Genomic DNA, 72,089 nt, shown 5'->3' with positions numbered 1-72,089 from the left:
TAGGAATGTGTTGTTTAATTTCCATATGTATGGGTATTTTCCTCTTTCTTTTCTGTTATTGATTTTTAGTTTGATTCCATTAAGGTCAGAGAGTAGCCTTCTGTACGATTTCAATTATTTTAAATTTAAACTTGTTTGTGTATTATTTAGAATATTTTCTCTCCAGGTCAATGTTCCATAAGCATTTGAAAAAAATGTATATTCTGCTATTGTTGGATGGAGTTTTGTATACATGTCAATGTAAGCCTATTGGTTCATTTTGTTGTTTATATCTTCTGCATGCTTTCTGATCAATTACTGAGAGTGGTGTGTTATAGTCCCTAATCATATTTGTGAATTGGACTGTCCTTTTAGCTCAATAATTTTTTGTATCATGTATTCTAAGGCTCCATTATTTGGTGCATACATGCTTAAGATTGGTACATCTTGGTGGATTGACTCTTTTACCATAATTTTGTGTATCTTTTTGACTCTAGTATTTTTTTTTTGGCTAAACAGTCACCATTATGTACATTAATATAGCCACTTCTGCTTATTTTGATTAATTTTTTCCATGCTATATACTTTTTAAATAATTTTACTTTCAACTTTTTGACAATGTCTTTCTATTTGAAGTGAGTGTCTCATAGACAACATATAGTTGGGCCATGTTGTTTTCATCCATTCTGCCAATTTTTGTCTGTTATTTGGTGTAGACTACTTACAATTTGAGTAATTATGAATATACTAGGGCTTAAGTACACCATTTTACTACTTCTCTTCCATTTGTTTCCTATTCTTGTCTTTCTCTTTTCTTGCTTTCCTGTAGGTTGCATGAATATTTTTAAATTTCATTTTTAACTACTTATAGCATGTTTGAATATATCCCTTTGTCTAGTTTTCTTAGCGGTTGCTCTGTGTATTAGAAAATACATAAGTAACTTACTGTAGTCTACTGGTATCAATATTTGGTTACTTAATGTGAAATGAATCACTTAGGTCCTATTGACCTACTCATTTAAAACATATAATTGCCTTAAATATTTCTTCTATATACCATGAGCAGCACATCCGATGGTGTTATGATTTTTGCTTCAAAAATTGAAATATGATTTAAGAGGCTCAAGAAAAGAAGGATAATCTATTTATATTAACCCTTACTTTTACTAATTCTAATGGTCTTCATTCTTGAGTGGTTTCAAACCTTCTTCTGTTATTTCTTTTCTGTTTAGAGACTATCTTCAGCTATTCTGTAAAGATGGGTTTACTAGCAGCACAGTTTTTTAGCTTTCCTTCATGTGAGAAAGTCTTCATTTCTCCTTTATTCCTTAAATGTGTTTTCACTGGGTATAGAATTCTGAGTTAACATTTCTTGGTTTCAATAAATAACAAAAATCATGTGCTACTTAATTATGAACTTCCTGGTATCAGATAAGAAATCCACTGTCATTCAAACTGTTATTCTTCCAAATTTAATGTCATTTCTCTCTGAATGTGTTCAATATTTTTCCTTTTATATTTAAATTTCAGAGTTTACTTGTGCTATATCTTGGTGTTAATTTACTTAGGTCTATCCAGTTTGGGATTCATCAACATCTTGAATTTGTGGGTTCGTGTCTTTGCCAAGTTTGAGAAATTTAAAAGCATTATTCTTTAAATACTTTTCTCAGTCCAACTCACTCTTTGCCCTCTCCTTCTGGGACCCCAATGATGTGAATATTAGCATTGTGGTTATTTTCCTACAGGCTGCTGAGACTTGGTTTACTATTTTTATTTACTTTGTTTCTGTTGGTAAGATTAAGTAAATTCTACTGATATTTACTCAAATACACTGAGACTATCCTTTACCATTTCCACTCCACTATTGAGCCCCTTCATTGAGATTTATTTCAGTCTCTGCATTTTTCAATTCTATGAGTTTAATTGTTTTATTAATTTCAGGCTTCTCACTAATCTTTATTGTTTTCCAAATTAAATTATCTGATTTGCCTTTTACAGAACAGAGAGACCAGAATTTGAGGGAATACATTGCTGAAGTCCTTACACTGTTAGGAAGATGTAATTGCTAACACAGATCTTTTTAAAATAACATCCTTATGAAGATAAAATTTACATATCATAAAATTCAGCCTTTTAAAGTGTACGACTCACTGGTTTTTAATATACTGAAAGAGTTGTCCAATCATCACAAGTATCTAACTTAGAAAATTTTCATTATTCCTTAAAGAAGACCTTTACTTAGTAGCAGTCATTCCCCACTCATTTAACCCCCTAACCCTGTACAACTACTAATTTACTTTCTATCTCAATAGATTTGCTTTTCTGGACATTTCATATCAACAGACTCATACAATATATGGTCTTTTTTAACTGGCATAGTTAATTTAGCATAGAGTATTCAAGGTTCATACATTTTGTAACATGTATCAGTGCTTCATTTCTCTGTATTGCTGAATAATATCCCATTGTATGGATAAACTACATTTTGTTCATACATTCTTCAGTTGATGGATATTTAGGTTTTTCTTGAACACTTTGTGCCTACCATGAATTGTGCTGCTATGAACATTTTTGCACACAATTTTGTATGAATATATATTTTTTATGTCTCTTGGATAAATACACTGGAGTGAAATTGCTCAGTTAGATCATTAATCTATTTTACCATTTAAGGACCAGCCAAACTGTTTTCTAAAGATTCTCTACCACTTTACATTTCTATCTGTAAAGTACGAGGGTTCACATTTCTTAACCTCCTCACCAGCCTTTATTACTGTCCTTTTTAATTTATCCATCCTAGTATTTGTAGTTGTATCTCATTTTGGTTTTGTTTGCATTTTCCTAATGAGAAAAAATGTTGAACATATTTTCATATACTTATTGGCCATTTATATAACTTCTTTGGAGAAATGGCTATTCAGACCCTTTACCCATTTGGTAATAGGGATATTTTTCTATTTATAATTGAATCGTGAGTGGTATCTACATATTCTGGATGCACATCCTACTATGGTTTGAATGTCTGTGCCCCCCCCCAAAATTCATATGTTGAAACTTTTACTTTCTAGGACGTGTCTTGGTAAACATATGGATTTATGTTAGGTATATTACTAGGAGTGAAATTGCTGGGTCATAGTGTATTCATGTTTCAATTTAGTAGATACTGACAAACATCTCCATTAGCAGTGTATGAAGAAAACTATTGTCTACATGTCATTATCTATCTATCTATATATCTATATATATCTATATATATATTAAGTTTGGATATTCTGGTGTCTTTTCCTTGCATCTAATTGTTATTCCCTTAGTTCAATATGTCTAAAATATTTCAATTCACATACACTTCTAAAAGCAAAGGATTGTTAAAACATACCAAAACACGTGGGAGGGTTGTATCAGGTCATAATTTGAAAGAGTCAACTACAAATACACAATTTACTTGAAGTTCTGTGGTTTAGCATAAAAGTTAGTATAAATATTGTATTTTATCTCCTCAAATTAATATTCCAAAATATTTGATACCTTAAGAGTGTGCAGAGTATTTATCCTGTGATATTGTTTATGCCTTAAGAAATAAATTTCTGGATCTATGTATATTCCACTCTAAATATCATCACAATTGGTCACCCAATAAGCTTGTGCTTGGATAGGAAGTTTTATTTTAATTTCCATTAAAATCAATGCCTTTCTCAATAGTTCAAAGCATTTGATTAATTTGTCCCATTTTAAGATGGTTGCTAAATATTTTAAGGACTCATTAACAATGACACATATAGCCATACTTTTTTCCATTGAAACTTGTTTTTTTACTTCTCTTTTTTTTTAAATTTATTTTCCTTTTCTTTTGGAGCATAGTTGATTAACAATGCTGTGTTAGTTTCACTTGTATAGCAAAGTGATTCAGTTATACAAATACATGTATCTATCCAATATTATTTATCCTTCTACTGTTTTTGTAGTCTCTATTACTTTATTTTTAATTTTTATTGGAGTATAGTTGATGTATATAAAATAATAAAAATATTATTTTTAAAATTATTTTCCCATTTAGGTTATTACAGAATATGGAGCAGCAGTCTCTGTGTTATACAGTAGGTCTTTGTTGATTATCTATTTTAAATATAGCAGTGTGTACATGTCAATCCCAAACTCCCAATCCATCCCTCCCCCCTACTCTTCCCCTGATAACCATAAGTTTTCTCTCTAAGTCTGTGAGTCTGTTTCTGTTTTGTAAATAAGTTTATTTGTATCATTTTTTTTAGATTCTGCATATAGGCAATATCATACATTTGTCTTTTTCTGTCTGACTTACTTCACTTAGTATGATAATCTCAAGGTCCTTCCATGTTGTTGCAAATGACATTATTTCATTCTTTTTAATGACTGATTAATATTCCATTGTATATATGTACCATACCTTCTTTATCTATTCATCTGTCGATTTGGACATTTAGTTTTTTTCATGTCTAGGCTATTGTAAAGAGCACTGAAGTGAACAATGGGGTGCATGAATCCTTTTGAATCATGTTTTTCTCCAGATATATGCCCGGGAGTGGGATTGCTGGATCATATGGTAGCTCTATTTTTAGTTTCTTAAGGAAACTCCATACTGTTCTCCATAGCAGCTGTACCAATTTACATTCCCACCAACAGTGTAGGAGGGTTCCTTTTTCTCCACACTCTCTCCAGCATTTATTGTTTGTAGATTTTTTGATGAAGGGCATTCTGACTGATGTGAGGTGATATCTTATAGTAGTGAATTGCATTTCTCTGTTCTTACTGCCACTTTGTTAAATGTTTAAGATTTGTTTCTGTAGATCATTTTTCTTCCTTTCCTCTTTTGTTCTCTTACAATTTTATGACTAACTTCAGTGTTGTGTTTGGATTCCTTTTTCTTTTTTGCATGTGTATCTATTGCAGATTTTTGCTTTGTGGTTACCATGAGGTTTTGATATAGCAGTCTATATACATAAATCAGATTGTTTTAAGTTGCTGGTCTTTTAATTTCAAATGTACTTCCAATATTCTGCATTTGTGGTCTCCTCTTCTCACAATTGCTGGTTTTGTTATCATATTTGCATGCTCATGATTTTCTACCTTTACTTTATGTTTTCCTTTACCAGTGAGCTTTTCCATTCATAATTTTCTTGTTTCTAGTAGTGTTCTTTTCTTTTCCACTTAAAGAAGTTCCTTTAGCATTTGTTGCAAAGGTGGTCTGGTGGTGCTCAATTCTCTTAGCTTTTGCTTCTCTGTAAAGCTATTGATTTCTCTGTCAAATTTAAATGAAAATCTTGCTGTGTAGAGTATTCTTGGTTGTAAGTCCTGCCCTTTCATCACTTTAAATATATCGTGCCACTCCCTTCTGGACTGCAGAGTTTCTGCTGAGAAATCTGCTGATAAACTTATGGGAGTTCCCTTGTATGTTACTTATTGTTTTCCCCTTGTTGCTTTAAATATTTTTTCTTTGTTTATAATTTTTGTCAGTTGATTACTATGTTGTCTCAACATGTTTCTCCTTGGGTTTATCCTGTCTGGGACTCTGCTTTCTGGACTTGGGTGACTCTTTCTTTTACCATGTTAGGGAAGTTTTCAGCTATTATCTCTTCAGATATTTTCTCAGGTCCCTTTTCTTTCTCTTCTCTTTCTGGGACCCCTATAATGAGAATGTTGGTGCATTTAATGTTGTCCCAGAGGTCTCATAGACTGTCTTCATTTCATTCATTTTTCTTTATTCTTTTTTGTGGCAGTTATTTTCACCATTTTATCTTCCAGCTCACTTATCCGTTCTTCTGCCTCAGTTACTCTGCTATTGATTCATTCTAGTGTATTTTTTATTTCAGTTATTGTATTGTTCAACTCTGTTTGCTTGTTCTTTAGTTCTTCTAGGTCTTTGTTAAACATTTCTTGCACCTTCTCAACCTGTGCCTCCATTCTTTTTATAAGATCTTGGATCATCTTCATTATCATTACTCTGAACTCTTTTTCATGTATCTTGCCTATCTCCACTTCAATTAGGTGTTTTGGGGCTTTGCCTTGTTCCTTCAATTGGGACATATTCCTATGCTATCTCATTTTGTCTAACTTTCTGTGATTTCAGTTTCCCTTCCACAGGCTGCAGGATTGTAGTTCTTCTTGTTTCTGCTGTCTGCCCTGTGGCAGATGAGGCTGTCTAAGAGGATTGTTCAGGTATCCTTGTGGGAGGATCTTGTTCCTGCCCACTGGTGGCTGGAGCTGGGCCTTGTCCCTCCTGTGAGCAGGGCCATGCTCAGGAAGGTTTTAAGCAGCCTATCTGCTGATAGGTGGGGCTGTGTTCCTGCCCTGTTGGTTGTTTGGCCAAGCATTGGAGTCTACGGGGAGTTGGGAGGGCAAATTGTGGCTTCCAGGAAGGCTCGTGCCAATGAGGACTCACCAGAACTGCTGCTGCCAGTGTCTTTGTCCCCACATTGAGCCACAGCCACCCACTGCCTCTTCAGGAAACCCTCCAATACTAGCAGGTAGTCTGGATCAGTCTCTTAAAAGATCACTTATTTTTTCCTGGGTGCTGGTGTGCACAAGACCTTGGGTACACGTTGCAAGAGTGGAGTTTCTGTTTCCTCCAGTCCTGAGGAATTCCTGTAATTAAACCTCAGTGACCTTCAAAGCCAGGAACTCTGGGGCTCCTCCTCCCATTTCCAGACCCCCAGGCTGGGAACCCTGACGTGGACCTCAGGACGTTCACCATTGTCAGAGAACTTCTGTGGTATAATTATTTTCCTGTTAGTGGGTTGACCACCTGGTGGTATGGGATTTAACTTTATCATCATTGAATCCTTCCTACTGTCTTGTGGCCTCTTTTTTGTCTTTGGATGGAGGTTATCGTTTTTGGTAGGTTCCACCATTTTTTTGTCCATGGTTGTTCAGCAGTTAGTTGTGACTTTAGTGTTTTTGTAAGAAGGGGTGAACTCACATCCTTCTAATCCACCATCTTTCCAGCCCTTCAAAACGTGTTTTAACGTATGTGATTTGTTTTCAAAATTTGGGTGGTTATCCAATATAGCTGTTTAAAGACCAAAATATTGAACAGACCTTTTACCACTTAGAGATGTTCATCATGTAATATACCTCATTAGATATCAAAACTGAGGTTTAAGTAATGGAAAAGAGTGAATTGATAGTAAACATCACATAGTAAAACAGAAAAAAACAATCAAATAAAATAAACCAAAACAAAAGCAGGAAAACAAACCCAAACCCTGGTTGGATATATTCAGTCTTTTACTTTTAAACTAAATTCAGGTTAACCTACACTGGTGTGTGAATGGCACACAGGGTTTGATGGGGAAGAATTGTAGTTGCATTCAAATTAAACACAGAGATCAAGCAAGTATAGGATAAACTTCAAAATAAGTTGAATGATTATAAGCAAATATTTATAAAGCTCTAATGGTGTTATAGAACATATTAAAGAAACAGTTCTTGCCTAGGAATTTGTTGTGCAAATAATTCAAAGAAATTTAATGTCTGAGTAAAAAAATCTACTTGATAAATTTTTAGTCAAGCTGTTAGATCTGAAATTATTGCTGTAATATACGGGATTATTAATATGACTCTCCTTTACACAGTTGTTTCTAGGGATCACAGTATATAAAGGACAAAGAAATGTCATTTCTTCGGCTATTCAAATGCATGGGTAGGGCTGATTCATCTTTATATATCAATTTGTAGACCAGTGGGAAGTTCACGTATGGACCCATAACATACACAGTCTCTTCAAGGTAGCTAGAATATGATTGGATTAGAAAAGACATTTTCTTTTGATAAGGCTATGTCTATTGCCATCACATTCTTTCCCAGAAGCCTGACTTGAAATCCTATACTTTATTAATCATTGTTAGTTTACTCTTTATGCAAAAGGAGATTTCAATTAAAATTTGTTTATACTATTCTAAAAGAAATATTCAATATTTAAACCTACATATTTAAATTAGAATAGACAGATAGATATAAATAGATACAAACATAGAGGTATAAATTAAGAGAGAGGGGGAGTGAGAACAAGAGCAAGAGAGAATAAATTATTCAATTAAATTGGATATAGGAATTGGTGATTGATATTAAAAGTTTATTAAAATGTGAAAATGCACACACAGAAACAAATACATTTATAGCATACACATATTAATGTACATTCCTTGCCAATATTTTATTTAGGAACAAGACTGGAAGCCTTTTTTAAAAAAATGGAAAGAAAAATTAAATATGATTTTGAATCAATATGAGTGCAGAATATTTTTATTTGTGTTTTTTAAAGTTTTTTAAAGCATGTTTTGGGGATCCTCATCCCTATCTGATCTTTTTAAAATATGCAAATTATTTTCATAGTTATAACTCATACTTCATGCTCATATTTTATTAGTTTCCATAATATTAATTTAAAACAGGTAATTAGGAGACCTTCAAGATGGTGGAGGAGTAAGACATGGAAATCACCTTCCTCCCCACACATACATCAGAAATGCATCTACATGTGGAACAACACCTACAGAACACCTACTGAACACTGGCAGAAGACCTCAGAGATCCCAAAAGGCAAGAAACTCCCAATGTACCTGGGTAGGGCAAAAGAAAAAAGAAAAAACAGAGACAAAGGAATAGGGATGGAACCTTCACCTCTGGGAGGGAGCTGTGAAGGAGGAAAAGTTTCCACACATTAGGAAGCCCCTTCACTGGCAGAGACAGGTGGTGGCAGGGGGAAGATTAGGAGCCACGGAGGAGAGCACAGCAATAGCGGTGCAGAGGGCAAAGTGGAGAGATTCGCACACTGAGGATCAGTGCCGACAAGCACTCACAAGCCTGAGAGGATTGTCTGGTAACCCACTGGGGCGAGTAGAGTCTGTGAGCTGAGGCTTCAGCTTCAGAGTTCAGATCCCAGGGAGAGGACTGAGGTTGGCTGCTTGAACACAGCCTGAAGGGGGCTAGTGCACCACAGCTAGCCAGGAGAGAGTCCAGGAAAAAGTCTGGAATTGCCTAAGAGGCAAGACACGATTGTTTCAGGTTGCACGAGGCAAGGGGATTCAGAACACTGCCTAAACAAGCTCCAGGGACGGGCGCGAGCCGCTGCTATCAGCATGAACACCAGAGATGGGCATGATATGCTAAGGATGCTGTGACAGCCACCAAGAATCTTGTGTGCAAGCACATATCACTATCCACACCTCCCCTCCCAGGAGCCTGTGCAGCCGGCCACTGCCAGGGTCCAATGATCCAGGGACAAATTCTCCATGAGAACACACTGTGCATGTCAGGCTGTTGCAAAGTCACACCAGCTTCTGCCGCCGCAGGCTTGCCCTGCACTCTGTACCCCTACCTCTCCCTGGCCTGAGTGAGCCATAGCCCCCTAAACAGCTGCTCCTTTAACCCCGTCCTGTCTGAGCAAAGAACAGATACCCTCAGATGACCTACATGCAGAGACAGGGCCAAGTCCAAAACTGAAGCCCAGGAGCTGTGTGAACAAAGAAGGGAAAGGGAAATTTCTCCTAGCAGCCTCAGTAGCAGTAAATGAAATCTCCACAATCAAGTTGATGTACACTGCATCTCTGGAATACCTGAATAGACAATAAGTCATCCCAAAACTGAAGCAGTGAACTTTGGGAGCAACTGTAGGCTTGGGGTTTGCTTTCTGCACCTAATTTTTTTCTGGTTTTATGTTTATCTTAGTTTAGTATTTAGAATTTATTATCATTTGTAGATTTGTTTATTGATTTGGTTGCTCTCTTCCTTTTTTTAATATATATATATATATATTCTTTTCCTTTTTGTCTTTTTGTGACTTTGCATGTGCATGCTTCTTTGTGTGATTTTGTCTGTATAGCTTTGCATTTACTATTTGTCCCAGGGTTCCGTCTGTCCATTTTTTTTTTCTTTTAGTAATATACTTTTTAGCACTTGTTATCATTGGTGGATTTGTTTTTTGGTTTGTTTGCTCTCTTCTTTCATTCTTTTCTTTTTCTTATTTATTACTTTTTAATTTTTTATTTATTATATTTTTTATTTAAAATTTTAATAACTTTATTTTAATCTTTCTTTTTCCCTTCACTTCTGAACCATGTGGCTGATAGGTCTTAGTGCTCCAGCTGGGTGGCAGACCTGTGCCTCTGAAGTAGGAGAGCCGAGTTCAGGATATTGGTCCACTAGAGACCTCCCGGCTCCACATAATATCAAACAGCGAAAGCTCTCCAACCGATCTCCATCTCAATGCTAAGACCCAGTTCCACTCAACGACCAGCAAACTACAGTGTTGGACACCCTATGTCAAACAACTAGCAAGACAGGAACACAACCCCACCCATTAGCAGAGAGGCTGCCTAAAATCATAATAAGGTCACAGACACCACAAAACATACCACCAGACACAGTCCTGTACCAGAAAGACAGGCTCAAGACTCATCAACAAGAACACAGGCATCAGTCCACTCCACCAGGAAGCCTACACAACCCACTGAACCAACATTACCCACTAGAGGTAGAGACCAAAATCAAGAACTACGAACATGCAGCTTGCTAAAAGGAGACCCCAAACACAGTATAAGTTAAGCAAAATGAGAAGACAGAGAAATACGCAGTAGATGAAGGAGGAAGGTAAAAACCTACCAGACCAAACAAATGAAGAGGAAATAGGCCATCTACCTGAAAAAGAACTCAGAGTAATGACAGGAAAGATGATCCAAAATCTTGGAAATAGAATGGAGAAAATACAAGAAAAGTTTAACAAGGACATAGGAGAACTAAAGAGCAAACAAAAAATCATGAAAACACAATAAATGAAATTTAAAATTCTCTAGAAGGAATCAATAGCAGAATAACTGAGGCAGAAGAACGGATCAGTGACCTGGAAGATAAAATAGTGGAAATAACTACTGCATATCAGAATAAAGAAGAAAGAATTAAAAGAAATGAGGACAGTCTCAGAGACTTCTGGGATAATATTAAACACACCAATATTTGAATTATAGGGGTCCCAGAAGAAGAAGAGAAAAAGAAAGGGGCTGAGAAAATATTTGTAGAGATTATAGTTGAAAAACTTACCTAATATTGGACCGGAAATAGTCAATCAAGTCTAGGAAGCACAGATACTACCATACAGGATGAATCCAAGGAGGAACACGACAAGAAACATAAAAATCAAACTATCAAAAATTAAATACAAGGAAAAAATATTAAAAGCAGCAAGGGAAAAGCAACAAATAATATACAAGAAAATCCCTATAAGGTTAGCAGCTGACCTTTCAGCAGAAACTCTGCAAACCAGAAGGGAGTGGCAGGGCATATTTAAAACAATGAAAGGGAAAAACCTACAATCAAGATTACTCTACCTAGCAAGGATATCATTCAGATTCAATGGACATATTAAAACCTTTACAGACAAGCAAAAGCTAAGAGAATTCAGCACCACTAAACCAGCTTTAAAACAAAAGCTAAAGGAACTTGTCTAGTCAGGAAACACAAGAGAAGGAAAAGACCTACATTAACAAAGCCAAAATAATTAACAAATGGTAATAGGAACATACATATCAATAATTACCTTAAATGTAAATGGATTAAATGCTCCAACAAAAAGAGATAGACTGGCTAAATAGATACAAAAACAAGACCCATATATATGCAGTCTATAAGAGACCCACTTCAGAACTAGGCACACATACAGACTGAAAGTGAGGGGATGGAAAAGGATAGTCCTTGCAAATGGAAATCAAAAGAAAGCTGGAGTAGCAATTCTCATATCAGACAAAATATACTTTAAAATAAAGACTATGACAAGACAAAAAAGGACACTACATAATTATCAAGGGATCAATCCAAGAAGAAGATATAAAAACTGTAAATGTTTATGCACCCAACATAGGAGCACCTCAATACATAAGGCAAATGCTAACAGCCATAAAAAGGGAAATCTACAGTAACATAATCACAGTAGGGGACTTAAACACCCCACTTTTAAGAAAAGACAGGTCATCCAAAATGAAAATAAAAAAGAAAGCTCAAGCTTTCTATGATACATTAAACAAGATGGATGTAAATGATATTTATAGGACATTCCATCCAAAAACAACAGAATACACTTTTTTCTGAAGTGCTCATGGAACATTGTCCAGGATAGATCATATCTTTGGTCACAAATCAAGCCTTGGTAAAGTTAAGAAAATTGAAATCACATCACGTACCATTTCCACCTACAACGTTATGAGACTAGATATCAATTACAGGGGAAAAATCTGTAAAACTTACAAACAGAAGGAAGCTAAACAATACACTACTAAATAACCAAGAGATCACTTTGGAAATCAAAGAGGAAATCAAGAAATACCTACAAACAAATGACAATGAAAACACGATGACCCAAAACCTATGGGATGCAACAAAAGCAGTTCTAAGAGGGGAGTTTATTATAATACAATTTATTTATCATAATACATTTATCATAATACAATCCTACCTCAAGAAACAAGAAACATCTCAATAAAAAACCTATCCTTATACCTAAAGGAATTAGAGAAACAAAGAACCAAAAAATCTCCAAAGTTAGCAGAAGGAAAGAAATCATAAAGATCAGATCAGAAATAAATGACAAAGAAATGAAAGAAACAATATCAAAGAGCAACAAAACTAAAAGCTGGTTCTTTGAGAAGATAAACAAAATTGAAAAACCATTAGACAGACTCATCAAGAAAAAAAGGCAGAAGTCTCAAAGCAATAGAATTAGAAACAAAAAAGGAAAAGTAACAACTGGCACTGCAGAAATACAAAGGATCATGAGAGCTTACTGCAAGCAACTATATGCCAATAAAATGGACAACCTGGAAGAAAACTACAATAGTCCCCCACCCTTATCCAAGGGGGATATATTCCAAGACTCCTAGTGGATGCCTGAAACTGCAGATCATTCTGAACCCTATATATACTGTTTTTTTTCCTATACATACATACCTATGATATAGTTTAATTTATAAATTAGACACAGTAAGAGAATATTTGAATTACCAGCATCAGCACTCTTGTGCTTTGGGGTCATTATTAAGTAAAATAAGTGTTACTTGGACACAAGCAGTATTATACCACAACAGTCAATCTGATAGCATAGAGGGCTACTAAGTGAAGAAGGGGCAGTTAGCATATACAGTGTGGATACGCTGGACAAAGGGATGATTCATGTTTTGGATCGGTCAAAGTGTCACAGAGGGAGACTTCATCATGCTATGCAGAATGTCTATGCAATTTAAAATTTATGAATTGTTTATTTCTGGAATTCCCATTTAATATTTTTGATCATGGTTGACTGTGGGTAACTGAAATTTCAGACAGCAAAACCTCAGATAAGGGAGGACAATCATACTCTTTTTTCCGAAGTGAGATTTTAAATCATTTATGAAGAGCTTGCAATGGAGGTGTCTGAAACCCAATTGTGTTGCCCTTAGCCTTTCACTTAATTTTGTAAAGGGTTAAGTCAGTGAAGTTAGAGAAGTTGGTAATCAGAGGACTTCAGATTTTTGTCAATGTGCAAAAGGGTTGGTAAGAAGAATGGCTCTGTTGCAGAGTGTCCTACTGTATATGAATGGTGCATCCTGTAGTTTTTTTTAAGAGTTGTCCCAGGGTAGGGGATGATTTTTTTCTCACTTTAAGGTCAGTGAGACAGTCTTCAACTACATCATTCAGAATGCTTTATAAGCATCCTGTGTCACTTGGGGAAACACAGATTGATGCCTGATTCATACCTGAGAAATTTAAGAGTGAAAAGTTGGCTGAAGAGACTGTGGCAGAAAAATAGAGGTCTGTAAATTCAGAACTAATGATACTCTCACAAATAACAAATCAGAAGTCTATACATTAGTGGACAAGATATGAAACATGTATGAAAAGACCCCACAAACACAAGGTGCCTTGACGCCAATTCAACATAGCACCATTCATATGACATATCTTGCACCCTCATCTCTCTACTGCTTGAAAACTTGAACACTAGATATGTCAGAAACCACAGTTAGTAATCTGTGAGAGAAGCATTAGAAGCTCAAAATGTGGGAAAAGGAAAGAATCAATCATGTCTTCATTAGTCAGATTAAGCCAAATTTTATTAAACCATCCCCAAATCTCAGTGGATGAACACAATCAGTTTGTTTCCCACTCACACAGTCTGATGCGGATATTTTTGGTTTGGGTGTTCTGGTCAGCTCTCCTCCAGGCAAGGATTTTAGGCATCTGGGACTCTTATTTCTTGTCACTCTGCCATTGCAAAGTCTTTTGCTTTCAGACTTAGAAAACGGCATATATCACTTTTACCCACATTCCATTGGCTAGCACTCAGATAATTCCACCTAGATGAAGGGAGTGTGTGGTTGAGAAATGCATTTTACTGAGTGCAAAGGAGTAAATTGAAATATGTGAACATATGGCACCATTACTACAAGAACCCCTTTTCCTACTGCAGCTACTAGCTGTGAGACAGGAGAAGCTTTAGCTTCACATGAAGTTTGGAGTTTAGATAATTACACTGATTTGTACATATAAGTTAACTAGGGTGATCAGAGGACTTACCCTTGGAGAGTGATAGTGAAAAGTTTGGTCCAGTCTGAAATTTCAGGTAGAGGGCAGGAGAAGAATCAGCTCCATAAGAATGTATATAAAACAATAATGATCTTCTTATATTCTTTCAGGTGGGTTAAATTTTCATGAGGTAAATCTTTGATATTTGTCTCCATTCAATTTCATTAGAATATGAGTAGTAGAAATTCAATCCATATTCTTCCAATAGGCTATATATTTGAGTTACATGATATTGGTATGATGTTTTATTTATCTATATATTATTATTTATTTTATTGAAAATTTAAAGTGCATCTTTCAAGGACTACTATCCATTGTTATAAAAACACTTTTAGTCATTTGAAGCACAGTGGAAATAGAATTTAAGGTCATGAAGTGTTAAAAATTAGAAATCCTTGGGTAACTGTTTTAATGACTATATCATCAATAAGTTCATAAATTGTCAACTGTTTCTTCAAGGATGATTAAAATAAATAATATATACTAATAATATATATATGTAATAAATAATTTAAAAAGCTATAGTTCATTTTTAGTGGGTAAATATTATATCCATTTATACATGGTCTGAAAATGATTTTTACTATGAATTTGAAAACATTTATTTCTAGATATAAGAAAAGATTAATTTACAAAATAGTTCAGCCCAAGCTGTCACAATTAGAAGGATTTGATTAAATGTGTTTATTCTGAAATATCATTGAAGAAAACAAATTTAAAACATTTTCTTATAAATTACAGAGTTAATCTTGTATATGTGAGTTAAATAAATAAACCATATGAAATTGGTGATTTGACAACAATATTTCATCTTGTTGAACCCAAGCAAAATAAAATGTGAGCTATGTTAAAGAACTAGAAAGGCCAATATTCCTAACTTATTCAGAAATTAGGAATGGTAGAGAGGAAGTCTGCAGAATCACCATATTACACACAACATGTTATCAAATATACATTTTAAAACAAATTAACATTTTTAAAACTAATCAAAGAATCTTCTTGTGGGAATTAAGAGAATAGAGAGAACTACCTTCTTGAATTAATAACTGTGATAGAATTAGTTGTATGTGGGATTTTCATTTTGTGAAATCTATAGCTAAAATTAAAGGGGATATTGAGAGGTTAACTTGAATTCTAAAAAATGGTGTGTTAAACTACCTAAAAACTCAGAACAACAAATTTGACAAATCTCTAAAATTGGACACCCAGACAACTGGACATTAATGTTGTGGCATCCCACTTTTCTGGATAATTGTACATAGATATTAGGTGAAAACATTCATGCTCAATTCCAACCAAATGTTTCCATAAAACAAAATGTGTAATATATTTTAGTTTATCTAATTGTGAAATCATTTTCTTTTTAAGGGTACATTTTTATCTCCAAAAACTCTTTGTAGTCTCTCCAAAGAGAATTAACAACACGAACGCTGGGACTGTCATCATAAAATAAAATAAAGTCCACCATTTTTTTAAAACAGGGAAATCACTCCGAAGTCACACTGAGCTGCAGACTTAATGGTGGAAAACTGTTCCATCTCTTATTCTGTGCAAAGTTACCATGCAATTCTGTGCAATGTTACCATGAAATTTGAAAAGATTTTAATGTCTACAATTTGCTATTGCCCTTAATGATTCTTTTTAAATGTCTGGAAGATGAATTCAGAAGAGGAAAAAGTGCTCTCAAATTCTTAGGTCACTGAACTGATACACATATTCCCATGTATATCTTCCCAGCATTACTGAGCACTTGTCTTCGGTTCCCAAGAAAAAGCTAGGTGATTGGTAGGTGTAGTATGTAACTACCACTCCAGCTGCCTACAACTGGGCCATCTTAAAAGAAGAAAAAGAAACACTTATGTATAAATGTCAAATTGTTTTCCCTCCTATCTTATTAAAGAAAACCAGCCCAGACTCAGGCTAACAGCCCAACTTGGCCAAATCTAAAGATCAGGAAAGTCAGGTTTTTTTTTTAATTGAAAATCCCCAAAGACAGGGAAATTCTCAATGACAGTCAAGGATGATGAGGAAATTTTGTTTTTGTCACTCCCCGGAAGAAATGTAAAGTTCCAAAAAAGGAACTTTTCCTTTTCATGAGCATTTTCCTTGAAAGGTAAAAAACAAAAACAAAAACAAAAAAACAATGAATATAAGCAGAATGTTTTCACATGTAGCAATTTCACGTAAATTGAATTATATAATTCTTCATTTAAAACAGGTGAGAGGTAATTTAATAACTGAGTTATAATACAATTTTCATATCATAGCTATTTTTAATAATTTATGTCATAACTGTATCTATATCCATATATTATATAAATGGAATCCTGAACATTTTTAAGATCTAAATTTTGAGAATTGTACGGGGGTCTTTTGTGTTTCCATATAAATGGTAAATTTTTTTGTTGTAATTCTGTGAAGAATGCCACTGGTAGTTTGATAGGGATTGCATTGAATCTATAGATTGCTTTGGGTAGTAGAGTCATTTTCACAAGGTTGATTATTCCAATCCAACAACATGGTATATCTCTCCATCTGTTTGTATCATTTTTAATTTCTTTCATCAGTGTCTTATAGTTTTCTGCATACAGATCTTTTGTCTCTTTAGGTAGGTTTATTCCTAGCTATTTTATTATTTTGTTGTGATGGTAAATGGGATTGTTTCCTTAATTTCTCTTTTGAATTTTTCATTGTTAGTGTATAGGAATGCCAGAGATTTCTGTGCATTAATTTTGTATCCTGCAACCTTACCAAATTCATTGATTAATTCTAGTAGTTTTCTGGTAGCATCTTTAGGATTTTCTATGTATAGTATCATGTCATCTGCAAACAGTGACACTTTTACGTCTTCTTTTCCAATTTGTATTGTTTTTATTTCTTTTTCTTCTCTGATTGCCATGGTTTGGACTTCCAAAACTATGTTGAACAAGAATGGTGAGAGTGGACATCCTTGTCTGGTTCCTGACCTTAGTGGAAATGCTTTCAGTCTTTCACCATTGAGTATGATGTTTGCTGTTGGTTTGTCATATATGGACTTTATTATTTTGAGGTAGGTTCCCTCTATGCCCATTTTCTGGAGAGTTTTTTATCATAACTCAGTGTTGAATTTTGTCAAAAGCTTTTCCTATGTCTATTGAGATGATCATATGGTTTTTATTCCTTAATTTGTTAATATGGTGCATCACATTGATTGATTTGCATATATTGAAGAATCTTTGCATCCCTGAGGTAAATCCCACTTGATCATGTTGTATGATCCTTTTAATATGTTGTTGGATACGATTTGCTAGTATTTTGTTCAGGATTTTTGCATCTATGTTCATCAGTGATATTGATCTATAATCTTTGTGATATCTTTTTCTGGTTTTGGTATCAAGGTGATGCTGGCTTTGTAGAATGAATTTTGGAGTATTCCTCCCTCTGCAATTTTTTGGAAGAGTTGGAGATGGATCGGTGTTAGCTCTTCTCTAAATGTTTGGTACTCCAAAGGGATTAAAGACCTAATTGTAAGACCAGACACTATAAAACACTTAGAGGAAAACATAGTAAAAACACTCTTTGACATAAAAAGCAGCAAGATGGGTTTTTTTGACCCACCTCCTAGAGTAATGAAAATAAAAATAATCAAATGGTACCTAATTAAACTTAAAACCTTTTGCACAACAAAGGAAACCATAAGCAAGGTGGAAAGACAACCCGATGAATGGGAGAAAATATTTGTAAATGAAACAACAGACAAAAGATTAATCTCCAAAATATACAAACAGCTCATAGAGCTCAATATCAAAAAACAAACCATCCAATTAAAAAATGGGCACACACTTAAATAGACATTTCACAAAAGAAGACATACAGATGGCCCAGAGGCACATGAAAAGATGCTGAACAACACTAATTATTAGAGAAATGCAAATCAAAACTACAATGAGTTATCACCTCACACCAGTCAGAATGGCCATTATCAAAAAATCTAGAAACAATATATTCTGGAAAGGGTGTGGTGAAAAGGGAAGCCTATTGCACTGTTGGTGGGAATATAAATTGATACAGCCACTACGGAGAACAGTATGGAGGTTCCTTAAAAAATAAAAATAGGGCTTCCCTGGTGGTGCAGTGGTTGAGAGTCCGCCTACTGATGCAGGGGAAACGGGTTTGTGCCCTGGTCTGGGAAGATCCCACATGCCATAGAGCAGCTGGGTCCATGAGCCATGGTCACTGAGCCTGCGTGTCCGGAGCCTGTGCTCCGCAATGGGAGAGGCCACAACAGTGAGAGGCCCATAAACCCAAAAAAATAAATTAATTAAAAAAAAATAAAAAAATAAAAATAGAACCATCATATGACCCAGCAATCCCACTACTGAGCATATACCCTGAGAAAACAGTAATTCAAAAAGACACATGCAGGGCTTCCCTGGTGGTGCAGTGGTTGAGAGTCCGCCTGCCGATGCATGGGACACGGGTTCATGCCCCAGTCCAGGAAGATCCCACATGCCGCGGAGCGGCTGGACCCGTGAGCCATGGCCGCTGATCCTGCGCGTCCGGAGCCTGTGTTCTGCAATGGGAGAGGCCACAACAGTGAGGGGCCCGAGTACTGCAAAAAAAAAATATATATATATATAGGACGCACGCACCCCAATATTTATTGCAGCACTATTTACAATAGCCAGGACATGGAAGTAATCTAAATGTCCATCAACAGATGAATGGATAAAGAAGGTATGGCACATATATACAATGGAATGTTAGCCATAAAAAGAAATGAAATTGAGTTCTTTGTAGTGAAGTGGATGGACCTTGAATCTGTCATACAGAGTGAAGTATGTCAGAAAGAGAAAAACAAATACCATATGCTAACGCATATATATGGAATCTAGAAAAAAAAATGGTTCTGTTGAACCTAGGGGCAGAACAGGAATAAAGACGCAGTCGTAGAGAAGGGAGTTGAGGACTCAGGGAGGGGGAAGCTGAGACAAAGTGAGAGAGTAGCGTTGACATATATACACTACCAAATGTAAAATGGATAGCTAGTGGAAGCAGCATCATAGCACAGGGAGATCAGCTAGGTGCTTTGGTACCACCTACAGGGGTGGGATAGGGAGGGTGGGAGGGAGGCTCAAGAAGGGTGGGATATGGGGTTATATGTATGCATATAGCTGATTCCCTTTGTTGTACAACAGAAACTAACACAGTATTGTGCAGCAATTATACTCTAATAAAGATCTACAATAAATGTATACTATATAAAACTTCAGACATAAATAAATGAGAAATTAATATCTATTCTTTCCAAGAAAGCTCCTTAATATTCCTAGTTCAAATAAGTAAATGCAATGTACAATAGTCAGCAGTAGTATGCCAGTGAAAATTATAATTTTACTAATAATATAATTAAACACATTTGTAATATATAGGCCAGTTAGATCCCTAACTCTCCTTCTTTAGTAGTTTGTTACTATGCCTAAAGTAGTACTCTATCAACTGGAACTTCTGACATATAAGAGTCCCAGAATGTGTGCTAATGCCAGAAAATAAAATCAGTGCACCAGGTAACTTACTCCTGCCCACACCTCACTTGACCTTTATCCCATTTCTTTCCAGCCATCAGAGGAAATCTCCAGTTATCAGTACAAACATTCACTGAAAGGTTTACAGGAGTTAACAAATATGAACAAAATACAAGAAGTCAACCAACAGTTGACGAAAATCAACAACATAAAAGAGAGGTACTAATTTTAATAGACAACTAAAGAATTAATCTCCAGGCAATAAAGTTAATAGAGGAAATGTCAAAAAACATAAGTACAATTTACATCCATTGAAAAATCCAAAAGTATAATATACCCATTCAAAAAGGCTGCTATGAAATAATATATGAAAATTAATTTTATAAATTATAAATGTGATAAATGAAAAAATTAATTATAATAGTATAGATGACTAACAAAATAGATTTAGTCAAAGATGTATAAAGTTATCTAGAATATATAATAGAAGAGTTCTCCCAGAATACACTACAAAAGGACAAAGAAATAGTGAGAGAAGAAAACTTTTATTCCAACACCCATATAATTAGGACTTCTGTAAAGAAAGAATAAAAGGGAGACAACTTTAAAAATAACAATCAAAAATTTTGCCATTATAATAGACATGTATAAATCTTTCACTTTTTTTCATTTCTCAACCCAGCTCTTAATGAGTCCCTTATCCAGTTTCCACCTAGCCACCAGAATGAATTTTTAAAATATAAAATGGAAACTTTGGTCTTTGATTAAGCCATCCACAGCCTTCCATTGTTTATAGAAAAACAAAATCTAATTCCTTGATTTGATTTAGCCCCATGACTACCTCTCAAACCTCCCATCATTCTACTTTTTCTTTCCTCATTATACACCATTATCGTGATCTTCTATTAGTTCCCAGTAAACATCAAGATATTTCCTGTCTCTTGGCCTTTGGGCTTTCTGTTCCTCTTGCCTGGACTAAGCTCCCCAATTCATACTCAAGCATTTCACTAATATGCTTCCTATTTCTTCTTCACACTAGTATTATGTACCATTCTCCTTAGGAAAGCTTACCCTCATCAAAACGACTATTTGCCTTTTACTATTCTTTATCATAACTTGCTGTGTATTTCCTCTATAATGCTACCAGGACCTGTAGGTTGAAATTTTTACATAATTGCTGTCCAACACAGTGAAATACAATTTCCAGGAGAATAGGGGCCTTCTCTGTCTGGTTCTCCATTTTATGACCAGCATTTAGGTCGGTAAGTAGCCTAGCACAAGATAAGTACTCAATATATTTGTTAAGTCAGTGAACAAATGAATTCATTTGGAAGGGTACAATAAGGGTTCAATACAATTCAATAAAAATGGTATGCATCTCTACTTAGTTACGGTGGAATTCAGAATTCAAAGGATAAATAGAGCATATTTTAGGAGGCACAGAGAAGAAGTGATGTCACAGAAAATGTTGGAATGAAGCAGTGGAATAATTGGCCCCTTCACTGAAACAACTTTAAGATGGCAAATATTAAAATAATCAATTTTTTTCAGAACTCTGAAATCTAATCCAAAATTTACAGCAACTAGGGAGCTGCTTAATGAAGAAAAAGGCAGCTAAATTTTGGTTAGACAGCATCTACAAATTATAAGTATAATTTTAAACAGTCTACAAATCATATATATATAATATATGCTATATTTCATATATATATATGACAAACTAAAAGCAAAAAATACATATGAAGGCTAAAAACACAATTAGGAAGTGCTCACATCACATTGGAATAAAATATCTAAAATTGGAACTATACAGAGAGTAATTATCCTGTCTCAGACCAAAGGCTGCAAGCAAATTTAAGAAACATTTCATATTTAGAATAATAAGAATAAATTGAATAGCAAGGATAGGCAAACCACAATGAAAGTATGGATAAATTAATATCAGAAACAATAAGATTCAAGGTAAACATTTTTAAAGAGTACAAATATGAATATTTTATATAAATGAAAAACAGATTCCACCAGGAATATATGATAAAAATGAATCTTTATGTACCCAGAAGCACAGCTTTGAATTATATAAAGTGTAAACTGTTCAAAATACAAGAAACAGAAAATGCTTATTTTCAAACATTATTGAAATAAATTTTAATAATTCTCTATTATAATACCAAAAAAACTCAATAATTTCTAAGGAACAAAATATAGAGCACACACCCATTTATAGCAGTGCAATAAAACCCAAATGAGAATATCCCAACATAATCCAATAGAAAGTTAAGGACAAAAATAATTCTTCTAGATAATTATTTCAGTAAAAGGGAAAACAAACCTGAACTCACATTTTCTTTGTACATCAACAACCAGGATAGTCAAACCAACAGCTGTGGAATGTGGCAAAAATGACATTCATAGAAACTGTATTAGTGTATTTATTTATGAATTTTGCATTAAACACATATTATGAGACAATCATTATTCTAGGAGCTGGTAGAATTTTTTTTAATCAATATAATTCAGTTAGAATATACCAACAACAAAATGTACAGATTTTAAATGTGTAGATAGATGAGTTTTTATAACTGATTTCCATCTTGATTTCTTCTTTGACCCATTGGTTGATCAGGAATATGTTGTTTAATTTCCACATATTTGTGAATTTTCCAGCTTTCCTCCTCTTTTACACTCACCTAACCACCACCACAATCATGATAAGTAACATTTCCTTTACAATAAAAAATGTTCCATCATGTGCCTTCCCAGTCACTTTTTCTTATATCTCTGGACACAGGCAACCATGGTACTGATTTCTAATACTATACATGTTTTACAAGTTCTTTGAGTCAATACAAATGGAATCAGACAATATGTAATTTTTGTGTAAGATTTCTTGTCTTAACAATGTCTGTAAGATTCGTCCTTGTTGTTGTATTAACAGTTCTGCATTTTCAACTGCTGAGATAAAAGCATACAAGAATTTGATTGTACAGATTTACTATAATATGTTTATATATTCACTGCTAATGTACATTTGGATTATGTCCAGTTTGTCGTGATTAACAATAAGGTTGCTATTAACACTCATGTATATGTCTCTGTCTGGACAGCATGTTTTTATTTCCCTTAGGTAAATACCTGGAAGTGGAATTATTGAATCATATGGCAAATTTATGTTACTTTATAGGAAGCTGCCAAATTGTTTCTCAAAATGACTGCAATATACCTTCTTTCTTGGAAAATTTGAGAAAAGTAGAATATATATAATGAAGAAAAGAATAAAAGAAAATTATTTTGTAATAATAATTACAAAATAATTTTTATTTTGTAATTACCCACATCCAGAGATGACTATTATCATTTTGGTGAATTTCCATTCATTTTATTATCTCTCTCCCCTCCTTCTCCTTCTCCCTTTCCCCTTCTTTCTCTCTTTCTCTCTCTCTCTCTCCCCTCATAAGATACATATATATGTATATATAAACATAGGCACATATGTTTTTGTGCATATATTGATTCTGATTTTGGATCATATCATAAGAGAAATATATAACAAAATTTGTATCACACTATATAAAAAGGTTTAAAATCCCATTGAACTTATCATGAGCTTTCTCCATATTATTAGTTTGTCTTCAAAAGCATGAAACTGGGGTGGGATAGAGAGGGTGGGAAGGAGGGAGATGCAAGAGGGAAGAGATATGGGAACATATGTATATGTATAACTGATTCACTTTGTTATAAAGCAGAAACTAACACACCATCGTAAAGCAATTATACCCCAATAAAGATGTTAAAATAAATAAATAAATAAATACTCCACAACAAAAAATAAAATAAAAGCATGAAACCTTGGTCCTCTGATGTCTGTTAATTTTATTTGATACCAGATCATTCTGTGATTCTCTTTCATTGAGTATTTCAGTTTTAATTATTACTTAGTATTTATATTACCTGTAAGTTTCATGAGAGTTGCCTTGTTTGACACTGTTTCCCCAGTACTTAAGGGCTAGCCAATATTAGGTTTCCAGTTAACACTGTATACAATAACTTTGACATATGCACTTAGACAAACATCACACCAAGTATATTTTATTTTTTTTTAATTCAAGGGAACCACTTACAGTAGTTCAATCAACTAGCAATATTTCAACATTTCATAGCTACCAAATCAAAAGAGGGAAGTAAAATAAAGAAAAGGTAATATGAGTAGCACAACATATGACACTGCCTTTACTTGACTTATTTCATCCATGTGTCCTAGCAGCTTAAGTAGTAACTCACACATAGTGTGTATGCAATAGGTATTCATTTTATAAATGAATGAATTTCTTTTCCCTCAGCTTTATTAAAATATAATTGACATTTAACATTATGTAAGTTTAAGGTGTACAGCATGTTTATTTGCTACATTTATATAATGCAAAAATAATTACCACCATAGCATTAGTTAACACCCCCATCGCATCACATAATTACCATTTCTTTTTTTGTGATGAGAAGATTTAAGATCTACTCTTAGCAAGATTCAAGTATATAATACAGTAGTATTAGCTATAATCTACTGTTTCTCTGAATTAGGGAGTTTTTAGATTCCTCATGTAAGTGATATCATATAGTATTTGTCTTTCTCTGTCTGACTTATTTCACTTTGCATAACACCATAAAGGTTCATCCAAGTTGTTCACAAATGGAAAGATTTCTTTCTTTCTCATAGCTGAATAGCATCCCATTGTGTGTGTGTGTGTGTGTGTGTGTGTGTGTGTGTATACCTCCTCTTCTTTATCTATTCATCTGTCAATGGTCACTTATGTTGGCTATTGTGGGTAATGCTGCAATGAACATGGAGTGAAGATATCTCTATGAGATCCTGATTTCAATTCCTTTGGATATACACCCAGAAGTGGGATTGCTGGATCATAGGGTAATTCTATTTTTAATTTTTTGAGGAAACTCAATTCTGTCTTCCATAGATCCTGTTGCCAATTTGAATTCCCACCAACAGTGCCAAAGTGTCCCCTTTTCTCTGCAGTTTTGCCAATTCTTCTTATTGTTGTCTTTTTGATGATAGCCATTTGAACAGGTGTGAAGTGATATTTCACTTTCGTTTTTATTGGAATTTCCCTGATGATTAGTGATGTGGAGCAAATTTTCATGTGCCTGTTGGCCATTTGGATATCTTTGAAAAACTGTCTACTGAGTACAACTGCACATTTTTAATTGAATTGTTGTTTTTTTGTTGTTACTGAGTTGTATCAGTTCCCTTCATATCATTTATATTAACCCATTATAAGATAAGTAGGTTACAAATATTTTCTCCCATTCCATAGGTTGGCTTTTAATTTTTGTTGATGGTTTCTTTTGCTGTGCATAAATTTTTGGTTTGATGTAGTCCCACTTGTTTATTTTTGCATAATTTTACTTGTGCTTTTGGTGTCATATCCAGGAAATTGCTGACAAAAACAATCTCAAGAAGCTTGTTCCCTGTTTCCTTCTAAGAGTTTGATGGTTTCCGATTTTATGTTTAAGTCTTTAATTCATTTTGAGTTAATCTCCATGATTGGTGTAAGATAGGGGTCCAATTTCATTTTTTGCTTGTGGCTATCCAGTTTTCTCAACAAAATTTATTGAAGAGACTATCTTTTCCCTAATTGAGAATTCTTGGTTACCTTGTCAAATATTGGTTGACCGAATGTGTGGGAGTTTATTTCTGGGCTGTCAACTCTGTTCCATTGGTCTATGTGTCTCCATTTCAGCCAGTACCATACTGTTTTGATGACTTTATCCTTGTATTATAGTTTGAAATCATAAAGTGTGATGTCTCTGGCTTTATTCTTTCTCAGGATCACTCTGTTTATTCTAGGTTTTCTTGTGGCTCCATGCAAATTTTAGTATTATTTTCTCTTTCTATGAAAAATGTCATTGGAATTTTGATGGGGATTGTGTTGAATCCATAGATGGATTTAGGTAGTGTGGGCATTTTAACAATATTAATTCTTCTGATTCATGAGCATGGGTCCTGTGTCTTCTTCAATTTCTTTTATCTAAGGCATGTAGTTTCCAGTTCACAAATATTTCACCCCCTTGGTTAAATTTATTCCTAAGTATTTTATTCTTTCTGATGCTGTTGTGAGTAGGATTATTATTTATTCATTTTTCAAATATTTTGTTGTTATCGTATAAAAAGACAGCTATTTTCTCTATGTTGATTATGTATCCTGCACCATAACTTAATTTGTTGATTAATTATAGCAGGTTTTGATGGAGTCTTTAAGATTTTCTATATATAAGATCATGTCATCTGCAAACAAATACAATTTTACTTCTTTTTTCATCATTGAGTGCTTTTTGCTTCCTTATTTTGCCTGGTTGCTGTGGTTAGTACTTTCAGTACTATTGTGAATAGAAATGGTGAGAGTGAGAATTTTTCTGTTGTTCCCGATTTTAGAGGAAAGTTTTCAACTTTTAACTACTGACTATGATGTTAGCTGTGTGTTTGCCATATATGGTCTTCATTGGGCTGAGGTATATTTCTTCTATACCCAACTTGTTGAGCATTTTTATCATTAAAGGACATTGTATATTGTCAAATGCTTTTTCTGCATCTATTGAGATAATCATATGATTTTTATCTTTCATCCTATTAATGTAGTGACTCACATTTGCATCTGTTGAAACATCCTTGCATCCAAGGGATAAATCTCACATTATCATGGTGAATGATCCTTTTATTGTATGCTAAATTTGTTCCACTACCACTTTGTTGATAATGTTGGCATCTATATTCATCAGGGATATTGATCTTTATATATTTTTTGTGTGTGTCCTTATCTGGTTTTGGGCACAGAGTAATGGTGGCTGAGTAAAATAAGTTTAGAAGTATTCCCTCTTCTTTAATTTTTTTCAGAGTTTGAGAAGGATTAGCATGACTTTTTTTTAAAATATCTGGTAGAATTAAGCAATGAAACCATCTAGTAATAGACTTCTGTGCTGGGAGTTTTTTGATTACTGATTCAATCTTCCTACTCATTATTGATCTGATTTTCTTCAGATCAGTCTTGATAAGTTGCATGTTAATAGGAATTTATCCATTTCTTTAAGGTTATCCAGTTTGCTGGCACATAATTGTTCATAGTAGTCTCTCATGATCCTCTCTGTTTCTGTGGTATCTGTTGTAATGTCTCATCTTTCATTTCCGATTTTATACATTTGAGTCATCTCTCTTTTATTCTGAGGTAACTAATGTTTGTCATTTTTGTTTATCTTTCCAAAGAACCAACTCTTAGTTTCATTGATCATTTTTATTGATTTTCCAGTCTCTATTTTATTTATTTCTGATCTGCCCCTTGTTATTTCCTTCCTTCTGCTAACTTTGGGCTCACTTTATTCTTTATTTCTACTTCCTTGCGATGTAAAGTGAGGTTGTTTATTTGAGATTTTAAAATTTCCTAATGTAAGTGTTTATCACTATAAATTTTCCACTTAAAACTGTTTTTGCAGCATTCCATAAGTTTTGATATGTTGTGCTTCCATTTTCACTTGTTTCAAGATATTTCTTTGATACATATTTTGATTTCTTCCTTGACCCATTAGTTGTTCAGGATCATGTTCTTTAATCTCCACATATTTGTGAATTTTCCAGCTTTTCTCCTGTTATTGATTTCTAGTTTCATATTTTTGTGATCAGAAAAAATAGTTGGTATGATCTCAATTTTCTTAAAATTGCTAAGGCTTTTTTTTTTAACCTATCATGTGATCTATCCTGTATAAGGTTCTATCTGCACTTAGAAGAATATATATCAGATTAAATGTTTTGTATATATCTGTTGACTCCATTTGGTCTAAAATATGGTTCAAGTCCAACATTTCCTTGTTGATTTTCTGCCTGAATGACTTAAACATTGTTAAAAGTGGGGTATTGATGTCCCCTATTATTATTGTATTGTTGTCTGTTTCTGCCTTCAGTCTGATAGTATTTGCTTAATATACTTAAGTGCTCCAATGTTGGGTGCATACACACATTTATGGTTGTTATATCTTCTTGATGAATCGACCCCTTATCATTATATAATGACCATCTTTGTCTCTTTTTACCATTTTTAGCTTACAGTCATTTGGTCTAAGTATAGCTACTACTGATTTTTTTTTTGGTTTCCACTTGCATGGAATATCTTTTTCCATCCCTTCACGTTGATCCTATATGTGTCCTTAAAACTGATGTGAGTCTCTTGTAGGCAGCATATAATTGGGTCTTGTTTTTTCATCCATCCAGGCACTCTATGTCTTTTGATTGGAGAATTCAATCAATTAACATTTAGAATAATTATTGACAGGCAAAGACTTACTAATATCATCCTATTACTTTTTTTTTCTGTCTGTCTTGTAGTTTCATTTTTCTTTTTTTTCCTTTCTTGTTTACTTCCTTTGTAAATTTATGATTTCCATAGTTGCATGCTTTGATTCCCTTCTCTTTATCTTTGTATATGTATTGTAGATTTTTGTTTTGTTGTTCCCATGAAGCTTACATAAAGCATGCTTTAACCCAAGGTCTAGTGGTCCAGGGCAACATCTTCAGGGGAGTATGGTGGCACTGGAAGTGGGAGAAGCTTGGTGTCTCTGGCTCAGTTCACTGAGGTCCACAGCATCAACAACTGTGTGGTCCTTGGCAAACACTGTGGGGAGTCCACAGGGTCTTTAAGGGCTGTAGAGATCCTATGACACCTCCAGGTATAGCTGTTAGGAGCCAGGGAATGCAGCAGTGGTGACTAAAGCCAGTGATGTGCATGAAGTTGTCTGTGGGAGCCAGCTGAAGGTGCCTGTGTAGTGACAGGGGCCAGTTGATGACACACTCATAATGATTGAAAGCTAGGGCAGGTGGAAAAACTATGGGCTTACTGGCAGCTGTGGAGGTTGTCCCTGGCTGTCAGTGTGCTTTCCTATAGCTTCACATTCTCCCCTCAGATATGCACACTACAGTGGACACTAGTGACAGGGGTAGAGCTGGGAGTATGCAGGTACACAGCCAGAGGCACTATCTACAGGTGGGTATGGTGGTGCTGGGCAGTAACAGAAGGAAGGTCCTGACCTGGGCTCATAAGTAGCTGCAAAACTCTGACTATTGGTGTACTTTTCTGTGACTTCACACTCTCCCAGGCGTGTACACTGTAATGGAGGCTGGTGATGGACTTCAGGCTAGGGTTATGCATGTACACAGCTGGCAAAACTAGCTACAAGTGAGCTCAGTGGCACCAACCAGTGACAAATGGCAGGGTTTGATCTAAGTCTATAAGTACCTGTCAGGACTCTAGAAGTCCCTGTGCTTCCTGTGGCTGTATTTTCTACCCACTCAGTGTTCACACTGCAGTGGAGGCTAGTGACGGGGATCAAGCAGGGGACATGCAGGTGCACAGCAGGAGGGGCTGGTTACAAGTGAACACAGTGGTGTCAGCCAGTTGCAGAAAATAGGACCTGATCAGGCCAGCAAGCAGCTGCAGGGGGCACTGGCTATAACAGCATTACCTGCAGCCACACACTTTACCCCCATTTCTGCACACTGCAGTGGAGGCCGATGATAGGTGTCAGAATGGTGGCATGCAGGTACACTGCTGGAGATGCTATCCCCAAGCACAGGCACAGTGGTGGGGGTCAGCCAGAGGCAGGAGGGGGTTAGGCTGGTGTCTTCCAATTGCATAGCTGCAGAAGCCCATGTTGGCTGCAAGCGTGGTCCATGAGCTACAGTTGGGTTGGGGAGAGACTCAGTGCTTTCCCCTTTATACTTGTACATCTACAGAAACCTTAAATGGCTGCTGGTGTGGGTCCCAGCCTCTGACAGGGGCAGGGGTAAGGACTCAGGTAGATGGAGTCAGCCAAAGAAATACCTGTGGAACAAAAGCTGGTGATATCTGCAAAGGGTACATGGTGGCTGTGCTGGTCATTTGTTTCCTCAGTAGCAAACACTTCTGAGTTAGTCTGCAGATCAGGTGTCTGTAAACCTGACTGCTTCTGCCATAATAGCCTCTGCTTTTCTTCCTTGTTCATAATGAGCTCAATACATCTCAGCTTCGCCAGTCTGGGTGGGGTGAAACCAAAGTGGGAACACTGGGCACTACCCCACCAGGCTGGAGAAGCTGATTGCTCACCCTGTTCTTCCTTTCCTGCAGAGAGGAACACTTTCTAGAAAGTAAGTTCCTTCTTGGCACTGAACAATGCCAGCTTTCAGGATAAGATGATACAGGCAAAATGAAGTCGTCTTCCTCCTCTTCTTGTATGATTATTCTGTTCTTGTTTTTGCTGTTGATGTTCCAGAGTATTGCTAAAACTTCCTAAGTGCATTCGAGAGGTCTCCCAGAGCTGTTTTTGTTCATAGGTAGCTGTGCAATCATCGATCTTTGTGGTGGAATGGGGAAGCTGGGTTTTCCTACATTGCCATTTTCCCCTATAAATGAATGAGTTTATTAAGTTAGCTATAAATGTTTGGGGGGATAAGTCTAAGCCTCTTCTTATGAATCAGTTTTAACAGTTTCCATTTCTCAATTTATCTTTTCTGCAACTATACTCTTTTTCTCTCCCATACTAGTCCTTTGCTAGAGAAAAACCCAAAAGTATGGTGTGAAAGAAAAAAAAAAACTTTTATCATGCAAGGTCATAATTATTTGGATGCTCAGAAGAGTTCTAGAATGATGCAGGACATATCTACAATGGTATATCCATCTAAAATCTTACCCCATTACTTTGAAATAGGGTTATACAACCTTTATACAACTGCTATTTTGGAGTAGGAAATTGTATGTTTGGGGAAGTGGAAGCTGCCTTGTGCATTTTAGGATGTTTAGCAGTATCCTTGGCCTCTACTCACTAAATGCCAGTAGCACTTCCACGAGACATTACAATCAAATAATGACAAATTTCCAAACGTTCTTGAGGGGAAAAGTTGTCCAAAGTTGAGAACCACTACTCTAAAGTAGCAAAACAGTCAGAATACACACCTCACACCATTCTTATGCAAGCAGTTAGGCAAAGAATGATGACTTAATGGAAGGAAGCCATATATGTTGTGTTTCTTGATTTTCAGAATGTCTGATTCTATCCCAATGGGCACACATAAAAATTTTTTTTTAAGTTTATAAATATAGCAAATTTGTTTAGTACTAGGTAAGAGCCTAACTTTAGAAAGTTTAGAACTTAAAAAAATTAAAGTTAAGATCTTGGAACATAAGATTATAAGTGGTATGAAAGACATTAAAGCTACATCAACTTTTATTTAAATTTTAGGATTTGTAAATATGTATACTTACAAATATATTTATATCACAAAGTCTCTAATATTTGGAGTTATTACCAAGGGTATGAATAAGATAAAGCATATATGAATATATAGAATTAAAATAGTGGTGAATGTCCTGGGCCTCAAGTCAGAAACTTATGCACAAGTCCAAATTTGACTATCTTCTTATCCCAAGTCTTCTGACTCTCAATCCAGTGTTCTTTCATTGATACTTCTTGTAACACTAGAAAAACAGTCAGAAAATAATACAAATAATTGAATTTATACACTATAGAATATACAGGAAATTTATAAATTGTATGTATAAGAGTAAAACATCACTATCTTTTTGGCATCACTAAAAGTGAGTTAGCCAAAATAGTTAAGAGAAGCATTGAAGTTAGGGCACTGTTCAAATTCTTTCTTTCTTTTTTTATTTTCTTTTTAAAAACTGACTTTACTTTTTAGAGCAGTTTTACATTCACAGCAAAATTGATCAGAAAGTACAGAAATTTCCCATACATCCTGCTGCCCCCCACCACAGACAGCCTCCCTCACTATCAACATCCCCCAACAGAGAGGGATATTTGTTACAATTGATGAACCTACATTGACACATCATTATCACACAAAGTTGATAGTTTACATTAGGGTTAATTCTTGGTGTTGTACATTCTATAGATTTTGACAAATATATAATGTGTATCTACTATTGTAGTATAATATAGAACAGTCTTACAACCCTAAAAATCATCTGTACTCCACCTATTCATCCCTCCCCTCCTAACTCCCGGTGACCACTGATCTTTTTGCTGTCTCCATAGTTGTGCCTTTTCCAGAATCACATATATTTGGAATCACACAGCATGTAGCCTCTTCAGATTGGCTTCTTTCACTTAGGAATATGCATTGAAGTTTCCTTCATGTATTTTTATGGCTTAATAGCTCATTTCCTTCTAAAACTGAATAATATTCCATTGTATGGATATACCACAGTTTATTTATCCATTCACCTACTGAAGGACATCTTGGTTGCTTGCAGGTTTTGTCAATTATGAGTAAAGCTGCTATAAACAGCTGTGTGCAGATTTCTGTGTGGGCATAAGTTTTCGACTCTTTTGGATAAACACCAAGGAGCATGAATTCTGAATCATCTGGTTAGACAATGTCTAGTTTTTGTGTAGTGTACCTTTGAGGACTAACTGTAGCTAATTCTTATTGAGTCCCCTTGATTAAGAGTGCAAGTTCTGGAGACAGATTGCCTGAGTTTTTATTTCGTTATTTTTTTAATGTGGCGTTCCATTTTATTTTAATTTTTTAACATTTTATTGGAGTATAATTGCTTTACAATGGTGTGTTAGTTTATGCTTTATAAAAAAGTAAATCAGTTATACATATTCATATATCCCCATATCTCTTCCCTCTTGTGTCTCCCTCCCTCCCACCCTTCTAGCTGGTCAAAAAACACCGAGCTGATCTCCCTGTGCTATATGATTGTATCTCACTGGCTATCAATTTTACATTTAGTAGTCTATATATGTCCATATATACACTACCACTCTCTCATTTTGTCCCAGCTTACCCTTCCTGCTCCCCGTGACCTCAAGTCCATTCTCTAGTAGGTCTGCATCTTTATTCCAGACTTGCCCAAAGGTTCTTCATGACCAATTTTTTTTTCTGTTTTCTTTCTTTTAGATTCCATATATATGTGTTAGCATACAGTATTTGTTTTTCTCTTTCTGAATTACTTCACTCCGAATGACAGACTCTAGGTCCACCAACATAATGACAAATAACTCAATTTTGTTTCTCTTTATGGCTGAGTAATGTTCCATTGTATATATGTGCCACATCTTCTTTATCCATTCATCGGTCAATGGACACATAGGTTGCTTCCATGAGCAGGCTATTGTAAATAGAGCTGCAATGAACATTGTGGTAATGACCCTTTTTGAATTATGATTTTCTCAGGGTATATGTCCAGTAGTGGGATTTCTGGGTCATGTGGAAGTTCTATTTTTAGTTTTTTAAGGAACCTCCATACTGTTCTCCATACTAGCTCTATCAGTTTACATTCCCACCAACAGTGTATGAGGGTTCCCTTTTCTCCATATCCTTTCCAGCATTTATTGTTTCTAGATTTTTTGATGATGCCCAGTCTGACTGGTATGAGATGATATCAAACTGTAGTTTTGATTTGCATTTCTCTAATGATTAAAGATGCTGAGCATTCTTTCATGTGTTTGTTAGGAATCTGTATATCTTCTTTGGAGAAATGGCTATTTAGCTCTTCTACCCATTTTTGGATTGGGTTGTTTGTTTTTCTGATATTGAGCTGCATGAGCTGCTTGTAAATTTTGGGGATTAATCCTTTGTCAGTTGCTTCATTTGCAAATATTTTACGCCATTCTGAGGGTTGTCTTTTCCTCTTGTATATGGTTTCCCTTGCTGTACAAAAGATTTTAGGTTGCATTAGGTCCCATTTGTTTATCTTTTTTTAAATTTTCATTTCTCTAGGAGGTGGACCAAAAAAGATCTTGCTGTGATTATGTCATAGAGTGCTCTGCCTAGCTTTTCCTCTAAGAGATTGATAGTGTCTGGCCTTACATTTAGGTCTTTAATCCATTTTGAGTTTATTTTTGTGTATGGTGTTAGACAGTGGTTTTATGTCATTCTTTTACATGTACCTGTCCAGTTTTCCCAGCACCACTTATTGAAGAGGCTGTCTTTTCTCCATTGTATATTCTCGCCTCCTCTATCAAAGATAAGGTGACCATATGTGTGTGGGTCGATCTCTGGCTTTTCTATCCTGTTCCATTGATCTATATTTCTGTTTTTGTGCCAGTACCATACTGTCTTGATTACTGTAAATTTGTAGTATAGTCTGAAGTCTGGGAGCCTGATTACTCCAGCTCCATTTTTCATTCTCAAGATTACTTTGGCTATTTGGGGTCTTTTGTGTTTCCATACAAATTGTGAAATTTTTTGTTCCATTTCTGTGAAAAATGCCAGTGGTAGTTTGATAGGGATTGCATTGAATCTGTAGATTGCTTTGGGTAGTAGAGTCATTTTCACAATGTTGATTCTTCCAATCCAAGAACATGATATATCTCTCCATCTATTTGTATCATCTTTAATTTTTTTCATCAGTGTCTTATACTTTTCTGCCTACAGGTTTTTTATCTCCTTAGGTAGGTTTATCCCTAGGTGTTTTATTCTTTTTTTGCAATGGTAAATCGGAGTGTTTTCTTAACTTCAGTTTTAGGTTTTTCATCATTAGTGTCTAGGAATGCAAGAGATTTCAGTGCTTTAATTTTGTATCCTGCTACTTTACCAAATTCTTTGATTAGCTCTAGTAGTTTTCTGGTAGAATTTTTAGGATTCTCTATGTAAAGTATCATGTCATCTGCAAACAGTGACAGTTTTACTTCTTTTGTGATTTGGATTCCTTATATTTATTTTTCTTCTCTGAGTGCAGTGGCTACAACTTCCAAAACTATGTTGAATATTAGTGGTGATTGTGGGCAACCTTTTCTTGTTTCTGATCTTAGTGGAAATGGTTTCACATTTTCACCATTCAGGATGATGTTGGCTGTGAGTTTCTCATACATGTCCTTTACTATGTTGAGGTAAGTTCTCTCTATGCCTACTTTCTGGAGGGATTTTATCATAAATCTGTGTTGAATTTTGTTGAAAGCTTTCTCTGAATCTATTGAGATGAACATATGCTTTTTCTCCTTCAATTTTTAATATGGTGTATCACATTGATTGATTTGCATATATTGAAGAATCCTTGAATTCCTGGGATAAACCCCACTGGATCATGGTGTATGATCCTTTTAATGTGCTGCTGGATTCTGTTTGCTAGTATTTTGTTGAGGACTTTCACATCTGTGTTCACCAGTGATATTGGTCTGTAGTTTTCCTTTTTGTGGCATCTTTGTCTGGTTTGGTATCAAGGTGATTGTGACCTCATAGAATGAGTTTCGGAATGTTCCTCCTGCTATATTTTGGAAGAGTTTGAGTAGGATAGGTGTTAGCTCTTCTCTAAATATTTGATAGAATTTGCCTGTGAAGCCACCTGGCCCTGGGCTTCTGTTTGTTTGAAGATTTTTAATCACAGTTTCAATTTCAGTGCTTATGATTGGTCTGATCTTATTTTCTATTTCTTCCTGGTTCAGTCTTGGAAGGTGGTGCATTTCTAAGAATTTGTCCATTTCTTCCAGGTTGCCCATTTTATTGACATATAGTTGCTTGTATTAATCTTTCATGATCCTTTGTATTTCTGCTGTGCCTGTTGTTACTTCTCTTTTTTCATTTCTAATTCTATTGATTTGAGTCTTCTCCCTTTTTTTGTTGATGATTCTGGGTAATGGTTTACCAATTTTGTTTATTGTGTTGAAAATCCAACTTTTAGTTTTATTGATCTTTGCTATTGTTTCCTTAATTTCTTTTTAATTTATTTCTGATATGATCTTTATGATTTCTTTCCTTCTTCTAATTTTGGGTGTTTTTTTTCTTCTTTCTCTCATTGCTTTAGGTGGAAGGTTAAGTTTTTTATTTGAGATGTTTCTTGTTTCTTAAGGTAGGATTTTATTGCTATAAACTTCCCTCTCAGAACTGCTTTTGCTGCATCGCATAGATTTTTGGTCATTGTGTTTTCATTGTCATTTGTTTCTATGTGTTTTTAATTTCCTCTTTGAATTCGTCAGTGATCTCTTGGTTATTAAGTGGTGTATTGTTTAGCCTCCATGTGTTTGTAATTTTTTACAGATTTTTTCCTGTAATTGGTATCTAATCTCATATTGCTGTGGTCGGAAAGGATACTTGATATGATTTCAATTTTCTTAAATTTACCAAGCCTTGATTTGTGACCCAAAATATGACCTATCCTCAAGAATGTTCCATGAGCACTTGAGAAGGAAGTGTATTCTGTTGTTTTTGGATGGAATGTCCTATAAATATCAATTAAATAAAAGTTGTTTAATGTATCATTTAAAGCTTGTGTTTCCTTACTTATTTTCATTTTGGATGATCTGTCCATTTGTGAAAGTGGGGTGATAAAGTCCCCTAATATATTTGGGTTACTGTTGATTTCCCCGTTTATAGCTCTTAGTATTTACCTTATGTATTGAGGTGCTCCTGTGTTGAGTGCATAAAAATTTACAAGTGTTATAACTTCTTTTTGAATTGATCCCTTGATCATTATCTAGTGTTGTTCTTTGTCTCTTGTAATAGTCCTTGTTTTAAGGTCTATTTTGTCTGATATGAGAATTGCTATTCTAGCTTTCTGTTGATTTCCATTTTCATAGAATATAATTTTCCATCCCCTCACTATCAGACTGTATGTTTCCCTAGGTCTGAATTGGGTCTCTTGTAGACAGCATATCTATGGGTCTCGTTTTTGTATCCGGTCAGCCAGTCTATGTTCTTTGGTTGGAGCACTTAATCTGTATACATTTAAGGTAATTATCGATATGTATGTTCCTATTACCATTTTCCTAATTGTTTTAGGTTTGTCATGGTAGGTCTTTTCCTTCTCTTCTGTTTCCTGCCTAGACAAGTACCTTTAGCATTTGCTGTAAAGCTGGTTTTGTGGTGCTGAATTCTCTTAACATTTGCTTGTCTGTAAAGGTTTTAATTTCTCTGTCAAATCTGAATGAGATCCTTGCTGGGTAGAGTTATCTTGTTTGTAGGTATTTCCCTTTCATCACTTTAAATATGTCCTGCCAGTCCCTTCTGGCTTGCAGAGTTTCTGCTGAAAGATCAGCTGTTAACCTTATGGGGATTCCCTTGTGTGTTATTTGTTGTTTTTCTCTTGCTGATTTTAATATTTTTTCTTTGTATTTAATTTTTGATAGTTTGATTCATATGTGTCTTGGCGCATTTCTCCTTGGATTTATCCTGTATGGGACTCTCTGTGCTTCCTGGACTTGATTAATTATTTCCTTTCCCATATTAGGGAAGTTTACAACTATAATCTCTTCAAATATTTTCTCAGTTCCTTTCTTTTTCTCTTCTTCTTTTGGGACCCCTATAATTTGAATGTTGGTACATTTAATTTTGTCCCAGAGGTCTGTGAGACTGTCCTCAATTCTATTCCTTCTTTCTCCTTTATTCTGCTCTGCAATAATTATTTCTACTATTTCATCTTCCAGGTCACTTACCTGCTCTTCTGCCTCAGTTATTCTTCTATTGATCCCTTCTACAGTATTTTTAATTTCATTTTTTGTGTTTTTCATGATTGTTTGTTTGCTCTTTAGTTCTTCTAGGTCCTTGTTAATCATTTCTTTTATTTTCTCCATTCTATTTCCAAGAGTTTGGATCATGTTTACTGCCATTACTCTGAATTCTTTATAGGTAGACTGCCTATTTCCTCTTCATTTGTTAGCTCTGGTGGGTTTTTACCTTGCTCCTTCATCTGCTGTGTGTTTCTTTGTCTTCTCATTTTGCTTAACTAATTGTGTTTGGGGTCTCCTTTCCACAGGCTGCAGGTCCATAGTTCCCATTGTTTTTGTGTCTGTCCCAAGTGGCTAAGTTTTGTTCAGTAGGTTGTGTTGGCTTCCTGTTGGTAGGGACTAGTTACTGCTCTCTGGTGGATGAAGCTGGATCTTATCTTTCTGGTGAGAAGGTCCATGTCTGGTGGTGTGTTTTGGGGTGTCTGTGACCTTATTACGATTAGGCAGCCTCTCTGCTAGTGGGTGGGTTTGTTTTCCTGTCTTGCTTGTTGTTTTGCATAGGGTGTCCAGCACTGTAGCTTTCTGGTCGTTGAGTGGAGCTGGGTCGCGGCGTTGAGATGGAGATATCTGGGAGATTTTCACCATTTAATATTACATTGAGCTGGGAGGTCTCTGGTGGACCAGTATCCTGAACTTCACTCTCCCAGCTCAGTGGCACAGCACTGACGTCTGGCTGGGGAACCAAAAGCCTTTCATCCACACAGCTCAGAATTAAAGGGAGGAAAAGAGGAAGAAATAAAGAAAAAGGTAAAATAAAGTTATTAAAATAAAAAATAATCATAATTATTAAAAATTTTTTAAATTAATAAAAAGGGGAAGAACAACCAAACAAAAAAAAACAGTCCACCAATGACAACAAGCTCAGAAAGCTATAGTTAAAAAAACAAAACAAACAAAAAAAAAAAACCACTGACAGAACCCTAGGACAAATGGTAAAAGCAAAGTTTTACAGACAAAATTGCACACAGTAGCATACGCATACACACTCACAAAAAGAGAAAAAGGGGAAAACAATATATATTTCATTTCTCCCAAAGTCCACCTCCTCAATTTGGGATGATTCTTTGTCTATTTAGGTATTCCACAGATGCAGTGTACATCACGTTGACTATGAAGATTTAATCCACTGATCCTAAGGCTGCTGAGAGAGATTTCCCTTTTTCTTCTTTGTTCACATAGCTCCTGGGATTCAGCTTTGGATTTGACACTGCCTCTGTGTGTAGGTCACCTGAGGGCATCTTTTCTTAGCTCAAACATGATGGGGTTAAAGGAACAGCTGATTGGGGTCTATTGCTCACTCTGGCCGGGGAGAGGTAGGGGTACGGAGTGTGGGGAGAGCCTCCGGCGACAGAGGCCGGCGTGACATTGCACCAACCCGAGGCACGCTGTGTGTTTTCTTGGGGTAGTTGTCCCTGGATCATGAGACCCTGGCAGTGGCGGGCTACACAGGCTCCCAGAGGGCAGCTGTGGTTAGTGACATGTGCTTTCACACACACTTCCTGGTGCCTGCAGCAGCAGCCTTAGCGTCCCATGCCCGTTTCTGGGGTCCGCACTGATAGCCACGGCTCACGCCCGTCTCTGGAGTTCCTTTAAACAGCATTCTTAATCCACTCTCCTCATGCACCAGGAAACAAAGAGGCAAGAAAAAGTCTCTTGTCTCTGCGGCAGTTCCAGACCTTTTCCTGGACTCCCTCCCATCTAGTCATGGTGCACTAGCCCTGTTCAGGCTGTGTTCATGCAACCAACCACAGTTCTCTCCCTGGGATCTGACTGAAGCTGGAGCCTCAGCTCCCAGCCCCCACTCATCCCGGAGGGTGAGCAGAGAAGTCTCTCGGGATGGTGGGTTCTGGTCGGCTCTGATCCTCTGTGTGGTAATCTCTCCACTTTGCCCTCTGCACCCCTGTTGCTGTACTCTCCTCCATGGCTCTGAAGCTTCCCCCCTCTGCCACCCGCAGTCTCCACCCATGAAGGGGTTTCCTAGTGTGTGGAAACCTTTCCTTCTTCACAGCTACATCTCTCTGGTGCAGGTCTCATCTCCATTCTTTTGTCTCTGTTTTTTTTTCTTTTTTTTTTTTGCCCTACCTAGGTACGTGGGGAGTTTCTTGCCTTTTGAGAGGTCTGAGATCTTCTGGCAGCGTTCAGTAGGTGTTCTGTAGGAGTTGTTCTACATGTAGATGTATTTCTGATGTATTTGTGAGGAGGAAGGTGATCTCCATGTCTACTCTTCCACCATCTTGAAGCTCCTCGCAAATTATTTCTTTTAGACATTCAAGATGACTGTTGCTATTGTTTTCTAAAGATAATTACTTATAGCAATTTATAGTAATGTTTCAAATATTAATGTTTCAAATATTAGTGTCTGTACGAATCACCTGGGGTCATAGGGCCTTAATCTCACAGATTCTGATCATTATTTCTGGTTTGAGGCCATAAAATATGCATATTTAGCAAGTAACACAAATATTCTGCTACAGCAGCCTACAGTCTTTAATAGTGGCTCAAATGAAACAGATTGGTGAGGTCTGACAGGAGCAGAATATTGTGCCTTCCTTATAATTCCATGAGTCCACAATAATTAGTTGTAAAATTGCTGTCAGGAAACATAAAAGACTTATTAAAGGTATTAATAACATATCTGAAATGCCACATATAGAAAACCTTTCAAATTCAATTTCTATTTAGCAATTTTAAAATAGATTCAAACAATTTGTAATCAGTTTCTTATAAAAAGCAAGACTGAGGATGCAGAAACAGAAAGAATAAAGAGTGGTGAAGAGAAAGGAGGCTTAGGAAGCCAGGAACAGGTCTACCAATAAAATAGATGCCAGTCTGATTTAAAACAAACAAACAAACAAATAACTTATAATAATTAAGGACCAGAGCCACAATAATATTTCTTAAAGAAAATATGTAAGAAAAATGTAACTATCTAGTAGGCTGCATTTATGTCTATGCCCAAAATAAAATCTAATAACAGAATTCTCCAAATCCAATAGATATCTCTCCAGAGAGTTCCCAGGTGAAAAATTCTTTCTCAAAAGTATCTGGTTACCACATTGGGTAGTGAGTGGTACCTTAGGAAATTTCAGCTACTAGCCAGACATTCAAAATGATCAGTTATGGCGACAATCTTTAGAAAGAGCAGTGATATTAACTTGAAATAAATATTATTGAGAGAATGAATATTTTAAGCAAGACTAGATACTAATTATTGTTATTTTTCTTTGTTCTCCAAACATGCAAGTAACATATCTAGATATTAAGTTAAATATTATAAATCAGCTGCATTTTGTGAGATGAGATGTGAGAGATTAAATAGGGTAATTACTAGACTGTATGACACAGACGAAACAAGAGTTGTTTGATAAACAGCATACAGAAGAAGATAAGAGTAACTTCACTTTGTACCAAGATGAAACAACAGGGACTAGATTTGCCTCCCAGCCTGAAACAACTATAAAATGGACAAAATATATACAACAATGTTTTTCAAGACACTGGATATCAGGCATGAAAAGACAGTGATCTCTGAGAAATGAGAAATGAAATAAGTCCTATAATCACCCTTGCTTAAAGCTAGATTCTAGGCCTTGTCTCAAGAAGGGGAAATCCAGGCAGAGCCCAATGGAGTCCCTAAGTTAAAGAGACAGAACTGGTGTTCTAGGGAGACCAAGGCATCTATGAGTTCTTGAGTCAGAGTACCAGAGAAGAGATAGGTAAAGAGAGAGAACCCCAAAGAATTGCAGAAAGTTCCCCCTCAAGTTTTCATCTGAATATTCACCAGGACATGGATGTATGGAAATAATTCAAGGCTGAGGTTGGGAAATGAGAAGTTATAGTGACTGGTGCTCACACAGGGACAGGAATAGTGCCTACTCCCATCACTGTCTGAAAAATATCATGATTCATATAACATTGGATAGAGTATCAGAAACGTCTTGCATCAGATGTAGAGAGTAGCCCTAGACATTGTACTGCTCCAATCTAGCTTCCCAACTTTAAAAAGCAGGAACAGAAAAAAAACTCTATTTCCAAGTGACTTAACTGTGTCTTAGAACTATTCTGAAAGATATTTATAGACATATAAACATAGCTAGCAACCAACAAAGTAAAAACTCACAATATCTGGAATCCAATAAAAGTTTCCAGGCTTCCAGGACAAAGAAGGTAGACATAGCTGATTCACTTTATTATAAAGCAGAAACTAATACACTATTGTAAAGCAATTATACTCCAATAAATATTTTTTTAAAAAGATGGTAGACAAATATCCTATAAATACATGAAAAGATACTCAACATTTTCTGCCATTAGAGAAACACAATCAAAATCACAATGAGAGACTACTTTTCACATATCAGAATGGCTAAAATAAAAAAGGTTGACCATACTAAGTATTAGTGATGATGTAAAAAATCTGGAAATCTCATTCATTGTTTGTGGGAATTAAAATGGCACAGAAATTTTGGAAAATGTTTAAGCTATTTCTTAAAATGTTAAACATGAACCTACCATATGATCCATCCAATACACACCCAGGTATTTTGCCAAGCAATATGAAAGCATATGTTTATACAAAGACTTGGACACAAATGTTTTAGCAGTTTTATTGATAATAGTCCAAAACTGTAACCAACTCAAATGTCCATCATCAAGTGAATGGTTAAACAATTTTTTGTACAATGGAACACGAACTAGCAATGAAAAATAATGAATACCATTTGCCACAACATGAATGAATCTCAAAATAATTATGCTAAGTAAAAGAAGCCAGACAAAATATAGCACATACTATATGATTCCATTTATGTAAAATTCTAGAAATCGAAGCTAATTAATAATGACAAAAAGCAGACCAATTATTGCTTGGGGACAGAGGTGGTGGGAAGGGTAGGTGTTGGAGAAGGGACTTAAAAATTACACAAGAAAAATTTGGGGGATGATGCATACGTTCATTATTTTGACTCTGGTTGTTTTTTCACATGTGTCAAAACTTATATAAGTGTATACTTTAAATATGTGTTGTTTATTGTACGTCAATTATACCTCAATAAAGCTTTTAGAAATTTTAAAAGAAAGGTAGGCAATAATTTTAATTTATAAATATGTTAGTCCAATTATTAAGATTTAGTGGGAAAAGTAGAATGTGAAAAGTCTATTTAGTGAGGTATAGGAATAAGATAGACAAGTGAGGCAAAAAAAATCAAAATCCAGTAACAAAGATAGTAAGAAAGTATCAACAAGCTCACAGTTATATAGGAATGGGATGCATAAATATAAATGTGCAATTAAAAAAATGTTTTAGTTAAGTAGTGATTCTCATATTATTATATTTACAATCAGGAGAATAATAATTATTATCCTATAAACAAAAACAACTTTAACAGAAAGAATGGTCAAGCCTAATTGGATCCTGAAAATGATGATAAATCATTACATGTAAGGGAACAGCATAAAAGAAGTACATATTTTTTGTTTTCATTCATTCTTACTAACATTGTCTGCTGATCTCCTTTATATATTCAGAACAGAGTAGCTGACCACTGCTTTATGTTTTCAGCTTTATTGAGGTATAATTGACAAAATTATAAGATACTTAAAATGTACAACACAATTATTTGATATACAAATATTTTGTGAAAGGCTTCTCCCCCAAAAGTTAAAACATCTGCCAAACACTGCTTTAAATAGAGAATTTAAAGCATATGTTCTTCTATACATTCCATCAGATATATGCATTATTATAAGTAAAGAAGGAACATAGTGCTCTAGTGATTCAGAAAAAGAAAGAGATTACTTCAAGCTAAGAGAGTATTTAGAAAAATAAATTAGAACCAAAGAAGAGTTGATCAAGAAGATTAGTGGGTGCAACTCCTTTTCCAAATGGGAAAGTGGATCACCTTGAGAACATGTCATGCTGAATCTTTTCAGCTTTCACTAGAGTCAGTTTCTTGAATACTAGTTGTTATTCCCAGCTCTCATGATCTTTCCTCCCTTTAGGATTTCAAAAACTTGTAGTGCAGAGTATGAGAGTGAACTTGTTTAACAATGAGTAATTAAAATTAAAGATGGCATAATCTATATGAAACACTGTAGGTAACTTTCCAAATCATAAAATTGAATAAAGAAAACAACATGCAGAACATTACACATAATGTGATACAAGTTATGTAAAATATATACAAACACACAAACATAAACACACAGATTTATATAGTTTTTAAAGGTCTTATAACTCAACATAAGAAAGATGGCTTTCCTTGAGGACAGAGTAATATGGTAGTGAAAGAGACAAAGATTAGTGTTGGCAGCCAAGGTATTTTAGTTTTATTTGTAATCTTCTAATATTTACTAATGAGAATTTATTCAAAACAACTTATTAATAATTAATGTACATAAAAAGAAGATACAGAAAAGTGACATCATGGAAATGGCAGAGTAAGAAATACCAAGAATTGGTCATTCCACAGAAAAAACCATTAACCTCACAAAACACAGAATCAACTTTTTCAGAATTGTCCAATCTAAACAAATATTTGAATTAATCAGGGGTTTGCTTAAGGGAGAAATATACAGCTATATTTCAATACAGCATTTTTGTAGTATTTTTGTCTATCCACCTACCAATCCCCATTCACCAGCTCAGCAGTGGCTGTGTGGACAGCAGACCACATTCTTGGTATGATTTTCTGGTGCCAGTGGGGTAATATGGAAATTTTTTTCTCAAAATATTGTGGTTGTGCATTTTGACCTGTCTAGTAATTCTCTCAAGGATGGGTGCAGAAGCTGATTTTTGTTTCATCCCTGTCAGACTGGAGTGCCTTCTGGTCAGTGTCTCATGCAGACTTTTAAAGACATACACTGCCCCTAGATGCCTGGGGCAAAAGACCTAAGCAAAGATAAACATCAGTCAGACTGAAAAGTCTAAAAAGTTGGAGGCTGACAAAGAAGATTCTTGGAGTAATAAGGCTTTGAAGACCACCACATTTCCTAAGGAATCTGGTGTGCAAAGCTTATGCCTAGGGACAAACATGTGTTCAGAAATTATATGAGAGGACCTTAAACTTGCACATTGGGCTGATCATTAAGGCCCATATTGTCAAGAGGTGAAGGTTAAGGCAAAGTTGTATGTGGCTCAACAGTGTTGAAGCAGTGTCCAGCTAAGAGTCAATTTGAAAAGACTGAGAGATTATTTATTCTTACTTTTGCTACAGGAGTTTAAGGAAATCTCTGCCATGCCCCTGGCTGACCACTAAGATAACAGAAGAGAGACATGTGTGTGACCACACATGACAAAGAATACAATTTTTGCAAAAGTGGTTGGTAAAAGTCAATAAAAAATGGATGACTACAGTCCTGAACAATGATAGCAAACTCTGGGGAAGGAAAAGAATCTGATTTCTAATATTTATTTTATCCATCTTACAACACAAAATTACAAGGTGTAGAAAGAAATTTGACTCATTTACAGGAAAGTTTTAAAATGACATAAACCATCCTTGAGGAGTCCCAGAGGTTGGATTTACTAAATAAAGACTCTAAATAAACTGTCTTAAATATGTTAAAATACTTAAAGGAAACTATGGAGAAATAATAAAAGAAACAAGGAGATTGTTTCATGAAAAAATAGAAAATCTCTATATGGAAATAGAAATTATAAGAAGGAATAAAATAGAAATTCTGGAACAGAAAAGTACAATAGCTGAAGTAAAAAAAATAGAGAGATTCAACAGCAGATTTATCAGGCAGAAGAATGAAGAGAGAACAATTGATATTATCTTGTCTAAGGAGTGAGAGGTAAAAAAAATGAAGAAAAGTGACCAGAACCTGAGACATCTGGGATACCAAAAAGTATACCAACATACACATTATGGGAATCCCAAAAGGTCAAGAGAGAAAGAGAAAGGAGCAGAAAGAATGTTTAAAGAAAATATGGGCAAAAACATTCCAAATATTATAAAAGATAATAAATTACATGTCCAAGAAGCTCAACAAACTCCAAGTAGGATAAATTTAAAAAGATCTGCACTGAGACACATTATAATTGAGCTGACAATTATCCTATATGAGGATTAGAAAGAAAAAAGAATGATGAAAAGTGAACAGAGCCTAAGAGGCCTTTGAGATAGCACCAGGAATATCAACATGCACATTATGGGAGTCATGGAAGAAGAAAGTTGGGAGGGAGAGAAGGAATATTTGAAGAAATAATGTCCAAAAATCTTTGCAAATTTGATGAATAACATAAATCTACACACCAAAGCTCAACAAATTTCAAGTAGGATAAATTCAGAGATGGAGCTGAGACACTTTATAATCAAACTGACGAAAGCCCACAACAAAGAAAATCTGAAAGCAGCAAGAGAGAAACAACTCTTCACATACAAGAGATCCTCAATAAGTTTCACAGCTTATTTCTCATCAGAAACCATGGAGACCAGAAGGCAGTGGGATGACATATTCAAAAGGCTAAAAGAAAAAAAAAAATCTTATCAACTAAAAATTCTATATTTGGCAAAACTGTCTTTTAATAATGAAAGAACAATTAAGAAAACTCCCAGATAAATAAAAGTTGAGGGAATCTGTCACAGGTAAGCCTCTCCTATGTGAAGTGGTAAAAGGAGTACTGTACTTAAGGCTGAAATGAAATGATACCTGACAGTAACTTGAAGACATATGAAGAAATAAAGAACTCTGGTAAAGGTAACTACATAGGTAAACATAAAAGTCAGTATTATTGTAATTTTGGTGTTAAAATTGTTTTTTATCTCCTGTATGATCCCACAACAAATGTGTAAAAATAAATATAAATCTATGTTAAAGAGTCAACAATGTATAAAGATGTAATTTGAGGCAATAACAACAAAAGAGAGATCAGAACTACATAGGAGCAGAATTTGTACATACTATGAAAGCTAAGTGGGTAACAATTCAAACTAGATTGTTATAAACTTAACATTTTAATTGTGATCTCCATGGTAACAGCTAAAAAAATAATTAAAACATACACAGAAATGAAATGAGAAGGAAATCAAAACAGTACACTAGAAAAAAAAATCAGCTAAACAGTCAGAAAGGAAGAATTAAAGGACACAGATGATATGACATAAAGAAAATGAATATTAAAGTGGCAGAAGTGCTTTCATTTCATAAATCACTTTATGTGTAAATGGATTAAATTTCCCAGTTGTAATACCAAGATAAGCAAAGTGGATTTTTAAAAGCATGATTTAACTAAATGCTTTCTGCAAGGGATTCACATTAGATCCAAAACCACAAATAGGTTGAAAGGGAAAGGAAAGATATCTCATGTAAATATAAACCAAAAGAGAGCTGAAGTATCCATACAAATAGCAGACAAAATAGACTTTAAGTAAAAAAAAGTGTGTGAAAATCAATGAAGGTTATTATATACTGATACAAGATAAATCTATCCAAAACCCCCAGATAATCCAACAAGTCTCCAAATATATGAAACAAACACTGACAAAATTAAAGGGTGTAATGCACAGTCCTATAATAATAGTTGGACATTTTAATACCCCATTTTCAATAATGGATAGAACATATATGCAAGGTATCAATAAAGAAATGCAGTAAGTCCCCTACATATGAACTTTCAAGTTGCAAGCTTTCAAAGATGCGAACATGCGTTTGCATGTCCAGTCACATAAGTTAGCTCACTTGTCTGGCGTACGTTGTCACGTGAGGGTATCCTCTACAAGTGGTTGTGATTTTGTGTACTTTGCTGTACAGTACTGTACAGAGTACAGTAGTAGAGTATCTTTGTTTCAAGCCCAGGATGTCCAGAAGCAAGCATAAAAGCAGTTAAGATGTAGCTGATACTGCTAAGAATTGCCAGCTGTTGTACTGTACTACTGTACTTTTCAAGGTCTGGTACTGTAAGATTGAAAATGTTTTCTTTATTTTTTGTGTTTGCTTGTTTTTATGTATTATTTGTGTGAAAAGTATTATAAATCTATTACAGTGCAATACTGTATAGCCGATTGTGTTAGTTGGGTATGTAGGCTAACTTTGTTGGACTTAGGAACATATTGGACTTACGAATGTGCTCTTGGAACAAAACTCATTCATATGTAGGGAACTTACAGTAGGGGAAATGAACAACATATAAGCAAATGGAAACTAACAGACATATATAAACACTCAAACAACGTTAGAATACATATTCTTCTCAAGTGCATATGAAACATTCTCCAGAATAAACCACATGTTAAGACACTGATAAAGTCTCAGTACATTTTAAAAGATTGAAATCATACAGAATAACTTCTCCAAGCACAATTCAATGAAGCTAGAAATTGATAGCAGAACAAAACCCAGAAAATTCAAAAGTATGTGAAAATTAAGCAACACATTCTTTAACAATCAATAATAGATTAAAGAAAAAATCACAATGAAAATCAGAAATTAGAGATAAATTAAAATGAAAATATAACAAAATTTATGGAGGGCAATGATAGCAGTGATCAGAGGGAAATTTTTAGCCATAAGTGCTTATGTTTAAAAAAAGAAGTAAAATACCAAATTAATAGCCTCATTTTACAATTTAAAGAATTAGAAAAAGAAAAGTAAACTACTAGAAGCAGGAAAGAAGCAGCAAAGATTAGAGTGGAAATAAATGCAATAGACAATGGAAAAACAATATAGAGAAATCAATGAAAAAAAGTTGATTCTTTTAAAATATCAACATAATTGGCAAACCCTTGACCAAATTGACTAAGAAAAATAGACACAAGATGCAAATAACTAAAATAAAAATAAGGTTATTACTAACATTACAGAAATAACAAGGAGTTAAGAGAGTACTATGAATAATTGTGTGCCAAAAATTAGACAACCTAGATCAAATGAATAAACTCCTAGAAACAGACAAATTACTAAAACTAACTCAAGAAGATAAAATATCTGATCCAACCTATATTAAGTAAATATATTGATTCAGTAATTTTTTCAAAATCACAATATAGAAAAAAATCCAGGATCACATGGCTTCACTAGTGAATTCTACCAAACACTTAGAAAGGAATTGACACCCCACTTTTCTCAAAGTCTTCCAAATAATAGGAGAGGAGAGGACACTTTTTAACTCATTCTATGAGACCAGTATTACCCTACTATCAAAGATAACATAAGGAAAGAAATATACACACCAATTTCCCTTAAGAACATATATGTAAAAATCCTCAACAAAATACTAGCAAACCAAATTCATTAACATATTAAAATGATTATACATGATGATCAGTTGGGATTTATCCTACAAATACATGAGTGGTTTAACTTAAGAAAACCAATCAACATTATATACAACATTAATAAAATCAAGAAAAAAAAACACATGACGTTTCAATTTACACCCAAAGAATATATATATATATATATATTGAGGTACATGGGCCTCTCACTGTTGTGGCCTCTCCCATTGTGGAGCACAGGCTCCGGACGCACAGGCTCAGTGGCCATGGCTCATGGGCCCAGCCGTTCCGCGGCATGTGGGATCTTCCCGGACCGTGGCATGAGCCCGTATCCCCTGCATCAGCAGGTGGACTCTCAGCCACTGCGCCACCAGGGAAACCCCAAAGAATATTTTAAATGCAACACCATTTCATGATAAAAACAATCATTAAATTAGGAAGAGAATGGAACTTACTGAACATGATAAAGGACATTTATGAAAACCAACAGGTAATATTGTGCTCAATGGTTAAAGACTAAAGGCTTTTCCAGTAAGACTAGGAGCAAAACAAGAATGTCCACTTTCAGCACTTCTATTCAACATGGTACAGGAAATTCTAGCAAGAGCAATTAGGCAAGAAAAGAAAATAAAAGTCATCCAAACTGGAAAGTATAAAGTAAAACTATCTTTATTCACAGAAGGCATACTTATATATATAGAAAATCTAAAAGAACACATACACACACACACACACACACACACACACACACACACACACACAAACTACTAGACATAATAACAAATTATGCAAAGTTACAAGATCAACACATAAAAATCCATGCTATTTCTATAACCAGCAGTGAACTTTCCAAAAAGGAAATTAAAACAATTTTATTTACAATACTATCCAAAAGAATTAAACACCTATAAATAAATTTAACCAAAGGAGCTGAAGCCATATTCATTGAAAATTACAAAACATTGCTGAAATAAATCAAAGAAGAACTAAATGAATGGGAGGAGGGAAGTATCCCATATCATAAATTAGAAAACTTGATATTGTTAAGATTTCAATACTACCCAATACAATCTTCAGATTCAATGCAACCTTTATCAAAATTTCATTGTCTATTTTAGCAGAAATGGAAAAACCTATCCTCAAATTCATACGGAATTGCAAGGTCCCCAAATAGCCAAAACAATACTGCAAAAGAAAAACAAATTTGGAGGTCTTACACTTTCTGATTTGAAAACTTAACTATACAGACACAATAATCAAGAGTGTTGTGCATGTGTAAGGATAGATGTATAGATCACTGGAACAGAATTGAGAGTCCAGAGATAAAACCATACATCTCTGGTCAATTGATTCTCAGCAAGGGTGCTAAGACCATTCAATGAGGAAAGAATGGTCTTTTCAACAAATAGTGCTAAGACAACTGAATACCCATAAATAAAAGAATGAATTTGGACATGTATCTCATAACATATACAAAAATAACTCAAAAGAGATCAATGACTTAAATATCAGAGCTAAAATTATAATACTCTTAGAAGATAATTTAGGGGTAAATTTTATGACCTTGGATTTGTTAGTGGCTTCTTAGATATAACACTAAAATTATGAGAAACAAAGAAAAGGTAGCAAATTTGGTTTCATCAAAAGTAAACACATTCGTGCATCAAAGTATACTATCAAGAAAGTGAAAAGACAGTCCATAGAAGAGAAGAAAATATTTCTAAACCACATATCTGATAACGTTCTAGTATCCAAAAAATACATAAAAGACAATTACAACTCAACAACAAAAAGGCAAATAACTCAGTTTAAAAATAGGAAAAATACATGAATAGACTTTTCTTCAAAAAAGATATACAAATGGGCAATAAGCACATGGAAAAATATGCAACATCATTAATCATTAGGAAATATAAATCTAAACCAAAATGAGATACTACTTCACATCTACAAGGATGGCTAAACAATTTTTTTAATTAAAAACAAGAAAAATCACAAGTACTGGTGAGAAATTGGAACACTTGTATACTGCTGGTGGGAATGTAAAATTGTTCAGCTGTTGTGGAAACATTTTGGTGGCCCACAAAAAGATAAACATAGCATTACCATGTAACCCAAATATTTCACGAACAACTATATACCTAAAATAATTGAAAACAGGTACTCAAACAAATACTTGTACACAAATACTCATAGTAGCACTATGAACAAAAGCAAAATAGTGAAGACAACCTATCCATCAATGGATGAATGGATAAGCAAATTGTAATATATACATGCAATGGAATAATATTTAGTCATAAAGAGCAATGAATTACTGACACATGCTACAATGTGGATGAACTTTGTAAACATTATGCCAATTGAAAGAAGCCATACATGAAAGAATATACATTGTATGATTCCATTTATATGGAAATATACAGAAGAGATAAATTTATAGAGACAAAACAGATAGGTAGTTGCCTGAGATGAGGGAGAGATGAGAATGTGTAGTAATTGTTTAATGGGTATGGAGTTTTCTTTGGGGATGATGAAAGTGATATTGAATTAGATAAAGTGCTTGTGTAACATTGTGAGTATACAAAATACCACTGAATTGCTCACTTTTAAATGGTTAATTTTATGTTATATGGATTTTGCCTCAATAAAAAAGATGAGATACTGTTATCCATACATAGTCATTTATTATGGAGTATCTCTGGGATAATATATAAAGGACTGGAATCAGCATTTGCTTCTCAGGATCAAATGACTATGAGTCAGAGGAGGAAGGGAGATATATGGATACTGTATGTCTTTTGTAGTGCTTGAATTCTTTACTGTTTTCTTATCTTTATAATAAAAACATTAAAGGTTTCCTTTTTAATAAGTAAAGTACTTTAAAAGTCATAGTAGCAACATTTGCTGATAAACATAGTCTTTGGATAAAGGAAAGAAGAGGTAGAGAAAGCAAACAACTATTTCTAGCAGTAATAAGAAGGTGGGGTAGAGGGTATGGTGAAACAGACTTTAAAAGAAGTTTAGAGAATGAGAATGGAATGGAAACATGTATATTGGCTACCATGAACGGTAGAAATCTAAAGAAAGTTAAGATCAGATGTGGTACATATATACAATGGTATATTGCTCAGCCATAAAAAGGAACGAACTTGGGTCATTTGCAGAGATGTGGATGGATCTAGAGACTGTCATACAGAGTGAAGTAAGTCAGAAAGAGAAAAACAAATACCGTATATTAACACATATATGTGGAATCTAGAAAAATGATACAGATGAATCTATTTGCAGGGCAGGAATAGAGACACAGACGTAGAGAATGGACTTGAGGACATGGGGGGGAAGGAGGGATGGGATGAATTGGGATATTGAGATTGATATATATATATACATGACTATGTATAAAATAGATAACTAATGAGAACCTACTGTATAACACAGGGAACCATACTTAGTGCTCTGTTGTGACCTAAATGGGAAGGAAATCCAAAAAAGAGGAGATATGTGTGTACATAGGACTGATTCACTTCGCTATAGAGTAGAAACTAACACAACATTGTAAAACAACTATATCCCAATAAAAATTAAAAAGAAATAACTTTAAAAGGAAACAGAAAAAAAAAGATCATTTAACCTTCCATCTTTCATTGCAGCTAAATAGGGCCATGGTCCAATTATGCAAAACAAAACAAACAAAAACAATAATGGTACACCACTCACAGAGCAAACAGAGTATAAAACATTAATTTTAACTAAATTTTTGAGCAACTACTAGAAACAAAGCAATATGGACCATTAAATAAAACAATCAGCAGTATCATGATGAAGTAATAATTCATATCAGGGGTGTCCACTAAAATCAAGATACAGCAGTTGTATTTCCAAAGTCAACTCTCTTTAAATTCATCTTATTGTCTAATCTTGTAGTTTCACAGGAGTGTAGTGATATCTAGTATTGCAAGGTGATCTTGTGCTAAAAAGAATATGTATGCTAAAATTTGCCATCAAAATAGTATTCACAGTGCACCATCGAAATGTATCTCTTAAGGGAACTTCAGTGGGATTGGCTCCATTTGTAAAGCAAAGATTCTTTTATAATGGGTCCCCTGCCTTATGGACATAATTAGAATGGAATGTAGAGTTTCTCTTCAAAGAGAGTTCACTAATTCTCCATGATTTAAACTTTTTTAAACTATGTGCATATTTCTACAGTGCAGTATCAGCAGAAGTTTTCCAGTTTCCAAAAATAACCATCTAACACCTATAAACTTGAAAAACTATGCAGCACACACCCAGAGAAATGATAAATTGTTCAACTTCACTGTTTGGTAAGAAAAGGCTGTGTTGGACTTGAATGAATTAAACATCCTTAAATTAAATAGAAGAAAAACTACAAATAACAGAGATTTTAAACGGGCAAGAGATTTTAGAACTAGATGAAGAAAAAACAAAAACCAATTGGATTCTTAGAAAAGTATTCATTTTCAGCTTGGATAACATCCTTATAAAGATTTTTCCCCTACATATTAATAGTATAAAAGTCCCAGGCTGTGATAACTCTAATTCAGAGTTGTTTTGTGTTTGCTAAATGGACTGTGACAGGGATCTGAAACAGTGTTATACTACAGAAAATAATTAGTTGAGAACTAAATTGATAATTTTACCACTGAGAAGAGTGAACTGAAATCAACTTTCACTTCAATTTTGTGTAAAGAAGAAGTATAATTACCTGCACAGATAATAATCAGGAAACATGAAAATACATTTCTCTCTTATCTGGTAGATAGCAAGCTACCTTGTTTAATCTGTTCACCTCTTGTACAGTAAAGATAACAAATTAGTTACTGTAATGTCATCAAAATCTCACCTCAGAGTAAAAACGTGAGGAAAAAAATAAGCTTTTTTTTCTAATGTAATAATATACATTTCTTTGTTGGTATTCAGCCTAACCAGGCAAATTTATGGAATTTCTCTATGGTACTTTCTCCCAGGATATTAAGATAACAACATCATGGCAAAGTCACAAATTACTGGATGCTTCAATCTAGGCACAAAAGCATTGGAGTCATTATGATACTACTATGGTTTTTTCTTTTCTTTCTGATTTAAATTCATTGGCTGTTGCCTTTCTAATGCTGAAGGAATAGGACTTCTCTGGATTTCAGATATCAGTATCTACCGTGGACATTTGTTTTATGCCTACACACTCTACGTCAATATTGCATTCACAGAAATTTGGGTCGACCCAATCAGCTGCAGCATGTATACACAGGGGCAGAGTTGGCAGGCCCCCAGGTTTCTCAGCTGCTCCTGTCACAGGCTGGTCTGTTGAGCTGCAAGTTAACACCAAGTTGCTGAGCCACAGATACTTCAGGCTGAAAAATCCCATACTGCTTTGTGAAACAACTGAAAATTTGGATATTCAGATGAGGTAGCAAAAGTGTATGCAAGTGAAACTGCTGGAGGCCCTGAGAGTTGAATATTCCAATTGTCAAGCCACTGGCACAAATTTCACTGCGTTTATCTAAAGTGCTAGGGCAGATGGCCACATTCAATAATTTCACATTTCATCTGCAAGCCTGTAATTTAACTTAGAGCAGCAAAGAGCATGAGGTCTTGTTGCACAGTAAAGATGCTAAGGAACAGGCTTCTTTGCTTCCTACCACAGTAATCATTTTTCGGATGTGCTAAAATCATGCTGCTTTCATTTAATGTCTTTCATTCATGTCCCTAATCCCTCTAGATTATGAGGTGACAAATCTATAGTTTCAGAAGGACTAGGTTGAGATGATGTGCTGCTCTGTATTATGTTGTTCTTCACAGCTCCTCCTGATTTGCCTTGTATGACAAGTACTATACAAAATAAAGCTGTATCCCATGACGAAAATACCTGAGATTTTTGTTTTATTTCCATTACTGTAGGAGGTGGGTCAAAAAGATCTTGCTGTGATTTATGTCAAAGAGTGTTCTTCCTGTGTTTTCCTCTAAGGGTTTTATAGTGTCTGGCCTTACACTTAGGTCTTTAATCCATTTTGAGTTTATTTTTGTGTATGGCGTTAGGGTGTGTTCTAATTTCATACTTTTACATGTAGCTGTCCAGTTTTCCCAGCACCAATTATTGAAGAGGCTGTCTTTTCTCCATTGTATGTTCTTACCTCGTTTGCCATAAATTAGATGCCCATATGCACGTGGGTTTCCCTCTGGGCATTTTATCCTGTACGATTGACCCATATCTCTGTTTTTGTGCCAGTACCATACTGTCTTGATTACAATAGCTTTGTGGTATAGTTTGAAGTCTGGGAGCCTGATTCCTCCAACTCCGTTTTTCTTTCTCAAGATTGCTTTGGCTATTCGGGGTCTTTTGTGTTTCCATAAAAATTGTAAAAGTTTTTGTTCTAATTCTGTGAAGGATGCCATTGGTAGTTTGAAAGGGATTGCATTGAAACTGTAGATTGCCTTGGGTAGTACAGTCATTTTCACAATAGTGATTCTTCTAATCCAAGAGCATGGTATATTTCTCCATCTGTTTATGTCATCTTTGATTTCTTTCATCACTGCTTTATAGTTTTCTGAGTACAAGGCTTTTGCTTACTTAGGCAGATTTATTCCTAGTTATTTTATTCTTTTTGTTGCAATGGTAAATGGGAGTGTTTCCTTAATTTCTCTTCCTGATTTTTCATTGTTGATGTATAAGAATGCCAGATATTTCTGTGCATTAATTTTGTATCCTGCAACCTTATCAAATTCATTAATTAGTTCTAGCAGCTTGATCGTGGCATCTTTTGGATTTTCTATGTATACTATCATGTCATCAGCAAACAGTGACAGATTTACTTCTTCTTTTCCAATTTATATTCATTTATTTATTTTGCTTCTCTGATTGCTGTGACTAGGACTTCCAAAACTATGTTGAATAAGAGTGGTGAGAGTGGAAATCCTTGCTTTGCTCCTGATCTTAGTGGAAATGCTTTCGGTTTTTCACCATTGAGTATGATGCTTGCTGTGAGCTTGTCATACATGGCCTTTATAAACAAATGGGACTCAATTAAACTTAAAACGTTTTGCACAGCGAAGGAAACCAAAAACAAGACAAAAAGACAATCCTCAGAATGGGAGAAAATATTTGCAAATGAAACAACAAAGGATTAATCTCCAAAATATACAAACAGCTCATGAAGCTCAATATCAAAAAAACAAACAATCTAGTTAAAAAATGGGTGGAAGTCCTAAATAGACATTTTGCCAAGGAAGACACACAGATGGCCAAGAGCCACATGAAAAGATGCTCAACATCACTAATTATTAGAGAAATGCAAGTCAAAAGTACAATTATTACAGAAAGGCAAGTCAAAATGAGGTATCAAGTCACGCCAGTTACAGTGGCCATTATCAAAAAATCTAGAAACAATAAATGCTGGAAAATGTGTGGTGAAAAGGGAACCCTCCTGCACTGTTGGTAGGAATGTAAATTGATACAACCAGTATGGAGAACAGTATGGAGGTTTGTTAAAAAACTAAAAGTAGAACTGCCATATGACCCAGCAATTCCACTGCTGGGCATTTACCCTGAGAAAACCATAATTCAAAAAGAGTCATGTACCACAATGTTCATTGCAGCACTATTTATAATAGCCAGGACATGGAACCAACCTAAGTGTCCATCGACAGATGAATGGATAAAGAAGATGTGGCACATATATACAATGGAACATTACTCAGCCATAAAAAGAAATGAAATTGAGTTATTTGTAGTTAGGGGGATGGACCTAGAGTTTGTCATACAGAGTGAGGTAAGTCAGAAAGAGAAAAACAAATACTATATGCTAACACATATACATGGAATCCAAAAAAAAAAAAATGGTACTGATGAACCTAGTTGCAGGGCAGGAATAAAGAGGTAGATGTAGAGAATGGACCTGAGGACATGGGGTGAGAGGGCAAAGCTGGGGCGAAGTGAGAGTACATCGACATATATACACTACCGAATGTAAAATAATTGGCTGGTGGGAAGCAGCAGCATAGCACAGGGAGATCGGCTTGGTGCTTTGCGATGACCTAGAGGGGTGGGATAGGGAGGATGGGAGGGAGGCTCAAGAGGGAGGGCCTATGGTGACATGTGTATGCATATGACTGAGTCACTTTTTTTTGCAACAGAAACTAAGACAGTACTGTGAAGCAATTATACGCCAATAAAGATCTATTAGAAAAAAATGCTCAGAATATTAAATTATTTTTAAAAAGTAAAAAAAAAAAAAGAAAAAGAAAACAAAATTTCCTGAGACTTAAAGTCACTGACCGAAATGGATTGGCATGTGAGACTCCATCAGGTTTTCATAGCATTTACGTGAATTGACAGCTGGATTAATCCACTTCCCAAGTAGGACCAAAAAGATTCTCAAGGGGGATAAATAGAAAGTCTCCAAATCTTTTGGGGGGTAAGGAAAGAGCTTTACAATCTTGATACAATCTCGAGGATATGGGGAGGGGGAAGGGTAAGCTGTAACAAAGCGAGAGAGAGGCAGGGACATATATACACTACCAAACGTAAGGTAGATAGCTAGTGGGAAGCAGCCGCATAGCACAGGGAGATCAGCTCTGTGCTTTGTGACCGCCTGGAGGGGTGGGATAGGGAGGGTGGGAGGGAGGGAGACGCAAGAGGGAAGAGATATGGGAACGTATGTATATGTATAACTGATTCACTTTGTTATAAAGCAGAAACTAACACACCATTGTAAAGCAATTACACTCCAATAAAGATGTAAATAAATAAATAAAAGTGTACAAAGAGGAAAAAGAGGAGATGATTAGAGCAATGAATGGTATGAGAAAACAAAAGGAAGCAGGAGGGTAATGCAGGTGGCTAGAATCAGTAAAAACCACAGTAGATAATATCCTCTGACTGAGTGTGTTATAACAACCTACCATCTTAAGAGAAATGGTAGGGAAAATTACTGCTTTAATCCTGGAAACTTCGAGTTTCTTAATGACTCCTTGGAGAAAGGGGAAGTGTTTACTACCACACTAGACAAGTTTAAACTAAAAGGGAAGATGAAAAGAAAAACTCAGGAATCTAAAATTATGCACCATTCCCCCCTCTGCGTGGTAGAAAAAAATCTCAGCGATATTAATAAGGAATAAAATCACAGAAGTTTCAGGAAACTAGGAACTTGTCAAAGTAGCCAATGAATATTCAGAAAGGCCACTCATTCAGATAGATTTTTTTTTAGATTCAGGCTGGAAGCAAAGGCATTTTAGGATGAAGCAGGCAGAGTTGAAACCTACTCTCTAGATATGCAAAAAAGGATCATATATTTCCCAAAATTCCAGGCAGAATGAATTATTTGAGAGAAAAAATTGGCTAGAGAAGACTGTGAGTATAGAGAGTGAATGGAAAGACTGGAATCTTTTTATTTTATGAGTTTTATTCTGATCCAGAGAAATGTGTTGAGTAGCAGCTTGTGGTCTCAGGTAAAGTAGGAAGGAGAAACAAATGTAATGTTAACATACAACTCTCTTTGGCAGATTATATTGGAATGTTGCAAGTGCCGGGACCACAAAACAAATTAGTGTATCTAAGGTTCAAGTTCATATGCCTTCCTATGTAACCATTTGTTTGTAACATTCTCTGCTGCTTACACTTTTCCCTTCTTAATTCTGAGTCTTGTTCCCCAATGTACAATATTAATCACTATCTCATATTAAATTGATACTCTAACAACAGAGATAGATGAATGGTTCAATGAACTATTTGGAGAAGAGCCAAAGATACATAATGAAAAAGCAGGTTTAGAATTTCATATATAAACTATATTGAGAATGAAGCCAAGTATGCCTGCTGGATTCTAGACCACTATCCATGTTTGAAATGAAATGTGACAGTTTACTTATAGGATGTTATCACAAATGACTCCAAACATAAATACATGAAAAAATATTAAAATAAAGAACTGCATTCAGTTCACTCCTACAAAATCAGGGTGTCAAAAACATAATTAATTATGACAAAATGTGAAATTAATAGAAACATTAATTTTACATTTGAATATCCAAGAAAACCGTTTTTTTGCACCTGGATTTGTATCAACAGCAAGATGAAGAAAAGTATACATCTCAATCACAGGAGTGTTATAAGGAAAAATAAAAATGAGCATGAAAAATTTATATAAAAACTTAAGAATAATGAAAGTTAATTAATAATATTAATAAGTTACTTATACTAAACATTGCTTTCAACAAATATAATTAGAGAGAGAAGGGAAAGAAGAGTTGTTTCTGAGTTTTATAAACTTTCCCTTTTTAAATAATTTATTCTAAAATAAACAGTTCTTCATTGAGGGAGCTATAGTTCAGGGTTAGTTGTGTCTCCCATGTGCAAATTTTGTTCTAGTTTTATTGAGATATAATTGACGTATAACATTATGTAAGTTTAAGGTGCACAACTTGTTGATTTGATACACTTATATATTGCAAAATGATTACCACCACAGCATCAGCCAACATTTCCATCGTGGCACATAATTACCATTTCTATTTTTGTGGTGAGAACATTTAAGATCTACTCTCTTATACACATTTATTTTATTTTGAAATAATTCCAAAATTACCAAAAATGTATCAAGGATAGTACAGAGAACTCCCAAATAGGTTTTACCTAGATTTTCCAAATTAAAATTTTTGATTCATGTGTACCCTCTCTCCTTCCTTCCATTACCTATCTATCTCTATCTATCTATCTATCTATCTATCTATCTATCTATCTATCTATCTATCATCTATCTTCTGTATCCACAGCCACAATAGTACATGTCCTCATGTTCTCAGTGTGTCACAATTGGAGGCATACAATGACAATCTGTGATTTACTGATGATATTAATTTTGGTCACCTGGTCAAGGTGTTGTCAGGTTTCTCCATTATATAGTTACTAGCTTTTCCCTTGTAACTAATAATATCTCTTTGCAAAGACATGTTGATGTCATGCCATTACCCTGCTCCTCATCAATCTCTCACCTCTCCTCTCCAGATTTCACAATCACTGATGATTTTGCCTGAAACAATATTTATGATGGGTTATACAATGATGATTTCTGATCCCCTCCCAACACTACCATGTCCTTCACATTTATTAGTAAGCATTCTTCTCTAAGAAAGTACTTCCCCACCTTTCTTAATATGTATTTATTAATCATCCACATCTTTAAGATCAGCATGAACTCATGGATTACACTTTCTGTTATATTAGGACAAAGTTTAATTCTTAGAATAGTATGCAATGCCCTGCTACAAGATGCTGCCTACTGAAGAAGGTTCATATCCTGCCACTAACCTACAAACATTCCATACTTAAAGCCATACTGAAATTCATTTTTTTTAACATCTTTATTGGGGTATAATTGCTTTACAATGGTGTGTTAGTTTCTGCTTTATAACAAAGTGAATCAGTCATACATAAACATACGTTCCCATATGTCTTCCATTTTGCGTCTCCCTCCCTCCCACCCTCCCTATCCCACCCCTCCAGGCTGTCACAAAGCACCAAGCCAATATCCCTGTGCCATGCGGCTGCTTCCCACTAGCTATCTACCTTACTACGTTTGCTAGTGTGTATATGTCCATGACTCTCTCTCGCCCTGTCACAGCTCACCCTTCCCCCTCCCCATAACCACAAGTCCGTTCTCTAGGAGGTCTGCGTCTTTATTCCTGCCTTACCCCTAGGTTCTTCATGACATTTTTTTTCTTAAATTCCATATATATGTGTTAGCATACGGTATTTGTCTTTTTCTTTCTGACTTACTTCACTCTGTATGACAGACTCTAGGTCTATCCACCTCATTACAAATAGCTCAATTTCGTTTCTTTTTATGGCTGAGTAATATTCCATTGTATATATGTGCCACATCTTCTTTATCCATTCATCCAATGATGGGCCCTTAGGTTGTTTCCATCTCCGGGCTATTGTAAATAGAGCTGCAATGAACATTTTGGTACATGACTCTTTGAATTTTGGTTTTCTCAGGGTAAATGCCCAGTAGTGGAATTGCTGGGTCATATGGCAGTTCTATTTGTAGTTTTTTAAGGAACCTCCATAGTGGCTGAACCAATTCACATTCCCACCAGCAGTGCAAGAGTGTTCCCTTTTCTCCACACCCTCTCCAGCATTTATTGTTTCTAGATATTTTGATGATGGCCATTCTGACTGGTGTGAGATGATATCTCATTGTAGTTTTGATTTGCATTTCTCTAATGATTAATGATGTTGAGCATTCTCTCATGTGTTTGTTGGCAGTCTGTATCTCTTCTTTGGAGAAATGTCTATTTAGGTCTTCTGTCCATCTTTGGATTGGGTTGTTTGTTTTTTTGTTATTGAGCTGCATGAACTGCTTGTAAATTTTGGAGATTAATCCTGTGTCGGTTGCTTCATTTGCAAATACTTTCTCCCATTCTGAGGGTTGTCTTTTGGTCTTGTTTATGGTTTCCTTTGCTGTGCAAAAGCTTTGAAGTTTCATTAGGTCCCACTTGTTTATTTTTGTTTTTATTTCCATTACTCTAGGAGGTGGGTCAGAAAGGATCTTGCTGTGATTTATGTCATAGAGTGTTCTGCCTATGTTTTCCTCTAAGAGTTTGATAGTTTCTGGCCTTACATTTAGGTCTTTAATCCATTTTGAGCTTATTTTTGTGTATGGTGTTAGGGAGTGATCTAATCTCATACTTTTACATGTACCTGTCCAGTTTTCCCAGCACCACTTATTGAAGAGGCTGTCCTTTCTCCACTGTACATTCCTGCCCCCTTTATCAAGGATAAGGTGTTCATATGTGCGTGGGTTTATCTTTGGCTTTCTATCCTGTTCCATTGATCTATCTTTCTGTTTTTGTGCCAGTACCATACCGTCTTGATAACTGTAGTTTTGTAGTATAGTCTGAAGTCTGGGAGCCTGATTCCTCCAGTTCCTTTTTTCGTTCTCAAGATTGCTTTGGCTATTCGGGGTCTTTTGTGTTTCCATACAAACTGCAAAATTTTTTGTTCTAGTTCTGTGAAAAATGCCAGTGGTAGTTTGATGGGGATTGCATTGAATCTATAGATTGCTTTGGGTAGTAGAGTCATTTTCACAATGTTGATTCTTCCAGTCCAAGAACATGGTATATCTCTCCATCTATTTGTATCATCTTTAATTTCTTTCATCAGTGTCTTATAATTTTCTGCATACAGGTCTTTTGTCTCCTTAGGTAGGTTTATTCCTAGATATTTTATTCTTTTTGTTGCAATGGGAAAAGGGAGTGTTTTCTTGATTTCACTTTCAGATTTTTCATCATTAGTATATAGGAATGCCAGAGATTTCTGTGCATTAATTTTGTATCCTGCCACTTTATCAAATTCATTGATAGGTCTAGTAGTTTTCTGGTAGCATCTTTAGGATTCTCTATGTATAGGATCATGTCATCTGCAAACAGTGACAGCTTTACTTCTTTTCCGATTTGGATTCCTTTTATTTCCTTTTCTTCTCTGATTGCTGTGGCTAAAACTTCCAAAACTATGTTGAATAAGAGTGGTGAGAGTGGGCAACCTTGTCTTGTTCCTGATCTTAGTGGAAATGCTTTCAGTGTTTCACCATTGAGGATGATGTTTGCTGTGGGCTTGTCATATATGACCTTTATTATGTTGAGGAAAGTTCCCTCTATGCCTACTTTCTGCAGGGTTTTTATCATAAATGTGTGTTGAATTTTGTCAAAAGCTTTCTCTGCATCTATTGAGATGATCATATGGTTTTTCTCCTTCAATTTGTTAATATGGTTTATCACATTGATAGATTTGCGTATATTGAAGAATCCTTGCATTCCTGGAATAAACCCCACTTGATCATGGTGTATGATCCTTTTAATGTGCTGTTGGATTCTGTTTGCTAGTATTTTGTTGAGGATTTTTGCATCTATGTTCATCAGTGATATTGGCCTGTAGTTTTCTTTCTTTGTGACATCCTTGTCTGGTTTTGGTATCACGGTGATGATGGCCTCGTAGAAGGAGTTTGGGAGTGTTCCTCCCTCTGCTATATTTTGGAAGAGTTTGAGAAGGATAGGTGTTAGCTCTTCTCTAAATGTTTGATAGAATTCGCCTGTGAAGCCATCTGGTCCTGGGCTTTTGTTTGTTGGAAGATTTTTAATCACAGTTTCAATTTCAGTGCTTGTGATTGGTCTATTCATATTTTCTATTTCTTCCTGATTCAGTCTTGGCAGGTTGTGCATTTGTAAGAATTTGTCCATTTCTTCCAGATTGTCCATTTTATTGGCATAGAGTTGCTTGTAGTAATCTCTCATGATCTTTTTTATTTCTGCAGTGTCAGTTGTTACCTCTCCTTTTTCATTTCTAATTCTATTGATTTGAGTCTTCTCCCTTTTTTTCTTGATGAGTCTGGCTAGTGGTTTATCAAGTTTGTTTATCTTCTCAAAGAACCAGCTTTTAGTTTTATTGATCTTTGCTATTGTTTCCTTCATTTCTTTTTCATTTATTTCTGATTTTTATGATTTCTTTCCTTTTGCTAGCTTTGGGGTTTTTTTGTTCTTCTTTCTCTAATTGCTTGAGGTGCAAGGTTAAGTTGTTTATTCGAGATGTGTCCTGCTTCTTAAGGTGGGTTTGTATTGCTATAAACTTCCCTCTTAGAACCATACTGAAATTCTTAAGTTCTTTAAATACAGCATGATCTCAGTGCCCCCCAAGTCATTGTAAATGCTTTTCCTGGAACACAGTTTCTCCTTTAACAGTGTCTCCAATTCTATCTCTTCCTTTAGGTGTCAACTAATATTTTATTACCACCAGAAAGATTTCCCTGAATTTTAGTTTCCATACTTGTAAAATTGAAGTTAATAGTGTCTATCCAAAATAGGTGCCCTTAGTAGATATGCAATAGAAGTTAATTTATCTTCCCTCCATTCTCTTCTCTCTCTCTCCGCCTAGATTGTAAATTCCTGTAGGGCAAGAATTATCTTTTGTTTGTCTCTCTGTCCACAAGGTCTTGCACATATTAAACGCTCAATAAATATTTACTGAATTAAATGGTGCAAAAGCATACTTAATACTCATTAATTATAAATTATTTTATAATAAACTTGTACTTATGTGACTGTACTCCCTGGACATCAACTAGAGCAGCTTAAATGAATTTAATGAAATGTACAATGAAATGTGAGACATGGAGATTCTTCTTCTGTAGAGGTATTAGAAAATACTCATTCAGTTCTAGAAAATATAGACACTTCAAGGAGGAAGTGAACAAGGAAAACAGGTAATTATTTCCTTCTCAGAATCATGACAAAACTCAAGTGTCCAAAATCACAAAAATAAATTCTTCCAACAAACATCTTTCAAGCAATATGTGAAAGTAATACCCTGCTTTTAGAGTATACTTCTTATTAAACAATTTTTAACTTTTAATTTTATAATATTTTCAGATTTGCAAAATTTGCGAAATGGTGCAAGGATCCTTGTATACTCTCCACCCATCTTCCCCAAACTTTACCATCTTACATAACCATAATACACTTATCCAAATCAAGACAGTAATGCTGATACAATACAATACCTTTAATTAATCCACAGACCTCATTTAAATATCGCCAATTGGGCCACTAATATCCTTTTATTTTCCAAGATCCAATCCAGTATTTCACATTGCATTTAGTTCATGTCTTTTTAGTATTCTCCAATATAGGACAATTTCTCAATCTAATTTTGTGTTTCATGACTGTATTAATTTGCTAGGGCTGCCATAAAAAAAATACAACAGATTTGGTGGCTTATATAAGAGAAATATTTTCTCACAGTTCTGGAGCCTAGAAGTCTGAGATCAAGGTGTTATCAGGGTTGCTTTCTTCTGAGATATCTCTCCTAGGCTTGTAGATTACCATCCTCCTCCAGTGTTCTCACGTAGTCTTCCTTCTGTGCCCTCTCTGTGTCATAAGCTTTTCTTTTAAGAACACCAATCATTTAAATTAAAGCCCACTCATAAGATTTAATTTTCCCTTAATTACCTCTGTACAGGTCCTATCTCCAAACATAGTCAAATTCTAAGGTACTAGGGGTTAGAACTTCAACAATGAACTTTGCAGGGGGGGTCACAATTCAGCCTATAACAATGACTTTGACATTTTTGAAGAATACTGACTAGCTATTTTATAAAATATTAATTCAGTTTGTCTAATGTTCCCTTATGTTTATAGCCAGGTTACATGTTTTTGACAATAACACCCCAGAAGTGAAAACTGTGCCCTTTTCAGTGCATCATATCAGAAGGTATATGATATTGATATGTCATATTATGGTACTTTTAACTTTGATTACTTAGTTAAGGTGGTGTTTCTCAGATTTATTCACTGTAAAATTACTCCATCTTCCTTTAATAAGTAACTATCTTGTATAAACATCCCTATAGTATGCATATTTTTGTCTACTAATTTCAGCATCCACTGATAATCCTTGTCTATGGCAATTATTGCATACCAAATGACAGTTTTCCAGTTCCATCAATTATTTTTCATTTATCAATTAGAATACTATATTAAGAAAAAGTTTTCTTTTCTTTCCCATTTATTTTTATTAAATTATTCACATTTATCAATGTGGACTCCAGGATATTTCCTCTATTCACAAGTTACATTCTATTGTTTTAATTATTCATTTCATTGCTTTAATACATTGGACATTAGAAGATCCTTCAACTTGGCTCCTGTGTCTTTTAGACAAGTTCCCATTAATTTTTGAGCATTTCCATACTTTCTTATATAGCTAAATGTTCTTGGCTCATTAGTACTTTCAGTGACCCAATCCTGGAATCAGCCATTTCTCTAAGGAACCCTGTTTCCTTGTAGTGAAGAGTTGTATTTAAAATCTAAGACATCCATTACTACTATCAGAAGTGCCCACACATCCCTGTAGCAACTGGTATATAAAGGACTTTGGCCAAATGACCAATTATTTAACAATTCATAGTACTATTCTCAATATTTCTCAAATATTTCCTTTACATTAGAACAAAATTTTAAACAATATTCTAGGATCCAATTATTTTGGACTAATTTGGTCAATCATATTGTTTCTTCTTCCAAAACTCCAGAAATATGTGAGTCTCTACTCAGCAAAGAATACATATACCATTCAAAAGTTATTTTTTCAAATAAAGGGGATTGTCTGTTTCCTCTAAACTAGATTTAAAATTGTGTGCACAATATACAGTTGAAGGATTTTGAAGAAGGAGTAATAATGCAGCCTAACTTGTCTCATTACTTATTTTGTCACCTGTAGGATTCTCTACACTATTTTTTTCTTTATGAGAACTAATCCCCAATCCCCTTCACAGCTCTTTTTACAAGGCATGTTGAGTTTTGCATTACCACAACAAAAGAAAGCCATGTGAGAAAAAAAAAAAAGGAAGAAGAGAAAAGAAAATGTTTACAGAGGAAAAAATTCCCTCTCCTTCATTGTGGTTTTCTGTGTATAATCTTAGTTTGGCAATCGCAGTAACATCCATTAAGTTCTTGATGAATAAAATTTGTCACTCATAAACACTTCCAGAAGTGCCCTGATAGTTGTCAGAAAAGCATTTGCCAGCTATTCAAATAAAGACAGATTACTTGGATAGCAAAGGCAATCTGGCTTTCAATACCAGCATCTGGCCACTTACTAATATCTTTATCTCCCTGAAATCTCGAGAAGATTAAAGTTTTCCTGAAGTGGAGTCTCAGGTGTTCATTTTTGTAACCTAGCCCAGATTCCAGCCTTTCATTCCCCAGCCGAGGAAATACTCTACAGAAAAGATTGTTTTTTTTGTGTGTTCATCAGAGCTCAGTGGCATTCTCACAAATAGATGTGTTTTCAACCAAGCATAAACTTCCAATTTTATGTTGAATTTAACCTATCTCCCTTTTGGTAAAAGAATAAAAATTATCATTTTTGACAACACTACAGTATGTGGCCTCCACACAGGCTGTGAAATAATTTCTCTAATGTCTTAATTAATGGGTTTATTTTTCATGCAGGATGTGTGTAATGAAACCGCCATGTCTCTCCTTCATCCAGCTGTATAGAATACTGCAGTGTTTTTGACTCTGATTGTATCAGAAATATAAACTTTACTTTTAAGAGTGTTGGGAGCTCTTAGAAGGTTCTCAATTGTTCTCACTTTCACTTTCTATTTTTTCAAAATCAAACATAGTGTGATTTCGCAGACAATACATTTAGGAATGGCGGAGGAGGATAGGAAGGAGTGAGCTATGATCTTTGGTCTCTTTGGAATTAATTTTTAATTTTTTTTCATCTTATCTTTCTCTTCGTGACACTGGAATTCTGCTTCTATCAGTGTGTCTCTTTCTCTCACAGGTGATTTCCCTTTAATATACATACCTCTCTAGTGGCTGGCCAAATCTTCTGTAACTGTTCAAATAGTTTCAAATGTTACACAGATTTTATGAGTCCACAGTATATAGACAAAGAGAATGAGAATATGAACTAAAATTTTCCTTTGTATTAGGCTTGTCTATTACTTAGACTTCAGTAAATTTCATTATGACCCTGGGCTTGCAACCACTGTTATTTTGTATAGTTAATAATATATTTATATATTTCTTAAAATGGTGTGGAAGATACGAGTAGTAGTTGAGATTGTGTTGGTTGACCAACTAGACATGCTTTTCTAAAATAATGTATGAGAACTTTGCACTAGATTTGGGAGCATGGGAGGAATTCAATTACCTGTCCCTTTTCCCTCAGCCTTCAAGGGTCAAATCTTAAGAGTAATTAGTAGCCTCTAGTAGTGTGGTACAAATGCTTGTGGCAATAGTGCCAGATGTGAGAAACTGCTTGCTGAGAAGCCCATAGAGGGAGCTGGAAACAAGGGTGAAGCCATGAATTCAGACTGTGGGAGCCTGTTTATTACCAGATACTCTCTGTTTTGCCAAAGAAAAAGGACATGTACCAATATCCCATGAAGAGAGCTAACTGCTCAATATGGCAGAAAAGAAATAGGGGTTCTTCTTTAGCTTAGACCTCTGCTAGAGTTAGTTACTTCTATAGTAAATCCTCTGTGATTACTGTAATTTGCATTAGAATTTATGGAACAGTTCATAACTTAAACCATATCATATGTCTCCCTCATATGTGTCCTAACTAAAGGACACCCTGCAGAGATATCCTTTGCAGGATACCCAGGATAAAATACACCTAGAGCCAATGCAAAATATTAAGTTTTAGCAATTACTTCTGTAATTAGAGATAAAATAATGAAAAAGAAATGTTGCTGCTTTCTTGGGTGAGGAAAGGAGTAAAAGAAGAAATGGACTCCCTTGTAAAGCTTAATGCCTTTTCCTATGGAACGAATACTTTTAGAGTCTCATTAATAATAGTTCTCCAAATATGCAAAATTTTATGGGTAACATACCTTTGTAGAAAAAGAAAAAACAACAACAACAAAACAAACAAAAAACCCTTCAATTTACAAAAATAAAGAAAACTACGAAGCTCTCCTCACCTCATTTGCAATAACACTCCTTATCAGCTTTCTTCTTTCCCTACTTTCTTTCTTACCTCCTTAGTTATATTTTTGAAGCCTCCCTGTTTTTATTTTTCTTTTTTTTATGGCTCTATAACTTTCACAGGTGTACTGGAAATACTGTGCCCTGATTTTTCATGCTTACTATTAGTAGTAATTATGCAAAATTGTGTGCCACTAACAGAGGGAGCATATTGTAGAGGTGAAAAGACCATGCTCCAGAATCAGACTGCCTGGGTTTAAGTTCTGGCTCTGCCACTCACATCTCTATGTCTCAATTCTCTTTTATCTGTAAAATGAGGACAATCATAGCACATGTAAAACCTTTAGATACATACATATATACATGGCCACTATATATTAACTTTTTATTGGTATCTACATACATACATACATGGTCACTATATATTAACTTTTTATTGGTATCTCCACAGTGCAACAAAGAGCATGGGGTTTCTCAAAGGAAAGCAGTTATTATATATATATATATATATATATATATATATATATATATAGATATAGATATAGATATAGATATAGATATATATAGATAGATAGATATAGATAATTGAATTTTAATAAAACCACCTATAGATTGTTTATATAACTGGTATTTACTCAACTACTTCTTAAAAAATATCCCAATCACTTCAAACTACCTTGGAGGCAGTATGGTAAAAGAGGAAGAACACCATTTTTATTTAGAAAACCTGCATTCAAATCCCAGTTTTAACATTTATTTGCTGTGTAACTATATGCAAGTTTCTTAGTCTCTCTAAGCCTCACTCTCTTTATTTGTAAAATAAGGATAATAATAGTACTGAGTGGGCTCCCCTGGTGGCGCAGTGGTTGAGAGTCCGCCTGCTGATGCAGGGGACACGGGATCGTGCCTGGGTCCAGGAAGATCCCACAGGCCACGGAGCGGCTATGCCCTTGAGCCATGGCCGCTGGGCCTGCACGTCTGGAGCCTGTGCTCCGCAACGGGAGAGGCCACAACAGTGAGGGGCCCGTGTACCGCAAACAAACAAATAATGGTACTGACCTCATAAGATTGTTATGAAGCTTAAATAACACATAGGAAATACTTAGTAATAGACATTTGCATGTTAAATGCTCAAAAATACGAAGAGCTCTGTAATCAGACTTCCTGGGTTCATATCTGTGCTGGTTATTTTTATGTGTGAACCTGGAGGGTGTTTCTGGATGAGAGTAACATTTAAATCAGTGGCCTTTGAGTTTGCACATAATCCTTCATAATGTGGATGGGCCTCATTTAATCAGTTGAAGGCCTGAATAGAACAAACCCTCCCAGAGCAAGAAAGAATTATCCAGCAGCCTGTCTTTGGACTTCATCTGCATCATTAGCTCTCCTGAGTCTCAAGCCTGCTGGCCCACAATGCAGACTTGGACTAGCCAGCCATCATAATTGTCTGAGCCAATTCCTTATAATAAATTTCTTTCTATTAATAAGCACATATTATTGGCTCTGTTTCTCTAGAGTACTCTCACTAATACAATGTCTCAGCTCTGCAACTCACTGCCTCTGTGATCTTATACAAATTTTGTCATCACTCTGAGCCTCATTTTTTCATCTCCAAAATGGAAATAACAATGCCTTCCTCACTTGCTTATTGTAAGAATCAAGTGAGTTAAAGTCTATACTGTGCCTAGTAGGTGATTTGGGAACTAAGAAGCACTCAGGATATGAGCTTTATGGAGTACCTGAAAACAGGAGTCACTTTTTCCCCAGATGAGAATATGGATGTTTGCAGTTCTTTATTTTGTTCAAGAATTAAAAGGGCAAAGTGCATTGATTTCAGTATAAATTATTTCAGAAAGTTAAGGCAGGTCCCAAAGATGAAAACTTTGGAGTATGGGAAAATTTTCACTATTTTTCCAGATTTAGCAGAGCTCCATCATGTGAGGACAATGCAATTTTAGTGTACAATATTACCTTAGGGAACTGGAGCCATGCTTCTGACAAGTTTCTGTATCTTAATTTTGTATATCATTGTTTTCTCAGATGGCATTCATGGGGTTCTTTTTCCCCCATGAAAATGTCCCCAAGACACCTGCTCAGTTTATTTTGTAAAAGAGCATATAAATCAAAACAGGACAGAACATGAGGTTTCCTGCTTTGACAAAACCTCTTTTGATATTGTGGAAATTAGAAAAAATCATATATTATTTCTCCAGTGAGCCAAAACCTTCACAGAATGGCAAAAATATCCAGGCTCTAACACACAGGGAGACAAAGAGACAATGCTGATGTTTCCCTGCATTAATGGTGGGTCAGAGCAGGCTGCACGTTCAACTTGATCGAGCCTCAGGGTGGAATGTTGGGTCACCAGCGGAGCTGGCTGCCAAAGTGAGGACAGGGGCACAATGTTCATTGGCTTTGGGGACCTTGGTACTTCACTGAGGAAGTCTTGGATGGAGAAAAGGGAGGATGAGGAGCTCCCAACCCTGGTTGGGGGGCTGGTGAGGTGGGGGAAGGTCACAGACCTGCTGGGTGGCACTCAGTTCTTGACCTCATCTTTGGTTTTCCATATTGAGCAGAACCTCTGTCTTGGAAACACTGTTACTTCCACAGAGGGCATAGTCCTGGATTCAGTCATACAGATCCTGAGCTCCATTATCTAAAGTCCTGGAGTACGGAGAACTTGAATCTGAAACTATGTATGTGTGGTCCTATGGTGTCTTCCCAACCAATTTGTAATGGTTCTAAAATCACTGTATAGATTAAACACAAGTACTTGCTTACTGCACTGTTACTCTGTGTTACAAATTGGGCTATGTTCTCCATTTCACTCTATAACACGTCTATGAGGTAGGTACTATATTTACCCGATTTTACAAATGTGGAAACTGGGGCATTTTAAAGAGTATGCACTTTACCAAAGTATACAAAATCCCATGCTCTAATCTAGTAGTTCTCAAATTCCACTGCAATCAAAATCACTTTAAATATATATATATATATATATATATATATATATAAATAACTGGTCCAATTCCCAGAGATTTCAATTAAATTCGTGGTTGGGCCGAGGTATCAATCATAAAACAAAAAACAAAACTAACTTCCCCAAATTATTCTAATGTGCAGCCAGAGTTGAGAAGCCCTGTTCTAAGCCATTACACTATATCAGTGTTTTCCAAAATTGTTTTAACTCTCCAGTAAGAGACTCATTTTACATTATAACTCAGTAGATAGATATAAAACTGAAACAAAAATTCACAAAACAATATTTATGCTTACTACCTGCAAGCATTTGTTTATTTTCTATTCTAGTCTAGTCTATAACATTTTGCATTGCTGGTTGCAACCTACTGAATTGATTTTACAACCCATTGACTGGTTGCTAATCAGGGTTTGAAAATCACTGCTCTTTACACTGCTTAATAAAAATGCGCCTCATTTTGCTACCTCTCCCTGCTGTATATTCTAGTTGAGCCTCACTCTCCACATGAAAGGCCACTCATTCCTTGAGTGCTGAGAGACCATTCCCATCTACTTCCATCCCGGCATCCTCCACTCATTCTACATCCTCCTCTTACAGTTGGTTGCCTACACACGGAAATTGACTCTGTCACATTTTCTTCAACATATGATTCTTACAGCCAATCAGGTTATGACTCAAGAAAAATGACACTTTTAGGTCCAAGAACTGGTGACAAGTTCATAAAATTTATTTCATTCTGGAGCAGAAAAAACCCAATACTATTAGCTTTCTATTGTTGTGTAACAAATTACCACAAATTTAGTGGCTTGA

Source organism: Delphinus delphis, chromosome X, assembly GCF_949987515.2.
Source record: "Delphinus delphis chromosome X, mDelDel1.2, whole genome shotgun sequence".
In the NCBI taxonomy this organism is placed as follows: domain Eukaryota; kingdom Metazoa; phylum Chordata; class Mammalia; order Artiodactyla; family Delphinidae; genus Delphinus; species Delphinus delphis.
The sequence above is the reverse complement of the archived record's forward strand: the minus strand, read 5'-3'. Positions refer to the sequence as shown.